The 72,089-nt window shown below is 45.2% G+C and overlaps 4 protein-coding genes and 1 long non-coding RNA gene across 8 annotated transcripts; 2 read left to right on the plus strand and 3 right to left on the minus strand.

Annotated features, from left to right (window-relative positions):
* Nucleotides 1-5,826: 5,826 nt before the first annotated feature.
* Nucleotides 5,827-6,876, minus strand: LOC112898088 (zinc finger BED domain-containing protein DAYSLEEPER-like). The gene has a single exon (XM_025966486.1). The coding sequence runs from the start codon at nt 6,874-6,876 to the stop codon at nt 5,827-5,829; it is 1,050 nt and encodes a 349-aa protein (XP_025822271.1).
* A 13,477-nt stretch (nt 6,877-20,353) lies between these two features.
* Nucleotides 20,354-21,279, plus strand: LOC112897979. The gene is made up of 2 exons (XM_025966385.1): nt 20,354-21,070; nt 21,147-21,279. Exon 1 carries the CDS (start codon nt 20,398-20,400, stop codon nt 21,025-21,027), a length of 630 nt encoding a protein of 209 aa, XP_025822170.1. The 5' UTR covers nt 20,354-20,397; the 3' UTR covers nt 21,028-21,070; nt 21,147-21,279.
* A 7,502-nt stretch (nt 21,280-28,781) lies between these two features.
* On the minus strand, nt 28,782-29,624 carry LOC112898497 (paired amphipathic helix protein pst1-like). Of its 2 annotated transcripts, none has more exons than XM_025966833.1 (2): nt 29,166-29,624; nt 28,782-29,075 (listed from the first exon to the last, which is right to left on the minus strand). In XM_025966833.1, exons 1-2 carry the CDS (start codon nt 29,468-29,470, stop codon nt 28,940-28,942), a joined length of 441 nt encoding a protein of 146 aa, XP_025822618.1. In that variant the 5' UTR covers nt 29,471-29,624; the 3' UTR covers nt 28,782-28,939. The 2 variants fall into 2 exon arrangements, with proteins under 2 accessions (XP_025822618.1, XP_025822617.1); XM_025966832.1 differs by having other exon boundaries at nt 29,163-29,624.
* Nucleotides 29,625-50,107: 20,483 nt separating this feature from the next.
* Nucleotides 50,108-51,994, plus strand: LOC112897855. Of its 2 annotated transcripts, XR_003229779.1 has the most exons (5): nt 50,108-50,634; nt 50,725-50,898; nt 51,253-51,315; nt 51,395-51,511; nt 51,728-51,994. It is a non-coding gene; the product is annotated as an uncharacterized LOC112897855 (long non-coding RNA). The 2 variants fall into 2 exon arrangements; XR_003229778.1 differs by having other exon boundaries at nt 50,725-51,315.
* A 5,843-nt stretch (nt 51,995-57,837) lies between these two features.
* LOC112896300 (paired amphipathic helix protein Sin3-like 3) lies at nt 57,838-58,902 on the minus strand. Of its 2 annotated transcripts, none has more exons than XM_025964231.1 (3): nt 58,762-58,902; nt 58,387-58,509; nt 57,838-58,188 (listed from the first exon to the last, which is right to left on the minus strand). In XM_025964231.1, the coding sequence occupies exons 1-3, from the start codon at nt 58,833-58,835 to the stop codon at nt 58,056-58,058; spliced, it is 330 nt and encodes a 109-aa protein (XP_025820016.1). In that variant the 5' UTR covers nt 58,836-58,902; the 3' UTR covers nt 57,838-58,055. The 2 variants fall into 2 exon arrangements, with proteins under 2 accessions (XP_025820016.1, XP_025820015.1); XM_025964230.1 differs by having other exon boundaries at nt 58,387-58,527.
* Nucleotides 58,903-72,089: the final 13,187 nt, after the last annotated feature.

Raw genomic sequence — 72,089 nt, forward strand, 5'->3', positions numbered from 1 at the left:
GGCCTTATAGAACCCGAACACCCTGGATGAGCCCGCCGCATCGGCGTGGTCCCACATAAAGTTGCTTAGGCTAGAGATAGCACGTACAAGACTAATTGCAAAAGCAAGGCAGAACAAGAAGACAAACTCTATGGCTTACAAGATGACAGGAACAGAAAAGTAGAATAGATACGAGCTCAAATGGATGAAAGGGTCCAATAGGCGGTGGCTCTTGCTCTCAGCCAGCAGCAGGGCACTGGGGTGCAACCGGATGTTGTGATTAGCCCGGCTCAGAGGCGACGCAGTAGCTGCACATCCATGGCGACCCCTGGGGATGAGCCCCAAGAGAATGTCCCAGCGGTCGACCCCCAAAGATACCCAGTGGATGATATCACCATGTAGAGACCATGTGAGCTATATGTGAAAGCAAAAAATATCACCACTTTGGTAGCCTACAGGTCGGCCTTACCGGTGATCCCTGGTGGTACGATTCATGGTAGGCAGGTACCTCCTGGCTACTCCGTTGTCACTGTGGAGTAGATCATGGAAGCCGGCGGACAAAATGAAAAGCTCGAGCTCGATTTCATTGGAGGGGATGAACAAAAGACGTTGGCAGAGGCACTGGACGGCATCATTCTTTGGCACAAGGCTTACATCAAACTTACCAGGAATACAGTCGTAGCTCGCTTGGATTCCTCCTTCACCACCAGACGCGCATAATAATGACAATGAGTTTGATGATGGTCCTTCATCTCCGCCACCACGGCCTCCCTCACCAGCATCTCCGCCAAGGGCTAGGAGTACTCCGGCTCCTCCAGCACCGGGCAAAGGAAAAAACATACCTCGTCCATCCCACCGGCTGGAACCCCAAACAAGAAGTGGAAAATTGTCGAAAAGAAAATAGGCTGTAAGAAGAAATTAGCTTACGAGATGACCTACGAGGAAGCGAAGGAGCATTCACGCCGAGCGGTGAAAGATCATTTCAAACCTCGATCGCCAGAGAAGAGGGTGCCAATAGATGTAGAACCGGCAACAAAGTTCCTCACAAACTTGAAATTTAGGAGAAATGGCAAGAGAAAACTGCCCTCGGATTACGACCGCACACTGATAAAGGCCCACCAGAAAATGAGGCAAAGTGGCAAGGGCCTTCCTCAACTAGGCACACAACAAAAAAACCTTGAGTCCCTCCGGGTGACAGCGCATAAAGAGCAACACGCGGCACAATTTTTGGAAGAAATGGGTTTTTACCCTTGGGCAGGCAACGGGGCAAGATGATATCCCAATCGCCACCGTTGCTAGTTTTCCATACAAGCATCGAACACCCTTCTTCACTGATGAGAAGTTCATCAACCTACCCACGCAGATGCGCACATTCCATAAATTATACCTGGAACATTCGAAGGCCGGCCAACACACGTTTGGAGTTAATCTAATTTATATTGTATCGTGCAGAATGGAGCTTAAAAACTTCCGAAAAGAGGGATGGGAGCATCAGGTGGGTTTCATGAATCCCATGCTTATCAATTAGAAAAATTTACGGGATAACTATCAGGAAACATGTACAAACATGTTCAAAGCCCTAAGGGAACAATTTTACAAACCCTATATATACATACCCTACAACTATAAGTAAGTTTTCATCGACTCGTATCTCTTTTGTGTTCCTAAAAAAATATTAACTCTAATGATGTGTGTGCGCGCGCGCTTGTATAATTATATGTGCAGCTTCCATTGGATTTTGCTCGTAATCTGCATGGAGAGTAGTAGAGTTAGAGTGTTCGACTCCAAGAAGTACAAAAAAGAGGCAATCGACCACTTCTTAGAACCATTGAACAGGTAAATTTATTTTGCACAAAACACAACTATTTTGGGATCAATTAAGCTTCGAATATTTACCTTTCATTCTTATGTGCAGGGTGTGGAGAGCTTTTGTAAAAAAGCAAAATGGTGTTTTTAAGAATGAATTGAATTTTAGAATGGACTTCCCGGTATGTGGTGCTGCTACTCTTTACATATCTCATTTTCTATTCTGTATACGCATACAAAAATAGTTTATAACTAATTTGTTACTTTTTGAGTGTTTAAGACACGAAGCAGGAAATAATTGGTGTGGTTACTATGTTTGTGATTAGATGTACACTCCAACCCATTTTGTGAAGTATACGTCAGAGGACGTAAGAGTATGTACAAACCATTCATAAATATGCTTCTAATTATGCTGACACGAATAATTGATATATCGAGCTTTGTTTTTATCAAATGATAGATGATACAAATCAAGTAAGAAGTTCTCCCAATGTATAGGATCGTTGTCGTGTAGGAGCAGCTCATAGGATTCATTTTGAAGGAGATCATCCATCCTAAAGGCAAGTTCTACCACGATGGCCATCCGATCCGTAGAGAATCTGCATCGACGTCGTGAGCGGCTTATGAACTTGTAATCGAGGCAAAAATTAATTGCTTGTTACATTAATTTCCAATGCTTGTAGCGTGATATTTGTATATTTGTAAATATTATTATGTCTAGATAACTTAATTACACGAATGCGACTAATGAATGTATAGTAGTGTATGGCTTGGGTATGCGTAGCAATTCTGGAAGCATAAACAGTAATAAAAAATTGGAATAAAATATGATTCGGAAAAAAAGGGAGAAAACCCTTTGGTACCGGTTGGAAAGAACAACCGGTACCTAAGGGACCGCCAGCTTGCGTCAGTGCGGCAACCCTAAGGTACCTATTGGTCTTTCCAACCGGTACCAAAGGAGGCCTTAGGCACCGGGTAAAATACCCGGTGTCCAAATCCGAGACTTTCAGTATCGGTTCCTAGTACCAGTTGAAGAAGCGGTACCTATGCCGGTTTTCAACCAGTACTAAGAGCCTGTTTTCTAGTAGTGGCAGATCCTATGTAAAATTATCCCTTCCATTAGAAAGCTTAGTAAGAAGTTATGTTAACTATAAGTTTATCCATGGATCCGGCAGGCGGTGTGGGGTACGTTCTTAAGCCTTTCTGTGTCTCTCTCTACATATTTGGTTATTTGAGCACAGATACAGCAAGAGAATAACATACACGTCACACAATGGCACAATACATACATGGGCAAGTCAATCACTGATTAGCAACTCACGAAACAGTGTCGTGTCCGCATGCTTGTGAACAATAATGAGCGCTTATTCGTATGCATCAAGTACGTAGTAGAGTTTACTAGTGGTAAATAGCTACCAGTTCAGGCATCCTCGCATTGGATGGGGCCGGTGACGACGAAGACCCTAGAACGGCACACGCATGGTATCAGGCCGGCACGCCGGAGCTTGGCGCTGATGGCGTGGGTGCCGGACTCCGGGCTTCCAGCGGGGACCAGAACCAGGAAGATGCGGCGTGCAGCGTACTGGTCAAAGGCTTCTTTGAACTCCTTTAGGCTGCTGAAGCCGGTGGTAGGGCACACCTGAGACGACGGTGCCGGCGCTGCTGCGGGCGTCGGCGGCGGCGCCAGCGCCGGCGATGGAGCTGGCGTTGGTTGTCGTGGTGCCCGCGTTGGACCTGATGGAGCCGGCAGCGGGGTGAATGCCTGGGCCTGGGGGGAGGCCGAGACGAACATGAGCAGTGCCACGGCTAGGACCACGAGCGCCGACGGGGAACAAGCCATGGACATGGATGCCAATATTTCCATTGCCGAATTGGTAGCTCCGAATCGATCTGGCAGGTGCAGGATAAATACGTTCTCAAGCGTCTCTACATTTATATCCTTGGAGATAGAAGACCTGCAACTTGCAGCACGTACGCTACAGTAATGGTCGCCTAATTCTCCCCAGTGTACTGCAGCTAACTATAACAACTGTAGACTTTGTAGCAGGCGTACGTGCACCATGAGCCTTCGTTCCCTTGGCACAAGTAGCAGTTGACGATGTGCGATGATGGTCGACTGCACGCAACGCTCTGGACCGACGACCTGGCTCTCCCAAGATCAGGATGCAACAGGACCTGAACCTAACAGGAGAAAGCGTGGAATTTGGACGTTCCAGTGCCAGGGCCTGCTGCTAGATATGCAGGCACACACGTGTATAAATTTAGGTGACGTCAATTGATGTGCTTCAGAGAATGTCATTTGTCAAGCACACAGAAACTAGCGTACAGCTTACCAAGTAAAAACAATGTCATATTTATGTGCAACGTAACGGCATAACTGTAAAAGAGCTTAGCATGTTACACTGAGCAGAACTATAAAAAAATAACGATGGGTCTGACTGCCTGAACGAAACTCCCGTAAATACATCAGCACATACAGGTTCTATTCCACCAAACAGGAAAGTAAATGCAGATGTCATGCAACGCACCACTAAAATATGAGGCATTTTGTTCATGCTTTCTGAATTTTTGAAGCTTCAGGGCACGTGCCTAAGAAACCCCGTTGGATCAGTGGCCCTGTAAGAAACTTAAAAAAGCGAGCTCCTCCTCAGTTCCACGCGGCTGATGCCGGTGCTCTGTCGTTGTCACTGTTTGATTGAAGAGCCACGGTTCAAATTACCTTGACAGTTCGTGTCTTGTTTAGTTCGCTTTCTGTTCTATTGCTACAACGTGTAAATCGAACCATAAAGGTGCTACATTGAAGCTGCTCTAACAAGTTCAGTGGTGACGGAAATCTGATATATAAACGGATATCATTTTGAACTAGAAGAATTTGTGGTAGGGTTCGACTCTTGGAACTAATTCAGTATCTTGTGGTTGCAATAGGATCTCAAGATGTATGACTTTGTGATGTTTTGTTGCCTAGTCGTACATTCTTACTTGTTTTTTAGGGAACCTTTATTATACGGTAATGACTTTGCTACGGCTGACCGTGCGTTTGCCTATTGCACAGCAGCGTAAATTTAGCATCCACCCCCAACGCTAGCTCTGGGCGTTCGGGATTACCCAAAATTTCGGGTCGGTTAATTCGGGTTTTGAGATCTGCTATCCGAAATTGTACCCAATATTTTAATACCCGAAATTTTGGGTACCCAATATTTCGGGTTCGGGTTCGGGAATACCCATACTACCCGAAATCAGCACAAAGTCGATTTATATAGCAAAAAATCAACAAAAAGCAACAGCATAAACAACTCTCCAGCACCCATACATTCAAGCAACAACTTTATAGTAGCAAAAACAACATTATAGTTGAAATATGACACATAATTTAGAAGCATTACATTTCAACAGTGATACTTTATAGTAGCAAACTAGCAATACATTATAGCAAGGCAGCAACAATACTTTATAGCAAAACATTGCAGCAGCAACACATAATTTAAGATGTACATGTCCCAGCAGCAGCAATGGAGTTGCTTCCCGTTGCCGTTGCATGTGTCCTTGAAGTGGAAGCTTATTGTTTACCTTTTTCTTTTGCACCAAATTCCTCAATTAATTCTGCAAGGAACCAATGTCCAGTCAATAGTGGAATAAAAAGGATTGACCAATTTACCAAATTGCAACAAATAAATGAAGGAATGTTTTACCTTGTTCCATCATGGTTAATTCCTCGATATTCTCTTCAATGTCAACGGGTACCGACCATTTTAGCCAATCTTGTGTACATACTAGTGCTTCAAGCATGAATGGAGTAAGGGAGCTTCGGAAGTCATCTAGAATGCGTCCACTTGTGCTAAATGCCGACTCTGAAGCTACTGATGAGATAGGTATAGCAAGAACATCGCGGGCCAAGCCAGACAAAATTGGAAACCTCTACTCAGATGCTTCCACCACACTAAAAGGTCAATCTTCATTTCGGTGTCTTCAGTTTCTTCAGCAAGATATTTGTCGAGTTCAGACTTGGTATTGTTGCTTGAAGCATTGCCTAGTCTCATCCTCTTAGCGATGACTTCCTTCAGTTTGCCCCCCTCTACCTCCCTTTGATGCTACTGGATCAATTGCATCAGATGTCTCTTCAGCTGGACCATACATTTTCTTGTATTCTTCAAATAACTCATGAACACAAGTGTCAATTGCTTCCCAAACTAGTTGTCCCCTTTCCTCACCAAATATCTCTTCAACAGTTATCTTTGTGTACATAGATAACTTGTATCTTGGATCAAGACAACCAGCAACAAAAATCAATAAATTTATGTTCTCCTTCTCCTTTCCCTTTCCCCTCCCCTTGTCATTCACAATTGTATTGCTATTGCTGGTGTGCCAAAGTCCCCAATATTTGTCAAATTTATCTTCCATTCTCCTGCCCATAGCTGATTGCACAACATCTGTACTATTCAACCAGGATTGAATCAACAAGTGCACTTCTCCAATCTCATGAAAGAGTGTATGTGAAGTAACATGGAGTGTAGCAGAGACACGGACAGTAAGATCATGCAAATGTTCTAGAAAATCAGCCATCTTCTTCACATTTTCCCAATCAGTTTCATCTGGGTGACCAAATCCATCCCTTGCTTCAGATAGGTCAATAACATAACTCATATCTTCATCAACTAACCTAGTGAACACTTTCTCATAAACAATTGCAGCTTTAAGCATGATACAAGTGGAGTTCCATCTTGTTGGGACGTCAAGCTTCAAAAATGGCTTATTGGTCAACTTCTCTTCCTCTATAAGTTCCTTAAATTTAGCTATTCTTGAACCTCCATTTCGAATATACCTAACAGCAGCTCTAACACGCTTCACAGAGAGGTCCACTTCTTTTAGGCCATCTTGCACGATGAGGTTAACAATGTGTGCTGCACACCTCATGTGCAAGTACTTGCCATTAGCAATATTTGTTCCGCTTAGTTGCCTCCTCAAATAACCAATACCAGTGTCATTGGCACTTGCATTGTCAACTGTTATAGTCATTACTCTCTCTAATCCCCATTCAGTCATGCATCTGATCACATTTTTACCAATGTCATCACCTTTGTGCCCCTTCACCATGCAAATTTGGAGGGTAGTAAATGTTCCAAGGAACTGATTATGTCATATAAGGATGCCAATCGTGATATAGGAGTTCTCAACTTGGAAAATTGCCGGAGGAAAGAAATTGTGTCTAAGATTTGGTCCAACTTGCCATGCCCAGCATGGATAGTACCCAATCTTACAAAGATGAATTTGTCATTTGCTAAGAAAGTTCTCTTTGTCCCATGTACTGAAATTATGCAGTTCTCCATATTGTTGAGCTTTACGTAACCAACAAGTCTGTGATTCAGATATCAGAAAACAAATGTTGTGGACTTGGTAGGTGGGGGTGTTTGTTACATGTTGAAACATCATGAATGCTCTGGTTTATCTGTGCATTGTGATGCTAAACTGAAAAAATAGCTGAAATGGTGATATTGTCAGGTGGTAGCTTACTTCGGCACAGAGTGCCACTCATTTATTCACAGTTTGGTCTTATTATATTACTTATTTAGCTTGACATTTTTCATGTCTTGTGGCTTCATTGCTTTGTTAAGGGCTTGAGTGTGGTTGTCAGAATCTGTTACTTAAGCAAACAGAAATCTGCCAGGAGATGCACAAAAACCTTTTTGGTCTTGAAACAATTTGTTGGCGTATTTGGACTGCTCGGAAGGCCATCCATTTTGAAGCCCTTTCCTTATCTGAACTTCTGTTATCCCTAATCCATAAAATGTGGGGAGGAATGAAGGTTTACACAGAAATTCATCCAGGAGTTCGTGTTTGTGGCATCTACGGATCTATAGCAGCAAAGCTTTGGTTTCAGAACCCTATGTCTTGTAATTTGAACCTGTTTGCCATCTTAAAATGCTTTTGTATCTATCTGTGTTGTCTGAGCATGAAGCGATTCTGTAACGACACCGCTATTTTTTCTATTCATTGGCTGACTAGTTTTGTCTGAATGCTTGGCAGAAAGTAGCCTGTTACTCACAAAATATGGTGAAAATTATAGAGCAGTCTAACAATGTTTTAGAGTTCCTGTCACAGTATGCCAGTTAAACACCTCACAAGAATATTATTCAACATATACTTACTAACAAACTCAAGAAAATATGTATGCATTATCATTCTAATATAGTATCCAAGCTTTTCTTCGATTTACAAGTCAACAAACTCCTAAACGGTTGGACAAGTTCTTGGTATCCCAATCTTCACAATCCTGTACCTGTAGAACCACAAAGTTTGCATAAGGTGATCCTCATTAATGCTCCAGCCACCATCCTATTTCAAAAACCAAATGTACATTAGAAATACCACCAAGCTTCTGTCTCTACCACAGCTTGCATTAGATGACTCATTGGTGCTCCAGCCACCATCATATTTCAAAAACTGAATATACTTTAGAAATAAACTAAATTATAGTAGCTTGCATTCTATGGAAAAGAAAATATTGATTAAATCATCTTTAGGAAGTTTGTGGAGAAAGTAGATGTTCCAATCACAACAGTGGTTAATCATCTGCAACCGGACATTGTCAATGTTTTCTCATCCTTGCAGATTCAGGACAAGTAGAAATGATGACAGAGGCCATATATTCAACTCCAAACTGGCATGCAAACTCATAATCAATCTGTGTAGTCAGAGTCCCAGCCAGAGCATATGTATGCTAATCTATTAGACAAGAGTAAGACAACTAAGCTTCAGAAATGCAAGTACCTGACAGTACATAGCCAATTATGTCAATATGGAAATCTTTATCATTTACGAGAACCTACTATCCTAGCCAATACAAACTCGCTTCATATACACAATTTATAGATTGACAGTTTTCTTAAGATTTTATAATTACAACACCTTGAAGAATCCTTCTGTTTAACGGAAAATAAAGAGTCAAACTAGCTAGAAGTATGATATAAGGATAGAAAATAAAAGGAGGTAGACTAATGGAATCAACTACCCCATAACTCTCACATTATTTTTACGATGACCAAAAACGATGATGAACATCAATATGTCATAGGTATTTCAATTTCCTGTTATAGTCTATTTTTTCTGTACCATACAAGGACGAGCCATTAGCTTCCAGAATTCACAACCCAAAACTTTTTTAAAAAAAATAAGTTTTGCATAAAGAAATCAGTAGTAACGTAACTCCTAACTGGTATGTCTAGGTTGTGAGTTTCAGCATTGACTCAGATATGACTTAGAAACACCATTTGTTAGAGATGAGGAAAATAACATTAGACTACCTCCTCTTATTAAAGGAGGAGGTTTCATGAGTACAGAACCAGCGAAGAATAAGCTTGTTGCTTGCTTCAAAATAAGCAATAGCCTAATGTCTAGGCAGCTTACTAGCGCAAGGTGTTAACAACCAATTGACAGAAACAACTATTTGCATCATGAATCATTTTTACAGTTTGCAACACTATAGTCATTGTGGCAGACCTCTGAAATCAGAACACCCAAGCATTTTTTGTGTGATTATTTTATCATGTTATCATCATAGCTCACCTCAAAAAGTGGTAACCAGGTTGTCACGTACCAGAGAATGTAGCCATGTAGCATCAAGCACAACAGGAGGGCTGATGATAGATTTCACAGTATGGGTGGTTGCAAACAACCTGAGAACTTCAAAACAAAAGGAAGGTGTGAAACTATTCAACCATAAGGTAGTGTATGTCATATGTGAAACGAATTCAAGACCTGAAAAACAAAGAAATTTACCTTGCACATTGCTTGCTTTTCATATGACAAAGGGCCACTTTATCAATTTGTAACTATGATTCTAGTACATACATATTAGCAATGACAAACATCACTACTGAAAACCAGCAGCAATATATGGATTTGATGGCCTGGAAAAGGAACAAAACAACTTGTGCATGTTGTTGTGGTTCTGAAGATGATCTAAGACCTAGTTGTACATTTAGCAGTTGGATAGCTACTCACGAACAGCATATGACCTACCGTCTAACTATTTAACCTCCAAGGAATTGACGTGAGAGCTCAATCTCATCAAAGAAATTACTAAGCAGCTGTGAGCCTGTTGGTTATGAGCAGAATTGGAAGTTCAGATACATGCAGCACATCCACCTGAAAATGAACAACATCTACATCTCTCTGCAAAAATCACAATATTCCAACAGCAAAAGCTCATAGAATAATTTGGTTGGCACCAAACTTGAAACATGTACTGATGAAAAAAATAGATGCCAAAATTTCATTTCCTAGGAAGAACAAATGGATTTTACATTGGACAGAGTGCTATCATGGTCTCTTGCGTCGATTGCAAATTACATAGTCATCTAACAGGTGTAAAAATTGTGAAAATCACATACATGGTCCACCGATTTCAGGAAACATAAACACTAGTGAGCCAAGATATTTGTCAAGGTTCTCCTAGTTCAGTGGCAACACGTGTTCAAACCAAGGCATCTCTCTTGCATGAAAGCAGTACAATTGGATAACTTCCTGGTGGATCTCTCCTAGATTGCTTTAAAGTTTTCTGAAGCAAATCTTTCACTGAAACCAGTGGGCGACCAAGATGGACAGAAAATTTCTGGTGACACAAGATAAGGCAGTGAAGTGTGCAGAATCACAGGAGGTGCATTAAGAGGACTACCGTAGCGACTGTCAATGCAGAGGAGCATCAGTGAGTACATATTCCTTAGTTCCTTACAGTAGAATTATCCTACAATACTAAATTGAAAAGGTACATTCAAGTGCAGAGTTTCTGATCTCTATTACCATTGCTTGTACAGTGGCAAACAAGAAAAAAAAGTATGGCCATTAAAAAAGTGTGGTTCTTTTACCTAAGCTAAAATAACAAAAATAGAAAGATAGCACTAATGCATACAAAAATATTGGTAATTGTATAACCAACTCCACAGGTTTTGATGAATTGTGATATGCAGGTACCCATGAACGGAAACCAAGGAAAATCGCATATGACACACAAGAAATGCACAGAAGATTGTCCGCTGTGTTACATAGAATCGAAGGGCCCACAAATACAAACCAAATCGCCTTACCAGGGCATAAATCACCGAGGATCAACACAAGGACCCACATGTCAGCTATCCAAAGGAAGGCGCCACCTGGGGTCAGCCGAACCCTAGGTTCAGCCAAACCTGGACGCCTTCCCGGCTGCCCCATCTTTGGCGGGAAGATCATCCTTATCTCCTCAAAGGCGGTAGCAAAGGTTTCCATACATAGAGATGGCGGGAATCGACCTCTTAAGCTATAAAAGGGGAGGAGGAGACCCTCACAAAAAATAACACATTTTGGAGAAGAAGTAGAGGGACACCACCACCCTTTGTAAAATTAGGATAGGGAGTGTATGAGGAGGAAGTGTGGAGGAGAGCCAGACTTGTCGGTCTCTCTCCGACCTTGTACCTCGACGGATACGATCCATTTGAGTAAGTATCCGGGTTCGTCTACTGGTGAGTTCTTGGTAAAGTTATCCTTACGTTGTTATTCGTTTGCGGGTTCATCATCCATCATTGTAGCGGATACTCTAGTAGATGGCCCCTAATAGAGATAGGATAACCTTGCGCAACGCTAGAGTAGTAGTCGACGGCATAAATATGGTGTTTAGGCCCTAGATTACCTTTGTTTTCATCAAACCCCTAGGTGTTGAGGGGTAGGCCGCAGGTGTGACAACCCTGTCCGTTCGCCATGAATTTTCGGTGGTTTGTGAACTTCCCCACGTTCAGTTTCATAGTAGAGTTAATAGCCGGAGGACCTTGGCAGACTAGGGTCAGACCAGTGCCTGAAGTAAACGAATAGCAGCCTTAGTTTATCTTTCCTTGAACCATTCCCAAGGCCATTCTATCTCTTGTTCTTCGGGGTAAACTAGTTAGAAGACTGTTACACCTCCATTCCCTGAGAAAATACGATACCCTGAATACTCTCCAGGTGAAGTGCTATAGTGGTATATCCATGCGCTTGAGGATTTATTCGTAATCGTTAAGAAATACCAACAAGCATTTCTGGCACCGTTGCCGGGGAATGGTTGTTGTAGTTGTTTTCGAAAGTCCAGGATTTCGGAACACACGAGTGCGCCCGGGGCCCATCCTCCAGCGTGGTTGGCCATCTGCAGCCTGATAAAGTCATCGAGACGCGCAAACGCCCCTACCTAGCGCGCCAACTCTCGATGTTTCGTACTGTCGACTAGTGAATATGTGTTTGTGTGTCTAGTCCGGATGGTGTGCAGGGAAGACACGAGGTTTATACTGGCTCGGGTGGAATGTCCCTACATCCAGTTCGAGCTACTCGTGTTCTTGCACTAGTTTGCAGTAAGGATTACAAACGGCGAGAGAGGGAACGGGCTCCCAAGTCTCTAGTGGCGAAGTGGTGTGTGGGTGAGTGAATGTTGTTCCAAAATCCATCCCCCCTATGGGGGTCCTCCCCTTTCCTTTTATATGCCAAGGGGCAGGGGTCGGATACACGAGAGAGAGAGAGAGGGAGGGAGGGAGAGATCGCTAGGATCCCACTTTTCCTCCTCCCTGCGTGTGTGTCCCCACTGGTCCTGTAGATGATGATGGAGATATCCCTGCTCTGCTCCCAAGAGTGACATGTGATGTGCGTCTCAATAGGGCAGGCTGCACGGGCCCCCGGCGTGCTTGGTGGGTGACGTGCGCCCCAATAAGATGGGCGGCGTGAGTCCCGGCACATTTTACCGCTTGACCTCCGGTGCGGCAGACGACAGGGGCTTGCGGTAATGGCCTGTACTATCCAAGGGTCATGTCGAGGCACGTCCTTACCTGCCCCATGTCAGAGGTTCGACCCTCAGCACGACCTGTCATTCCATGAGACCCTGAGGGCCCCACGTCCCTACGGTGGGTACGGTCGAATCCGTTCCCTCGAGATCGGGTGAAGTGGAGCTCCCCCTCGGGGTCGAGCGAGGCCGAGCCCACGCCCTCGGGGTTGGGCGAGGCGTGGCTTCTCTCATAGGGATCGGGCGAGGCCGCGCTCACATCTTTAGGGTCGGGCGAGGCGGAACCTATCCTCTGGTGGTCGAGCGAGGTGGCTTGTGCCCTTCTTCTAGGCTTGGTATTTGGGCCGTCGGTGCCCTTCCTTCCGGTGGGCCGTTTGTTGCCACGCAACAGCCTTGATTAGGCTAAACCGCATATTGTGGGAGAGCTAAACCGTAATTAGCTTCCTAAGGAACATACTTTTGGGGGTCCGTGATATTCTCCCCTGACAGAAGGTGTCGGCGCTCTTCTCCAAACTTGTACCTCTACGGATGCTGGCTTCCTCTGGTATGAAGTAAGTTCGTATTCGTGATTCCTTTCTTGCATAGTATGGGTGAGATCAGTTCTTTTACTCGCGGGTTCGTCGCTTCGTATTTATATGGAGTGCTATAGTTTGCTACGGGTCGACAAACGTAGTTAGGTTATAGTGGTAATCAACAGTGTAGACGTGGTGTCTAGGCTAAAGGTTATCCTTCGTTTGCCTTATATCCCACGGGTTGCTAGAGGTAGGCTGTAGGTGGTGACAACTCTTTTGGTCCTTTGTAATCCTCCATGTTTGGATACAGTGTAGAGCCTTGCAGACTAGGAGTAAGTCGGTGCCCGAAGCGAGTATTTTTTCGGAGAGATCGACCTTTAACTCATCTATTTTGCTACCTTAGGAATCCTCTCTCAATCTCACCACCTATCTTGATGTGTGCTTGGACCGACTAAATTAGAAGTTATTACACACACATTCCCTTGGATTCAATACCCTTGGGATACTCCAAGGTGAAAGCTACAACAGTATCCATGCGCTTGCGGATTTATTCGCACATCGCTAAAATACCCAACACTCAGGCGATCGGCAACTGGGAGGTACTGCATAACCATCACAGGAATTCTACTCTGCTTCTCAGAAATGCCTAAAATAGTGTCTGCTGGCTCAACACAGGCAACACTTTGCACTCTTCCGCTTCCTTTTATTCTCATCACCTGGACCTTGAATTTCGCCACCACAATAACCGGAATTATTTTTGTAACGACTTGTGGAACAAACAAGGCATTTGTCCAAGTCTTCAAAAGTATTCCCACAATACAAAATACAATAATTTGGATATGCATAAATTCTTTCCACACCCATCCTAAACGAACTGACAAGCTTCTTTGCTCGATAGGTGTTGGCGGACACTTTATTTGGCTATGGAAGCAACCAAGCCAACATACGCTAGAGATTATTGAAACTACTTTCTGACCAATTGTTCTAAGCTTTTAGAGTCAACAGTTCAAGTATGAATGAAGCACAGTCTAGTATTTCAGAGATCTCTTTGATCGCTTGTATATATTTTCCTCTACTGATTTTTTCAGTCTCGAAGTTTGCTAATTTTTTGCACTGCCTACCAATAGATCTGCTCTGGTGTGGCGCAACAACTGGCTAAGGAAAATCACCATCATCAAGTTTGTCGTCACCACCATCATCACTACCACCATCGACGGGCCCCTCGCTGACATCATTACCATCATCATCACCGATACCCGCACAAAAATCATCATAAGCATCAAACAATCTATCAAACTCGACGTCTTCTATCATTTCGTCAAGTGGATTCGCCATCGGAGGGGTGCTTTCTCGCCATGATATGTCGAGATCATATAATTCTCAACAGAACCACTCACCAACACATGCGATCTGATTATAGTTGTGTCGTTGAATACTCTCATATTCTTGCAGGTTTTGCATGGGTATGGTATCCTCTGTGTCTTATTTTTTGCATGATTTTCCGCAGCTTGAATAAATTTATTAAGTTCTCCAAAGAGATGAGCATCCATCCTTCAGGCTTTGTACATCCATATCCTATCCATCTCTGAACATCAACAAATAATTTAAATGGATTAAAACAATCTCTTCAATAATTTTATAAATAAATAGTAAATAAGCATAAGTATATACTCTTATATATGCGTAGATGTTGGAAAAAGTCAATTTAACATGTACTAACTAAAAAAATAAAAAACTAACCTATTATTGAACAACTAAATTTTGGGGAAAAAAACTATCCTGCATGTGTGTAAATATATAAAAAAATCAAGTTGTCCTCTCTCTTCCATGGATTTAGTAATTTGTTTACTTAGAAATGAGGATAAAACATAAAGATTGGGCCCAAATATTTACGTAATCTTGTTCTCCTACTAAAATAACTTAACTTCATCCAAAAGTTTAAGGCAAACGGAGCTCCAAATGGCAAATCCACACCATGAAGATCAAGATCTAGCTAGAGGTAAGAGAGCCCCTAACTCAAAGAAAATCAAGTATAAAACCTCCCCTCCCTTTTTTTGTTTTTTGAATTTTCGGGCAGCATCTCCCCAAGCAAGCAATGGGTTGTCAGGAGTAGGAAGAAGGCTTGCATCTAGAATTTTTATGGATATTTTTAGGGACAGGTGATGGCGTCATCCTCCCCTAAATATGCATTTCCAAGGGTGGGTGACGTCATCACCCGCTTTAAAAATGAGTCCTATTTTCAGGGGCCGGTGATGGTATCACCCGCCCCTGAAATACCCTCTTTAGGTACGAGTGATGCCATCACCCATCCCTGGAAATGGGGCTCATTTTCAGGGACGGATCATTTGCTACAGTAACCACGCTCCTACGTGTAGGAGCGGATTATATTTTGACCCGCCCCTGAAAAAATAGGGCACCCCTACAAATTATTTTTATAGTAGTGTTAGAAATAAATCTAATTACAGTAATTTGAATGTTATGAAAATGAAACATCGATTACAGACCTTTAGGAAGCTCGTGGAAAAAGTACCAGTGCAATAGACGCTCACGATAGTAGTTGTGCCGAAATCGAACTTGACAGTGCCTGTCTTCACACAGCATACCTGCTCCGTCTTGGAAATCAGAACAATGCTTAATCATCTGCGAAAGTGACAGGAGTCAGATTTTAAATATTAGCAAAATTTTATATAATTATAAAGCTAAAGAGATGACTCACTCCACTGTTGTGAACAATGCCATAGGGGACACATTCCACTTCAAAAACGCACATATGGCACAATAACGATCTGCCTTCACAGTTCATTGTGCTCCTGCGATACTCCCTATATTGAATCTCCGGATCTAGCGGAACTTCGATAACATCCACAATTTAATAATAGTGAAAAAGAAAGTGAAATGTATTAAAGGAGGGCACCTAAATAGGATCAGCACACAAAAAGATTCTAAAAACATGGGGATTCTCCATGATTCGATCCTATGTAACAAATAGCCACAAACATATCTTAAAATGGAATGAAAATAGAAGATTCAAATACAACTTGCTGAATGCTTTCATAATGTATTAACTGAAGATTCAAGCAATTGAAGAGTTCACAAACTTCACCTTACCTTGTCACTGCCAGAGCGGCCTGATAGAAGTCAACGCAGTCACGACAATAGCGGCGGTGGGTCCACCAGCAATTTCTTCTCCACCACCGATGAATTTCTTGAAATTTGGATTTATCATGTTGTTGGCGGCCGTTGAATCATGCCTCGACCATCAACTTATTGGGGATAAATAGAAGATTAGCCATGTTTTATGCACATTTGAGTTTAAACTAATAAAGTTCAATAAAGTTCTACAAGTTTTGATGATTTTGTATTTGCATGTACAACATGGAGTAAAATGACTAAATTTGATCAAACAACCCAAAAGGACTCACTGTGGATCAAAAGGCCTACATATTGGATTCTTATCAAGCAAGTGCACCAAATCACTTTGTGGGTGAGCAATTATGGATGTTCCTAAAGACGATGCGGTGCAGAAAGTAGGGGGGACTTTCCCCAGGCCATCCAACCCCACAAACGTCGGACAGCTTAACCTCCATGCCTACTCCCATGTAGACAGTTGGGAAACCGATCTTGCAGTGATGATCTGAACCGCGCAAACAAGGTCTTGTCAGAGGATATAGGTAGGCAAATGCCACTCCTATCCACATTGGAGCACCAAGGATATGATCCCAGTCACCAAGTCTCTCCCGATCAGGGTCCTAGGCTCGCCACTAAGGCTCTCACCAAGCAGGATAAGAAGCTTGCCACAAAGGCAAGGCTCACCGCTCCATTCTAATGGTCATCTTGATGCCATCTTCGCTATGGAGCTATGGAGCTTCTATACTAAGGACAAGATCTCCTCATCCTCTGTACATAGTTATTATCAATGCTTCACACCAAGTCGGAGGGTCGATAACTTGCCGGTGAGCCATTAAGACTCCAAGGGGCCGGCACACCAAGCCTAAAAGGTTGGTTCACTTCAAGAATCAAACATAAGGCAACAACACCTTGCTCACTCTCTTTCTCTAGGCCCAACCTAGAACTAACACACTCTAAGTATGTTCTAATGCCTTGGATATGATCACTTAGGGCGCGTTTGGAGACACGCCTAAGGCGCCAGCGCCTAAACTTAGGCGCGCCACACAGTATTAGGCAGGCGTTTGGAGGCAAGCTAACGTTAGCGCGCCACACTTTTGTTTGGCACGCCACAACAGTTCGCCACGGCAAAACACGCCACCGGGTGCGGCGCTCGATTTGGCCGCCGCACCCAACACGCCACACCCTCGCGAGCTCGTCCTCCCGTCCGCGCCGGTGCAGGTACCGCCGCCCCCTCCTCCCCGCCGCCCCTCCTCCCCGGCCCGCCGCCGGGCCACCGCCCGCCGCGCCCCCCTCCCCACTGGCCCGCCGAGCCTCGCGCTCCCCCCACCCCCGCGGGATCCACCGCCGGGGCAGATCCCGCCGCGCCCCACTCCGCCCGCGGCCGCCTACGCCCGCGCCCCCTCCGCCGGCGGCACCCTCCGCCCGCGGCTCCCCGGTGGCCACCCTCCGCCCGCGCACCGCTCCGCCTCGCGCTCCCCCCCCCCACCCCCGCGGGATCCACCGCCGGGGCAGATCCGCCGCGCCCCCCTCCGCGCACGGCCGCCTACGCCCGCGCCCCCTCCGCCGGCGGCCCCCTCCGCCCGCGCCCGCGCCCCCTCCGCCCGCGGCCCCCTCCGCCCGCGCCCTCCTCCGCCCGCGCCCGCGGCCTCCTCCGCCCGCGCCCGCGGCCCCCTCCGCCCGCGCCCGCAGCCCCCTCCGCCCGCGCCCACCTCCGGCCGCGCCCGCGGCCTCCTCCGCCCGCGGCCCCCTTCGCCCGCGCCCTCCGCCCGCGGCCCCCTCCGCCCACGGCCGCGGCCTCCTCCGCTCCGCCCACCTCCTCTGCTTCTGTGGCGTCTACCCCCCCCCCCCCCCCCGCCCACCTCCTCTGTCTCCTCTGCTTCTGTGGCGTCTACCCCCCCCCCCACCTCCTCTGAGTTCAGAGCCAATTGATCATTTGTTTCCCTACACATGTCTAACCCCCCCCTCCCAATTGAAAATTTCATACAATTTTCTTACCCCCCAATTGATAATTTTGTGTACACAAGTAACATTTTTAATCCTTTTCTGCAGGTGTTTTTCAGCGAGAACAGTCATCTTCTCCTTTAATTTAAGGTATAACTGTTCTCTAGATTTTTCTTATGTCGTATGCGTTGTAATTCTAAAATAGTTCTTAAATCTTTATAGATGGGTGCAATGGAGGATTATCTTGAGTATTATTATTATGATTATAACATTCGAAGAAGAAGGTTGCTTATTTGCATAGCCATTTGTGTTTGCATGTTGTGGTACAAGTTACAAGAACATAGGTTCATGAGGAGGCCCAAATACGGTTCTTTATTAGAAAGAGATTTGGAAAGAGAAAAAAGGTTAAACCGTTTATATAATGGAACTGAAGCCAACTGTATTAGTGAGTTGCGCATGCGTAAAGTTGTTTTTCACCGGTTATGTGGTCATTTAAGATCCCGTGGATTGTTAGAGGATAGTATCAATGTGTCAATTGAGGAACAAGTGGCTATGTTCTTGAAATTTGTTGGTCACAGATGGACAAATAGATCAATTGGCTTTGAGTTCTTACGCTCCGGAGAGACTGTTAGTAGATATTTTAATGCTGTTTTGGATGCTTTATGTGTATTGTCTCGTGATCTTATTGTCATGAGAACTACGGAAACACATCCAAAGATATCCAGCAGCCCGGGAAGATTTTTTCCATACTTTGAGGTAATATATATAATAATGCAATGAATTCATTTTTCTATTAATTTATAGTAGTCACTAACAGGAGCACTTTTTTCTTTTGTGTTAGAAATGTGTAGGAGCATTGGATGGCACACATATACCGGCATCGGTTCCTATATATATGCAAGATAGGTTTAGGGGTAGAAAGCACTATCCAACACAAAATGTCTTAGCTGCCGTAGATTTTGACCTTAAGTTTACATATGTGCTGGCCGGATGGGAAGGATCAGCTCATGATTCTTTTGTGCTCCAAGATGCATTGTCACGGCCATCAGGCTTAAAAATTCCAGAAGGTATAAGTCAAGTCATTAATTACCGTGTTTTAGCTTCCAAAATTAATAGCTAATTGTAGTTTAATCTAATTGTAGGTCACTACTTTTTAGCCGATGCTGGTTATGCTGCTAGACCTGGCATATTACCTCCATATCGAGGTGTCCGGTACCACCTTAAGGAGTTTAAGGGTACTAGACGACCGGAGAGTCCAAGAGAATTATTCAACCTTCGCCACTCCTCTCTTAGGACAACGATTGAGCGGGCATTTGGCACACTCAAAAACAAATTTAAGATACTTACAAGTCAACCATTCTTCCCTTTAAAAACACAAGTCAAGATAGTTTTGGCATGCTGCACTTTGCATAACTTTATAATTGATGATGGGCCTGATATTTATGTTTATGATGATGCGACATGGTTTCAAACTCTTCCAAGAAGCAATCGTTCACATGGGGATATTAATAGGGACAACCAGCAATGGGCAATCCTACGTGATCAGTTAGCGCAGCAAATGTGGGATGAGTGGGACCAAAATTGATGCTTGTGCTGCTGCTTTGAGAAATTAGACTGTGTATTGTATGGGTTTATGGAGACCTTATTTAATTATTTAGAGATATTATTATATGTCTGTTTTGGGATCCTATTTAAGATATTTGTGTTGCTGTTTTCAGACCCTATGTAATTTAATTGTGTTGATGTTTAATTGTATTACAAGGCTGTTTTAACACCATATTTAATTATACTATGTGGCTGTTTTGAGACATTGATATAAATTGATCTTGAGTACAGATATGGTCAAGGGGAAGGAAAAGGATGAAGGTGATGGCAGCACTCGAGAGAGGACCATTCTATGGGATGAGGATCAAACTAAATATATGCTCGGTTGGTTCATTGACTACATAAAGGAGCAGCATGCTGGTTTCAAGATAAAAAAATAGCATCACTTCAAGTGTTCAGAGGCATTGAATAGGCAGTTCAATATGGGGGTAACTGCAACTCAAGTTGAGAGGCATTTCAGACATTACAAGGAAAATTGGAAGTTTATTAGAACAGCATTAAGCAAGAGTGGTAACACATTTGACAGCTCAAGATCCATGGTTATCATATCAGAGTCAGAGAAGGCTAACCTACAGGTATTCTCTTTTTCCAATCTTTGTTGTCAGTTTGTTGCTAAATGAATGAAAAATTGTTTATTAACAAATAGCATATTACCGTATGCAGATCAGGGCAAGAAGGCTCCTGTCCAAGCCCATCAAATTCTTCAATGAAATGCAAGAACTATTCCTTAATAGCAGTGCTGATGGTTCTCTTGCCATGGACGCTAACACTTGTCTCAATGAGACACAAGCTGATGAAGATAATGATTATGATGATGACATATGCAATGAGTTGTCCAGCTATGCTCCGCCTGAAGATAATCTAGGTGATGATTCCGACACTTTACCTTCTCCTATAAGTGGCCAACCCAGCATGGCATCCCAGGTGGCTGAGCAAAGCTCATCTAGCTCGGGAGTCAAGCGTCTAAGAAGTGAGGGAAAACCACAGAAGAGAGATGTGAGACCAAAGAGCCGCATGTCTAGGGTAGGAGATGCAATCACAACTGCTTTAGTGGAACTTCAAAATGAAATCAGGAAGCCACCACCACCTCCACCATCTATGCGCAACTCTGATGATATATTATGGCAAAGACTTGAGAACATGACTTTAACTACTGACCAAAAGCTGATGGTAGGAACATTTCTAGCATCCAAAGAACAAAAGGGGATGCGTAGTTTCTTATCGGGCTCATCCGAGGTAACATTCCAGTCATGGGTTTTCAAGTTTCTTAGCGATTCGGGGATGTGAATGGGCTATGTATGGTGGCCTGCTATTTTGTTTAAGTACTCAGGTAATACTCGTTCTATTTCAGTATTCATTGTGAAAATTGTTTACATTTTGCTAAGTTCAATTTGCACTTGTATTAGGCTCGTCGAGTTTTCAACTAGGAGGATGTGGTCAATGAAGACTGGGAGTTCTTTTGCACATTTTGTAGGCTGCTCTACTCTTTTGTTAAGCAATGAGTGCTTCTTTTATAGGCTCTGCTTGACGGTTCATGGAGATGGATAGTTTTGGTGATAGCTGTTGCTTCACCCTTTTGTGAACTTTAGTTAATGGATATGCAATCAGTTGTTATGAACATGTGTTATGGATGTTGTGACATATTATTAACATGGTATGGCTGTTTATATGGATTTGGCCACATGTATTATGAGCTTGTTGTATTTTGTTTGAATGGTATACTAAAAAATCGCTTGAAAAATTATGTGGCATAAATGAAGTTAGGCAATGAACCAAACAGCTGCCACACTTTTTCCATCTGCGCCTAACCTTAGGCGTGGCAAAGAACCAAACGCTGAGCTTACGCTAGCCCCCTTAGGCACGCCACATGTGTGGCAAGGAGCTAACCTTAGGCGTGGCGCCTTAGGCGCGATTCCAAACAGGCCCTTAGCACTATAATGGCTTGGATGTCTTCTTCAGCATGTATGTGCTTTCTCTGAACTCCAGCAACTCCAAATGAGCGAGTTAAGGGAGGTGTAAATAGCCTAACAACTCAAAAGAGTCATTGCTCCTACGGCGAGATAAAATGTAGTGGTACCAGATGATCCGGTGCACCGGTAGGACACATATCGGTTCATCTGGTAATCTCTTTTTAATCAGTAGCCATTGGCCCCTCTTGCCCACAGCCACAATGTTCCAAGCCAACTTTTTCTTCAGTACCAGATCATCTAGTACTTCTTCCGGAATAGCATCGTTTCATCTGGTGTTGAAGCGTCTTCTTCCAAAATCTTTTGTCACTTGACATCCTCCTCTTTGCATAAAAATCTAGTGCTTGCTCCGCTGCCTCTATCTATAGTATGGAATCATTCGGTACTTAATTTGGTGCTGTGGCGGTGCATCCGGTACTACTTAGTGTCAAGACCAATACCCCGGGTATAGAATACCAAGTAAAGAGGACGTAGCCGGTGCCCTCTCGCCATCAAGTGACCAAGTGGCCCTCTCGCCGAGGGCTCAACTATCAAGAGGTTGGACTCCCGACCGTTGGAACTTGACTCCCGACCGATCGGAGGGGCAGAGCCCACTGGACGAGTGACTAGGCCACCCGACCTCTCCAACCGTACGAGCAGAGGAGAGGGCCACCTCCTGTGTGAACACGACCCGCCGCTGAAGACCATCATCATCGCCGTAATATTACCCACGCACCCCTCTGTAACCATCCCGTCAAATAGTTGATGGGATAGGACGAGGCTTAGCTCTGGCAGACCTGGGCTCCTAGGCCGCGACGACATTATGGGCGAGTGTCAGACCCGCCCACTGGCAGGAAATCCTGGTCTTGATGCACCTCTTTCACACCACTGTATGTCACGGCCGACCGATCAAGGGATGAAGGAGAAGGACCATTGGTGTTTGACAGATAGGGTCCGCCTTAGCTCCTGACTAACTGTTGTACCCTGCCTCCCCTTTAACATATAAAAGGGGAGAGTATGTCTCCCTCTCACTCTCTCTCGCAACTCTAGACATATTTACCACTCTTACCAGTTAGAGGTCACCCTCAACGTCTGCAAACATTGAGTCCTCGAGTTCAGGAATATGATTCAACCGAGATAGGACATAGGACGTTAGTGCCTGGACCAGTATAACCCTTATATCCTTAAGAGCTAGGCCATAGGAGCGCACATGCAGCACAAATTCACTAGTTGACGCTATAAAACGCCGACACTAAGCTTTCTACTTCACAGTATTGATCTGACCCTTGTATTTTGGAGGGTATTGGTTCATCCGGTACCCTGCTTCTTGCTGCAAGTCATCCAATTCAAAGCTTCATTGGGTTGTAACTTGGTTTCTTGTTTTGCTAAGGCTTGGACGAAATTCATGGAATCTAAGAACATGTACTTAGCAGACTTGTTAGTTCCAAAGACTATATTGTCACTCAATCACCAAAATCACAATAATTGCCTAATGTGCCTATTTTCCTTACAACCTCCCCCTTTTTGGTGATTAATGAAAACATAATCAAAGTAAGTATAAATTTGCAAAAATTTACCAATTGAACCATTTACGCTTGTTTGGATTCTTACCACCATCCAACTTTGATAAGGACTCGGTCTCCCCCTAAGTCCATGGCTTCATTTTTATGGTTGAGCCGAACTTGACCATCAACTTTCTCCCCCTTTGTTTCCCCTTCTTGATCTTATATTGGGTTACTTCTCCTCAATTCTTTCTTGACCAACTACGTCTCCCCCAAACTTTGCTTTGATTCCACATTTCTCCTCATTTGGAATCAAATCACCTAAAAGAGCCTACCACACAATATAGTTCCAAAGGAAACATTAGTAGCCTCGGGAGTTAGCTCCATGTGATATCAATGAGGATACCTTTTTGAAGATCACCTTAGTGGATCAAGAAATCATGAAACTAGTATGACATGAACTAATATTTTCACAAATGTGATCAACACCAGCTAGCTACCACCTACTGCGCCCTCATCACAAATTAAGGTTGGGGTTAGAGTCGGAGGATCATGAGTCAAAGGTCGGTCGGTAATGCTAGAAGGTCATGATTCAGGAGAAGACCGTGGCCAAGTGGGTTATTGCCTTACTAGGCCGGAAATAGAGGGCTTTCCTTTCACTTCATTGAAGCCAAACAGGCATTGCTGTTTCAGTACGCTAAGTCATGGGCCCATAGTCATGAGTTCGAGCTTGTCTCCAACCTCCAAACACCGCAGGACTCCATAAGGAAGAAGAGGGTGGGAATTCTTGAGTCGTCGGGTAGCTGGGGCAGGCACATCATGACGTGCCAAGATGTCACCGGTGCATGAAGCCTGCGCTTGCGGGGAATACCAGAAAGGGTGGCTATATGGCAGTGCACTCACGGAGGCTGTTGCGTTGTCACGTCACATATCACTACTATAGAAAAGCAATTTAGTCCCGGTTGGGAAGCCATTTTAGTCCCGGTTGTGAAGCCATTTTAGTCCCGATTTTCCCAATCGGGACTAGGAATCTGGAACTAAAAGTTCCGGCTTGTAGCAACCGGGACTAAAGGGTGTGCAAGGTCAAATAAATAATTGGCAAGCACCACTGCCCTGCAATCCACGGGACTTAAACCCGTGCATTGCTTCGTTACCACCCCGACCTAAATAACATATGTAACTCTATATGGGATAACATATGTAACTCTATATGGGATAATTTCTCTTTAAACTAACGTGCGACCCTTTAGTCCCAGTTGATAAAGGCCAACTGGGACTAAATGGTGACTCTTTAGTACGGGTTAGCGTTATGAACCGGGATTAAAGAGAGACTTCTAGTACTGGTTGGAGGCTCCGATTCTCCTCTAGACGTTAGACCCTGCACCAATGCCTATATTAGTCTTAGGCCTAAATACGATCGAGACTAATGCGTGGGATTGATGTGCCGTTCTCCAGTAGTGTAGGTTGTCATGGCTGATGCGGCCCCTTGAGGGAGAAGAGGTCATAGTGTGTGGCCTACGGGTAGGACTACCCATACGATGTACCACCCGTGTCCTGACAAATGCAATTCCAATTAATATTATTTGCACAATTTCCAAGCAAATTGGATCTATTTCTTACACATAATAAAACATCTAGATGGAATATGGATATATACCTAATACGATATCCGCACTTCAGTTACTCTTTGAATTACAAATTCAACCACTTCAGCTTAGATACAATTACCCTTGTAAAAAAAGCAACCGGTTGGCAAAAGGTTGGTGTCTTGATGTAGCCATAGGCACACCTATGAGCTAAGAAAACCTTCATTCATTCGGTCAGTGCCTGGGCCGCCCTTCCCAGGATATCAGTGGGCTTGTAACCCCTTGGCATGGACATGTTGAAGCCACGGATGAGATCGGGGTGCCCGGCGAGGACTTTGACGCGGTCGATCACAGCTGCCACGCCGCCGATGCTGCAACAACCCACAAAAACAATAGCGACAGGAATAATCAGCCTGACGATCTCCATGAAATGAAACAGCTCGTGATGCCATGTACTACTTCTTCACCCCTGTTCCCTGGCTACCAACGGCAGGTTGAAGCCACTACGTGCTGCTTGCTGCTGCATCTCTTGCTGAAATCTAGGCGTGCAAGCTAGCAATCGATTGCAAGATAAAGGCTATCGTCATCACTGACCTCGGGTACTCGTGCTTGACGGCGAGGAACTCCTCGTACTTGCCCGGCTCGCCGGCGAACTCGCGCTTCACGGCTAGAACGAACTGGATCGTGTCGCCGAGATCAGGTGGCGCCTGCGCCGCTGCCGCCGGGCTCCTTGACCAACGAAGAGATCGGCGCATGGAAAACCATTAGATCACGCATACCGGCAACGAAGCCACGCGGGAGGAAGAGAGAGGATGGTAAGGTGAGTCTACTCACGGAGAACTGCGAGCTCGGGGCGCCATGGGTGCACCCTGCTCCTCCCTCTCACGCGCTTCAGGCGGCCAGCGAGACCCATCCCTTCGATCGGTCAGAGCTAGTGAGCCGCGCCTCTATCTCTAGCACCTGCTGCCCCTGCCGCGGCAGCAACAATATACATTCCCTCGGCTCCCGTTCCCAAGACGCCAAGTGATGATGGCATTCGGCTGTCCATACGACAAGTACAAGTGGAGGTCGGCCCGGCCACCGAACAGCAAGGTGCCAGGGAACGAAGGGGCACTACGTGGCGTACTCGACAAAGGGACTTCAGTTTCTGTTTCCGATCAGTAACTATAATTATAAAGATGTACGCTAGTAATAAAAAAATCATCAGTGGTAATTATGTTAAGAGAACTTCTACCATGGATATAGGAGAGAGACAATCGCGAACAAGGCAGTCATTGTACAGGTTCCCAGCGAAGCAGCTTTTGGAGAAGAGGAACCCACAATCTTTGACAAGCATTCAAAGGCAAATAACCTAAAAAACACTCATGGGAAACTAAGCTTGGAGAATGTTTGGAACTATGTCATTACACAAAGTCCGGCTACTTTGGATGGCATTCAAAACCACTAATGTAAGACACCCTCCATGGATCTGCCTGCTTGGATTTCTGCATGCAAAACATCAAGAACGCCATAGATCTCATCAAGGAAGCCTTGTTTGCTGGAATATTTTTTAGAAAAATAAAGTTCTGACCTTTTGCATCATCCAATGCATATGGCCATTGTCGATTATTACATCATCATGCTAATGACATATTTGGAAAATTATAGAGGTAAAATGCTCCAGATTATATGATAACTCATATCATTCATATAATCTAAAGAGAAAACGCAGCCATTCTTTGCGTAGATAAGAGCAGATAATTGTTTTGTTCATAATTTCCCGACCAGCATTTGTTTTTTGGAAGATAAGACGATAATGGATGCAATAATCAATGGCAGTGCTAAACACATCATGGTGAAGAGGAGGCATATCAATATACTAAAAAGGCTACAAATCTAATCCTGCTATGTTCATGGAAAAGAACAGAAATCAGTACAAAGTCCATTGCCATAACTATTGCCATGTGCAAAATTGATAGAACATAGACTGAACTAAAGATGTTTCTCAAGTAAGAATAAGTTACAGATGATCCTGAACTGAAGTAGCACCAGTATTTCCTCAGCTGAACCAAGTATCTACTCAAGTTCTGAAACTAAAGAAAATATTTATCTAGCAAGTTCTGATTTTTTTTTAAAATATGTTCAGTTAAAGCATTATTTGAGGTGCCCAGAGGAACTTATTATGACTTGGTCAGATTTTTTTTAAATTTGTCCTGGTCTGAAAAAAAGATTCGGTATTGGTAAATTGAAGAGTAGCTTATATGTTCCACGACCATCCATCAGGTTTATTCAGCCATGTATCTTTCTCTGGAGAATGATGCTTAGCTTGCAATCTTGCATATATATTTGCCCGGTACGACTCCTTCACTGTAATCTTTTTTTGAAGCTGCTGGCGTTACTGCCCGAAATGATATATTGACAGAGTAGAGAGTTTCAAAGCTATATAGGAAAACGAAAAAAGGCTGGAGGCAAGGAGCAAAAGGAAAAGGGGCATCTGTGTTCCTGCCCCTACATTGAAGTGTAATTAAAATTTTGCCCTTATTCTTTAACTTCATGATTTTGCGCTTGCTATTCACAAGTCAATGTGATTTTGCCTCTAGTCAATAGACAAAATAGGGGCAAACATGCCAAGACCAATGGAAAATTGTATTGATTAGTAGAAAGTAAGGGGCAAAATCACAAATTTAAAAAGAGAGAGGCAAAACCACAATCGCACTTTAGTAGGGGCAAGAGTACCAGAAAACCAAAAGAAAAAGACTCGGGCTAAAGCCCGGGGGTGATTTCACTAAGCCGTTTGGCTCTTGTAGCATACTATATGACAATGTCATCCAATATCTTCGTGATCAGCCCATCTGATGATGAGAATTTTTCTAAATATCCTTGCATTGCATTCATTCCATAGCTCGCAGGCAACAGGAAGCAACAGCGAGCAGATCTCCTGGATTGGTGGGCTTGTGGTCTTACCGATCACCCGCCACCAGTGGGAGATGCCATGGAATTGCTCCCATCCCACCACACTCAAGAAAGCCACCTTCAGTCAATTGCCTCATCGCTGCCCAAATCTTGGTGCTGTAGTAGCAATGTAATCAATTACTCTTGTTTAATTCTTCACTCTAATCAATTATCCTCTTTTGTTGACACTAACAACTGAATTTCAGTTGTTTAAAACAATGGATCAACCAGCTATCTGCTCCATGTTTCACATATGCTGCACATTGCCACAAGTGATGGAAAGATGCACACTGAAGAATATATTATTGTCTCATTTTTGGTAGGGGACTTCAATTGGTGCCATTCCTTAGTACCAGCTAAAAAACAAAATCAAATATAATCGATGCTTATCTAAATATGTTCATGAGTTCTTGGCAGCGAAATTTCAGAAACTCCTCCCCCAACACTGTAGATCGATCAGATCTCGGAGGTGAGAGATTCACAAAGGAATGAAAACAACAGGCAGTTCTCAATCTTTTTCAGTGGGGTATCCAAATCTTACAGGGAGGAAGGTATCTGTTTAAAGAGGTGTCCGTATAAGTGCTGAGCAAAAGGAGAGCTACCATTTTTGGCATCTTGGAGGTTTGCAACAGTGAGAGTGAAATAAGGATGGTGTCTAATCTTCCATTACCATTGGTGGAGTGGATGCATCATGTGCAAAGACCAGAATAAAGATTAGTCTTTTATTCATAAAGAAATCGCACGCACCACATTTCCATGTTTGTGGCGTCCATTTGTCCAGCTCGATTGGAGACTTCATTTATACACAAGTACGATACGCGCTAAAAGAATATTCTCCCCTACCCGTTCAAATGAACCGAATCTATTTCCCTCACATGTTGCTTCCCAACTATCTAACTCGAATAGAGAGTTTTGTGTATACGCACGTACAACATACCCTAAAAGAATATTCTCCCTTCAAATTCAAACGAACCGAATCTATTTCCCGCGCATCCCGGACCAAACATGCATGCACGTAAATTCAAACAAACCGGATCTATTTATTGCTCATCCCAAAAACCTGGATGGAACTTGCATGTCAATATAAAGCAAACGATAAATATGCTCTCTGGTCACTCTCACTCCAAGAGTATCAATAAAACACAGGACAATGAACACAGTCGAGATTTAGGATCACAAGTACTAGCAGCACACAGAACCAGCACGGATGAACCACGCTGTAGGTTTTGCACACCTAGGCATCAGCACCACCACCCTGTCTGTCCCTGAGCTCATATCCACCTGGCAGGAAGGTGTTGAATTTGCGGATGAGATCGGGGTACCCCTGGAACAGGGGCTGCAGATAGCTGACCACGCCGTCGACGCCGAAGCTGAAATCCCACACAAACAAAGAATGAGCCCGTAAAGTCACGAACTAATCCCACGGATGGAAGCCAGAGCAAGCAATTGTCACTCACAACCCGAGACTGAACCCGCGCATGACGGCGAGGAAGTCCTGGTTCTTGCCGGGCTTGCCGGCGAACTCATACCGCACGGCCCGACGGAACTCGATCCAGTCGTCGGAGGGCTGCAGCACCGACGCCGGCCAGTCTGCAGGTGGCGGCGCCAGCCTCCGTGTTGACGGAAAGGAACACAGATCGGGTCGATGCGGAACCATTAGATGACGAGACCAGCGCCGGCGAAGCAAATCGCAGAAAAATGGTAGCTTTCTCTGAATCTCAAGACCAGATTCCGAAACATGCATGGCACGCGGCAACGACGCCATGGGAGACGGAGAGTGGGCGATGGAAGGGAGAAGCGACTCACGGATTGCTGCGACGCTGGGACGCCGCCATGGGCGCGCCGTCCTCCTCCCTCGCGCGCCTCACTTCACGCCGCCTGTGTACCCCATCCCCTTGTCGACGCTTCTTTACCCGAGCACGGAGGATTGAAGCACGGTGGACACCGGCAGCCTTCCTGTTGCTCTCTTGAGTCTGCCCTCTTGACAGTGGGGAATTGAGGCGCGGAGGCTCTCACTCTTTTGATACGGCAAGTAATAAAGGACGTCGTCGGCCACCTAACAGAACACGTGCCGAGTCGAGTCATGCTTTTTGTCCGCTTGCGCTCGAGAGAGACACGGCGGGGTGGCAGCGTTCGAGCGAGGCTGCAGCAGGTGTAGGACTAGGAGCGCGTGTGGGGACAGGCACCGGGAGAGCCTGGAGCTGACGAAGGCGCGGGGACGGCGGAGGGGAAGAGGAGGGCGACCTGGCCTCGGAATTTCATCGCCGCCAGTGAAGAGTTGTGGACTTGTGGGCGGCACCGGCGGCGGAGAGGGTATCGCTGCCGTTGGCCTGATTGACTGACTGTGGGTGGGGCCGACGTGAGGTGAGACTGCTGGGCTCAGTCAGGATCGCTATCGGAGAGTAACATCTGCCGGGCTGCTAAAATTGCAAATTTAGAGTACATAAATACCGTAATTAATCCCACCCCAAAAACATTTATTCAGTGAAACCTTTTGCTCTCCAGTCTCCACCGTACCGCTCTACGTCGTCAAGTGCCAAGTGATAATTTTGGTTCTTCCTTGTCCTGTAAAACCACTTTTCATCTATGTACATGACGTTGTAGATACAAAGAGTTGAAAGTTGGTTCATCTGGCATGCTTTGGCTGTCAAGTTGTTATCTTCAGTCAAGGTGAACATTATGGCATTTGTATGGCGCCTAAAACTCCCTTCCTTGATCAGACGCCTACGCAATTTGCTCTTTGACATGCGCAAAGCGTTTGCTAGGTCACGGATAGTTTGGCGCTGTCTAATCGGAACGTCTTTGATGGCATCCGATCCGGGTTAAATATATGGCAGCCACAATTTTTCTTCTTGGGTTTGAAAGCTTCAGTGCCACCACTAGTTTGTCCTTCTCGTCATAGGAGCTGACCTTCATCATGGCAGGAGCTGACCTTTCTAAACACATGGCATAGATATAGTTCGTTTTATACAAGGAGTGTAGTGCCTCCTCCTCTTGATATTGACGGGGCCTACACAACCGAATTTTGTCAACATCCGTTGGAAAAAAAAACTTGACGCCTCAGTGCGTGCATGAAGAGGAAGAAAAAAATGAAAACTTGACGGATGGATTGGGTAGCTCGCATGGTTTGCATGCCACTGTGGATGTCTGCATGCAAAGGCCCACGGCATCAGCTTCATCGCCGGGTTCAGCTCCGATCCGTCGTCAGGTTCAGCTTGGTCCATGCATGGATCTACTCCGTCGCCGGCTTCCAGTTGAGCCACGGCGTCTGCTCCGTCGCTGGATTCATGTTGAGCCACAGCGTCTCCTCCGGCTTCAGCTTCGTCAACGCCGTCATCAGCTCTGTGAGGCAAACAAAATTGCAACACCGTTTGAGTACAACTCAGGAAGGAAGGGATACATTGCAGAAAATGAAATGGAAGAAAACGGGACCGTACCTTCCATGATTTCCTTCGGAATTTATGGTATGCACCATTTAGACTATTTTTCAGAACACAAATTAGAAAGTTATGAAATTAATTCACGTACTGGAGATTGATGAAAGTCATATGGATTTTCCCTTGAAGTGAATGACAATACCTCAAAAGATTTTATGCACTACTTTTAAAAGTGTGTTTAGGGCCAAATTAAAATTTACCGGACTGAATGGCCAAAAAATTGAAATCTTATGCTTCCCGTGTCTCTTTTTTAATCTTCAAACCATGTAACATAATTTATATTAACCATATTTTAGAAAAATATTAACCGTAGCACCGCACGTGCACTATGCTAGTCAGTACAAAAAGCCCTAACTATTGCTATGTACAAAATTGATAAGACAGGTTGAACTAAAGATGTTTCTCAATTTAAGAATATGTTGAAGTAGCTAGTTCTGAAACTAAGAAAATATTTATCTAGCAAGTGTCGAAGAAAACAAGATCACACTAACAAGTTCTGAATTTTTTTCAAATATGTACAGTTAAAGCATTGTTTGAGGTGGCCAGAGAAACTTATGACTTGGTCTCACTTTTTATTTCAAATTTCTACTGGTCTGAAAAAAGCTACATTATTGCTAGATTGAAGAGTAGCTTATATGTTTCACAACCATCCTTCAGGTCTATTGAGCCATCTAAATCTTTTCCGGAGAATTATGCTGGCATAATATGCCCGGTCCCACTCCTTCACTATTATTTATTTTGAAGCGGCCGGCATTACTGTCCGGTATGGTATTGATAGAGTAAAGAGTTTCAAAGCTGTACAGGAATAAGAAAAAAAAAGGACAGAGGCAAGGAGCAAAAAGAAAAAGACATGCACAGCCTGAAGCTCCCGGGATGATTCCCTTAAGCCGTTTGGCTCCTCAAGCACACGATTTTTAGCCCCTCTCCATTATCCTTTCCGATGATGTGTGATTTTTTTTCTAAATATCCTCGCATTGCATTCATTCCATATCCCAGGCAACAAAAGGCAAAACCGTGAGCAGACCGCCCGGATTGGTAGGCCGATGGTCATGCCGATCACTTGCCAACAATGGCCGGGAGATGTCATGGAAAAATTCGAATTGCTCCCACCCCGCATACTCAGGGAAGCGGCTTTCAGTCCATTGCCTCATCGCTGCCCAAAACTTGGTTCTGTAGCGGCAGTGTAATCAATTACTCCGGTTTAATCCTTCACTGTAATCAATTACTCTCTTTTGTTGACAATGAGTTCTTGACAGGAAATTTCAGAAAACCCTCCCCCAACAAAATGCAGCTCAGATCAAGATTCACACAGGAATCAGAAACACGAAGCAGTTTGCAGCCTTGTTCTATTTTTCAGTAGGAGACCAAAAGCACAGGGGAGGAAGGTATCTGGTATTCTGGTTAAAGAGTTCTCCGCACAAGAGATGCGCCAGAGGAGAGCTACTATATTTTGCATCATGGAGGTTTGCAACAGGAAGAGCGAAATGAGGATGTTGTCTAATCTTCCGTTACCATTGGTGGAGTGTATACATCATGTGCAAAGACCAGAATAAAGATTAGTCTTTTATCCAAAAAGAAATCTCATGTTAGGACATTACCACGTTTGTCGCTTCCTATTTGCCGAGCTCGACTGGAGACTTCGTTTATGCGCACGTACGACATATGCTAGCTAAAAGAATATTCTCCCCTACCCGTTCAAATGAACCAGATCTATTTCCCGCGTATGTTTGCTTCCTATTTGTCCAGCTCGACTAAAAAGTTCATTTATGCGGACGTACGATATGACCTAAAATAGTATTCTTCCCTACCCTTTTAAAGGAACCGAATCTATTTCCCGCGCATCCCAACGGCAGAACATGCATGTAAATTCAAATATCCAGATCTATTTGCCCCCAATCCTGAAACAATTAGACGGAACATGCATGCTAATATAGCAAACAAGAAATATGACCTCAGGTTCCTCTCACTCCAATAGTATCAAATAACACACAGAATAGTGGACACAGTCCGGATTTAGGATCAGATCTACCGGCAGCATACGGAACCGGCAGGGATGAACCAGTCAGGTAGGTTTAGCACATCTAGGCATCATGGAGCGAGGTTCCCAACAGGAAGAGCTGCAAGAGGAGAGCTACCATATTTGGCATAATGGAGGTTTGCAACAGGAAGAGCGAAATGAGGATGTTGTCTAATCTTCTGTTACCATTGGTGGAGTGTATACATCATATGCAAAGATCAGAATAAAGATTAGTCTTTTATCCGAAAAGAAAACTCCCGTCAAGACATTACCATGCATGTATGTCGCTTCCTATTTGTCGAGCTCGACTAGAGACTTCATTTATGAGCATGTACGATATGCCCTAAAAGAATATTCCTCCTACACGTTCAAATCAACTAAATCTATTTTCCTGCGCATCATGCTTTCCATTTGTCCAGCTCAGTTGGAGACTTGATTCATGCGCACGTATGATGCACCTTAAAAGATTATTATCCCGTACCATTCAAACGAGCCGAATCTATTTCCCGCGCATCCCAGACAAAATATGCATATATATTCAAACGATCCAGATCTATTTGCCCAGCATCCCAACACTTAGGGCATGTTTGGATGTTGCAGTTTTAGAAAACTACAGTATTAAAAAACTGTAGTTTTATAAGTCAAAAACGTGCAATACCATGGTTTAGAAAAAAGAGGCCTGGAGTGAAGTTTTTAAAACTCCAAAAAGACTGATTATGGTAGTATTACGGTTTTTAAAACCATAAAGTTTCTTGCATCCAAACACTCATGAGTTTTAAAAACCAAAGTATTTTGTAAAACCGTAGTATTTATCTAATACTCCAAAAATACTTTATATCCAAACAGGACCTTAGACGGAAGATATGCATGCATGTCAACATAATATAACAAACAAGAAATATGACCTCAGGTTCCTCTCACTCCAAGAGTATCAAATAACACACAGGATAATGGACACAGTCCGGATTTAGGATCACAGAACTACCGGCAGCAGATGGAACCGGTACGGATGAACCGCTCAGGTAGGTTTAGCACATCTAGGCATCCGCATCACCTCCCTGCTGGTTGTCCCTGAGCACGTATCCCCTTGGCAGGAAGGCGTTGAAATCGCGGATGAGATCTGGGTGCCCCTGGAACAGGGGCTGCAGGCGGCTGACCACGCCGTCGACGCCGAAGCTGAAATCCCACACAAACCAGAAATGAGACCTTAACTAGTCCCACGGATGGAAGCCAAACGGAGCAAGAAATTGTCACTCACATCCCGAGCCTGAACCCGCGCATGACGGTGAGGAACTGCAGGTTCTTGACGGGCTCGCCGGCGAACTCGCGCTTCACGGCGAGCACGAACCGGATCGAGTCCTCGAAGGGCAGCAGCCCCGGCGGCTCATCTGCAGGTGGCGGCGCCGGCCTCCTTGACGAAGAGCAGAACAGATCGTATGCAGAACCATTAGATCTCGAGACCGGCGAAGCAAATCGCAGAAAAATGGCAGCCTTTTGTGAATCGCAAGACCAGATTCCGAATACATTGCACAGGACACGGCAACGACGACGCCATGGGAGACGGAGTGAGGGCGATGGAATTAAGGGAGAAGCAACTCACGGAGGGACGCCGCGACGCTGGGACGCGGCCGCCATGGGCGAGCCGTCCTCGTCCTCCTCCTCCTCCCTCTCGCGCTTCACGCCGCCTGTGTACCCCATCCCTAGCCTCGTCGGCGCTGCGTTCCTCTCGCACCGGGACCCCGGCAGCCTTCCTAGGGAGTTGCCCTCTTGACGATGGGGAATTGAGGCACGGAGGCTCTCACGCTTCTCATACGGCAAGTAATAAAGGACGTCGTCGGAGGCGTGGCTACCTAACAGAGCACGTGCCGCGTCGAGTCATGCTGTTTGTCAGCTTGCGCTCGAGAGACAGCGCCCGGTGGCACTGGCAGGGACCGAGAGGGCAGCATGCAGCCGGCGTTGGAGCGAGTGTGGGGACAGGCCGGCGCCTGGAGTTTCCTCGCCGCCGGTGGAAAGATTTGGTCGAGGGCAGCAGCGGCGGAGGGGAAACATTTCGACGGAAGGGCATGCTCCACAGAGCCTGATTGACTGATTGTGGAGCCGACCTGAGGTGAGACTGGGTCCTCTGACGGCTGGTAACACCTGCCGGCCCAGCCGGCCTGCTACAATTGCAAATTTAGTTTAGATATATATAAAATACCGAAACTACAAGATAGAGTTTAATTTGCTTTGAGAATTAGAATTAGTTGGTAGATTACTACGGCAATGAAAAATGAGTTTACTCTTCGGTGTTTATTTTTGAACCGTCCTTGGTATATAATTAAGGATATTGGTAATGCTACATCGTTCTCGCAATTACCATGAGAATTTCCTTGTCTCACAACCATTTACTTTTGGTTCACCCCGCTTTATGTTATAAAATGAACTGAGGGAATCCTCCGCAGTGACATCTTTTCATCAATAGGTAAAAAGAATAAGAATTCGCATATTTTTTGTTGATTTATAAAACCAAATACAACACCGATACTTTGAAAGCTGGGGGAGTCACTGTTGCCTTTTCACCAGGATCTAATACACATGAATAGGAGAAACACAGGAACATAAAGATTTCTCACGCCACGACAACTTAGCTTTTTCTTCTTCTCTATTTCTCATGTTACCAAGTCCATGCTCTTGGTTTCATATAGTTCTGAGTACATGACCGACCAGACCTATGAGCTACCGGCTGGTATGGAGTTCGTGCTCTTGCACGTATACTTACCAAATAAACATACAACAAAGACTACAATTCAAACATGATTGGCTGCCACTTTCCACAAGCTCGTAGACCTCCTCCTATAACGCGCTCGTATATGCCACCTGACCAGCCAAAAAATAGCTAGTGTTTCTTAAACTATGCTTGCTTCCTACTTGCATCAAGTCCACATATACATGCATGACTGGTCTTGTATAGGACTCAAACACATGTACGTGCACATGACTCATGCATGTTACTAATACTTGCCAATACTAAAAATATGGCTTTCTATAAAAGCTAAGACTTACTAAAAAACAAGATTAAACCCAACATCCACTGCTTTCAACTCTTGTTCACATTGGCAGTCCCGCGAGAGCTTCAACTTCTACAGAGCAACCAGAATGGAACCAACGTCACATTGGCAGCATCACGCTACAGCTCTTTGTTGCTAAGGAGGTCATCATCTAGCTCGCCATTGCTCCCCAGTTACATCTACTAGCAGAAGACATGCAAACACTGAACTTTTTCATATCCACGCTCATCATCAGTATAGAAAATAAGACATTCCACAACATGGCAAGCTAAAGATTAAGTAGCGGCCGGTGTGTGAAAACGATCGGAGGAGATGTTCATTGAACACTTGACATCTATTCTTGGAATAAATGTGCCGTAAAACCAAACATAGGGCCTCACTAATATATAAATGCTTATATTACATATATTTTTTGTCATGGATCGCTTAGAATTGTGAAAGATATATTTTCATGGTTGGCAACACTAGCTAAACGAAATACTTTATTTGTCATGCCTCCCGTGACGGTTGGCAACACTAGCTAAGCAAAATACTTTATTTACCATGCCTCCTTGATGGTTGGGAACAACCTTCTTCATGAAAGTATGAGTATATTTCACGGTTGGGACCAAACACCCGTCTGTGCTGTCCTGGTAGATGACACAGGATTAGACAGAAACACTGGAATGTATGCACAATATCCATGTTAGGGCTACCAGAGGACCAGAACGGATAATATAGGTGCCGGCTTTCCTGAGGACCAGCATAGATATTCTTCATAACAATACTAGTTATGGAGACTGATTTGAATAGATGTCAAATTAATTTCTCATGGCCTATATGAATTTGAAGCATTGGTGTTAGAAATCATTATTGAATCTTCAAGAAGAAGTGCAGGCGTGCATGTCGACCGTTGTGCAGTGTAAACATGTTCATTAGCTGCTTCAAATTCCAACCCAAGTAAAGTTGGATGGAAAGTTGGAGAAGTTGGAGCACTCGATAGCATGTTGCTTGTGTGTGTGTGTGTGTGTGTGTCTGTCTGTGTGTGTGTGTGATCCAAGCCTCCCGTTGCCTTTTTATTTTTGTGTTTTAGAGCTAGGGTTAGAAGGTGAGAAAGCCTCTGAAGTCAGATCACTTGATGATTGATTGCAGCTTTACAATTCTGAAAGATCCTTTGGTGTGAGAGACTAAAGTTACCCAAGAAATTGTGCTACTGTACCACTATCAGATCTATCAAAGGATTTTGAGAAATTGCAAGAGTCAAAGCAAGGGGCAGATGCCACTTGCACTATCGAAGGCAGATTCTTTCTTGTGCATAGGATTGTTCTAGCAGCAAAATCTGCAGTCTTCATGGTGGAGCTCAGTGATCAATGGAGAAAAGAAGCATTGTGTAAAACTATAGAGGACATGGAACCGAGTGTATACAGGTGACTTCCTTGGAAGAATATGATAGCAATGATAAGAAAGAGATCGTTGATCACTAGCTTGAAGATGCTGATCCATATTCAAACAGGGACTGAAGCCCACATTTGATAGTTTCCTTTTACATGATTCTCTATGTAGATTGTGACAACCACATTATCAGCACTAGCTGATCAAATCAATACAGCAATATAATCACAAGGATGTGCACAACACACATAGTGTGTGTGTGATCTTGTAGGTTATGTGTATATAGACAGCCATGGCCTAAAACCCCTATTGTAAACTACAAGTTCTTTGATGACCTTATTTCTTGCCTCATAATAATATGAATATTACAATGTTGGATCACGAAGTTTCAGTACGGACAAGCTAAAACTACCAGTGTTTAGTGCACCATTAGGGATAAGTGTATATATGTACTGTTTCATCATTGTATATTGTCTCCATCTACATAAACTCATGAAAAACATAGTCTAATATAACAAACTACTGCCTTGGCAATTCTGAGGATTGAGATCAAGCTCATTGAGAATGAGGAAGCACGTAGAGTATGCTTCTCCAAGCGATGCCAAGGTTTGTTAAAGAAGGCTAATGAGCTATACATTCTGTGTGGTGCAATGGTTGGTTCTGTTGTGTTATCCCTTGAGGATGTTGTTATTGACCACTTCACCATATTGGTCATGGAGAGCCATGCATCAGGCAGTGAGAGCCATGATAGTGGTGGAGTGGTGGCAGATAACGTCCATAAGCTGAATATAGAACACTCGAAGTTGCAACATTGTTGGAGACTGGGAGGATGAGAAAGAAGAGGCTGATGCAAGAGCCAAGATGTAACTTACAAGGAAATGGGCGGCCACATCATGATGTAGTGGTCAAATCTGTGGTCTCGGAATCGGGTCTAGATAAGTTGCAAGAGTTCCAAAAGAAGCTGGAAGCAATTCATCCTGTTGTTGGAGAGGGGTCACATCAGCCACAACCACATATGGAGATAGCTTCAGCTTCGAAGTACTAGTCTGGTGCGTAGAGTAATGGTATTTCATAACACCATTCTATGAAAATATGTCCATGTGTTGAAATTCCCATGTGCCAACACACGGCAAGTTCAAAAGTAACTATTATGTGTTTCCAAAGCACGCAAGAAACATTGGAATTTTTTAGTTTTTAGGAATATCTCTTTATAGCAAACAATCACTAGTGTTGCCACATGGGAAAGAGTTCTCGTGTGTTTCTTGACATTTAATGTGTTCTTGGCACAAGGAAGTACTGATTAATATATAACCTATGTTGGGTACACACTCTAATGCGGCTCCTAGAGTGTCAAAAACAATAATTGGCGATGGATCAGCAAGATAACCAATTAAGAAGTGGGCAGTGTACTAGTAACGGTGTAGCATAGCGTGAGGGCAGAGTGGAGGGGTGCAGTGGGCGACCTTGGGGAATTATACTCCACAGTGGTCGGACACGTCGAGGGCTGTGGCGGGCAGTGCTACGGTGCAGCCGTGGTGAAGATCTAGTAGTAGCCAGAGTTTGAGTGTGGGGCATAAACGGAGGCAGAGCTCACCTGGGGGTCCTAAGCGGCAGTAGGATTGAGAGGCGGCATTTCCATGCACTCGATAAAGCAGCGGAAGGGGCATATGCTAGCAAGATATAAGGAAGCGGAGGAGGGGATGATAACACGTGAGACCCACTTGGTAGGTCCTTATGCTATCACCTTGGTACTTTCCATAAAAAAGAACATGGGATGGACCCATACCGATAGATCTCTCATCCCATTATCCAGGTACCTCCAACCAAGTAAATATCATTGGATGGACCTTAATCTAACGAAACACAAGGTGGGATGATCCCATAGTGTCCTGGAGTGTCAAAAACACTATAATGTGACACATACAGTGTGAAGAACACTTGAGATGGATATACCATGTTGGACAATTATCAAGATATTCTGCATAACTAGTACCAGTGCATCTCCAGCAGAGAGATGACAATTCATCTGCTATTCACTAATCGCGACTTGAGGACACCATGGGCATGCGCACGCCACGTTCCTGCTTTCACTCTCAAAAAAATTGTTCCTCCTCTAACGCGTGCTTCAAGTTGCCCAAGAAATCCATCCCCTTGACTAGAGCTTCCCCAAAGGCTCTAGCACCACCAGCCTGCTGCCTATTGCTGATGCGGAAATAGGGAATTGAGACATGGAAATCTAGGCTTTCGTGGTTTTTTTTTATATGAATAAGCAACAGAAATCGGTTAAGGTAAACAGCACATGTGCCACGGCAAGTCATTTTGTCCTTTTGCACTAGGAGACTTAAGAGAGTGGTGTGGAAGGCGGGGCAAGCATTTGAGCTCCTGTGTTCATGCCTCCTATGCACACAATTTTTAGCAGCCGGAAGCGCACTGTATGATGAGGACGCTGTGGATATTTCTATGGATTTTGTTTTGGATTTGCCTAGAACTAAGAGGGGGAGGGATATTATTTTTATTGTAGTGGATAGATTTTCCAACATGGCATAATTTATTCCTTGCCATAAAAGTGATTATGATGTTCAAAGAGATTGTTCGCTTGCATGGTATGACTTCTACTATTGTTTCAGATCATGATGCTAAATTCTTAAGCCACTTTTAGTGCACATTATGGAAAGTTGGGGACAGAGCTGCTGTTTTCTACAACTTGTCACCCAAAAACAGGTTGTGAATAGAATATTATCTACTATGTTGAGAGCTGTTTTGAAGAAAAATTTGAAGATGTGGGAAGAATGTTTGCTGCATGTGGAATTTGCTTACAACAGGGCGAAACATTCCACCACCATGGTAAATTCTTTTCAGGTAGGTGTATGATTTTAACCCATAAGCTCCTATTGATCTTTTACCTCTACCTACTATTGAATGGATACATCTTAATGCTAAGGAAGTGAAAATTCATGAAACAACTAAAGAAGATATTAAAAAGATGAATGAAAAGTATAGAATTGCTGGTAGTAAAGGTAGAAAGAAAGTTAATCTCGATGTAGGTGATTTGGTGTGGTTGCATTTGCGTAAAGATAGATTTTCAGAGCTAAGAAATTCTAAATTAATACCAAGAGCTGTTGATCCTTTATTTGAGAAAATAAATGATGATGCATATAAACTTGAGTTGCCTTCCGAGTTTGGAGTTAGCCCCACCTTGCTTTAACATTGCAGATTTGAAACCATACTTGGGAGAAGAAGATAAACTAGCGTTGAGGACGACTTCGCTTCAAGAGGGGGAGGATGATGAGAACATAACTCGTTTGGATACAAACAACACTCCTCAAGTGGATATGCAAGAACCAATCACTAGAGCTCGTGCACATCGCCTAATCAACATGTGAGCTCGTTCCTATGTACATTTAGTAATTATGAGAATATTATGCTACCTAATGATGTTATTGTAGTTAGGAATAATGAAGAGGATCGGGAAATATTTGGAGGAAGACTTGGAGGAGGAATAGATCAGACGGGGCGTCCAAGTCAAGCCGAAGGCCCACAACATCCCAAGTTCGAGTCTGCCTCGGAGTCAAGGAGCAGCGTGCACTAAAATCGACACTCAGATCGCATACGAAGTCCAAATTTGACGTTCTACATATATCCCAAGGTTATGGATTCCCTGGATTAACAGTTAATTGAGTAATATTTTTATATAATTAAATAGATCTATCCTATCATGAAGGAAAGATTATTGCACATATATTATTAAGAGATAATATAGAACAAAGGCATGCACATACACATGCATCGTGTTCAGAAATGGCTGTAGAAAAACTGAAGACAAGCATAGGAAATATATTCGACGATTATATATATATATATGTATTCCACATTATTACATTAGTTATTTTCTCTCCATTAGTGGCGGACCACTAGGAAGATTACGGATAACCTTGCATCATCATCATTCGAAGATGTGGCTATGGTCCGGGGGGCAAACAGGGTTGCATGCAGGGCATTCAGCCTGACAAGCACTCTTGGTGTCGTAGCAAGGAGGCGACGGCGTTTGGTTGTCACAGCAATAACAACTAAACCCGGCACAGATATATTTAATGCAGAATTTGAGGGAGATCTGCTGGGTCTTAGATACCGATGTGTCTTTTGGCACAAAAGCATTTGAGTTTGAATTGGTTGGACTATTTTGGTAGGCTCCAGCCTCAGAGAGTGCAGGACTACCTATTGGAATACACTTTTCATTAGTACCTCGGTAGATAATACACACACATATAAAATTTGACCAGAAGAGAAGTAGTGACGTGTACTTACAACGAAAAGGTCGGCACCCAAAAAGAACGAAGGCCAAGATTAACATCACACACACAGGGTTGCTGCAGCGCCTCCCCATGCTGTATCTCTATGTATTCTTCAACAGACTTAACCTAATGTTGGAAGGGTATGGTTGTTCTTTAGAGCAAAAGAATGTGGCCTGAAGTGCCTGGGGTTTCTAGCACTCTAATATATATGGAGGCATTCATTGTGAATTACACATAGATAGCATAATTGTATATCACACTTTAATGAACTATAGGCTATTGTTAATGCATCCCTGTTTTCGAATGAGACTAATTGGTAGTAATTAACCAGGCTCAAATAGATAGCGTAACTGTATTTCTATAATTAAGGAATTACAAAATAATTAATGCAATCTTAGTTTCTAATAAGAATAATTGGTGTACTAACTATCCTTTGCCCAATTTTTTGTGATGGAATTTGAGTCCATTACTCCAGTGGTTTTAGTTATTGGCACATTGAATAAGGTGGCAATCAATTTTTGACCTCCCCCCCAACCCCAACCAAAAAAACAAAGACTATTGTAGGTAGGATGACATTGTCTTACGTCTTATTCTTTTCCAAAAACCCATTTTGTTTTTAGATCTTCATATGTTCCTCCAAACTATATTAGTTTTGTTGTGAAATATTTCATTAATGATCAATTAATTTATTTAGTTAATAATAAACCCAAGAGGCCAACTCCAACTCCAAGGGGCCAACTCCAAGGAACATCGTACCTTTTGGGCTTGTATATGTATATATATGTAAACAATCGCATCAATGAGAATCACTTGAGAGCTCTTACAACTCTTTATCATTTATCACTCTTCCTACTTTTCCACTTCCAACATGTTACCACGCACGCATGCTCTACTGACTACGAGCAAGAGAAACGAGGCCACGAGATCTAAACTTCAGCAAGTAAGCATGGATCCATGCCATCTCCGTTTCTTTGCAACACAAGGAGGATTCCTTGTTCTTCCTATCCACGGCCGGTGATGGAATCGACGGCGTTTCCACGCTCGTCGTGGCCGTGGTAATCGCTTCCATGGTCGCCATGGACGTCGTACCTTCGCTGCAACGACGACCGCCGGCAACTTTGGCTTCGGCCCTTAGGCCGGACCTCCTTACAACCATGGACAAGCCTCCATCACTTCTTTCACCGCCGCAAACGCCCCCATCACCCTTCGTCAGAAGCACCATGGCCATGCATCCGAGTTTCATTCTCGGAACCATGGCTGCACGGCGGGGAGCTACGAATCACCGATACGTCTGGATGGTCGCCATACTCGTATCCGATACGCCCCGATACTTCGATACGTCCCGATACGCCCCGATACGCCTCGATACGCGTATCGGATTAATTCGATTTAAAAATAAATAATTTAATTCACGATACGCGTCCGATACTCGGCGATACGTCCATCCGATACGTTTGAGTATAACCTCTCATTTGAAAGCCCAGTTGAAACTGAGGCCCAACAAAACCGGCCCATCCTAAACCCTAGCTGTAAAAACACTCGTGACCTCACCTCACGCAGCACCTGTTGTCTCTCTCTCTCTCCCTCTCATCTCGTGGATCCCTTGCGCCAGTGGCTGGGAGCCTGGGAGCAAGGGCAGCAAGGTGAGCAATCTCCTCCGGCTGTTTATGTCATGCATTTCGTTGTAGATAATACGTTACAAAGCATGGCTTCAAGTGCAAGTGGAAGTTTAAATTTATATTTATATATTTGACGTATCGGTGTATCGTGATTTTTGGAGATTTGCCGTATCGCCATATCGGCGTACCCGTATCGCGTATCGGTGAAACATAGGCGGGGAGCACCGTCGTTCTACAACGACAATGGTGCAGCGGCTCCCTCGGCGCCCATACAGCCGCCATCGGCCGATTCAGTGGCGAACGCCCCTCCTCCTCCACAGGGCACGACGCCCACAGCGCCCCCACCCCTACCAGCAGCGGCGCCCTTGGCGCCTGTACTCCTCGACGCGCGGTGACGGCAGCCGCGCCGCCCGTTCCTCCGCCATCGGCCGTGTCGCGGCCACGTATCAGCGGCCGGGGGTGCTTCGCGGCTCATGGTGCCCAGCACGCCTGGGCTTCTCAACCCAGCCATGAAGGCCGGCGGAGGCCGGCGGCCAGCAACGCCGGCGCGCATGGGGGCGGGCGAAGACGAGAAGAAGAGGAGGAGGCTGGGCGAGACGGCACCAGCCGGCACAGGCACCCTCGGCGCGCGGCCGGACCATGCCGCGTAGCCGGCGCATGGGGCCACCGCATCCCAGCGGCGAACAGGACCAGGCGGCGGCGGCGTTGGGGGGCCAAAGGGGCACGACGGTTCTAGCGTCGCCCCAACCGCTCCTTTCCCCAACCCCTTGGGCAGCGGACCGGACAGGGGTGGCCCGAAACGGGCCGCCACACGCCCGCGCGGCCTAGCAAGCCGGTGCGCTGGCTGCGGCTTTCGGCCGGGCCTCGGCAGGCCGGCTCTCGGGCCGCCGCGCAGCAGGCCGGACCACGAGGCCGGCTAAGCCCCCCTCTATCTTTTCTTTTTATAGAAAAGCCCCATGGACTTTATTTTAGTTATATGTTTAGAATATCTTGTATTCAGCATATTCTATTTCAGTCCCTGGATTTTTCTACATTCATGTATTTTTTGTACATTATATACAAATTCATTCGCTATTGGAACAATGTAATATGGATGAGCATTTTGTGATCATCATATACACAAATTTTGTTGTGCAAATTTTTCTAGAACAATCTTTCAATGTGCCATTACCTTTATTGATATATTTAAATTTGGCACTTAATATTCTACATCGGTAGAACATTTAAGCAAAATTCAATTAAGGCATATAAAGTAGATTTTTGGAATAACACAAGGTGATGCTACCTAGGCACTGGCTGCGATAAGTTCTTTTCTAAGAATTTATTTATCCTGAGATCGTGCTTTTAGGTAGCAAATTACTTCTTATCACTGAGAGATCTACATCTTATGTGACTACCTTCAAAGTGTACATCCAAAATTCACATAATTGCACAAAATTTGAGTATGACTATCAAGTCATCTATTCCCTTGGGAATAAATCTATATTTGAAAGCAGTTGCACTGCTCTTTGTTCTAGACCTCAATTTTATTATCTAGATCATCTTGATTTCAAAATTTTGTATATTTATGACACAATATATTAATTTACATCATTAAATTAATTTAACACATGATCCTTCATGTAAGAAAATGGCTCAATTGGTCAATAAAGATTTCGCTGATTTGTAGCAGATGGTAGCAACTATCTGACTTGGGCTATGGATGTGAAAATAATGCTATCAGCAAAATGTTTCATTAATTCACAGAAACTCATGTTTTAGAAGCAGCCAAGTTTGCGACCTTGCATTTTCTAAGGCACCATCTTCATTGTGATCTTAAGAATGAATATATGATGGAATAGACCCTAGAAATCTTTGGGTTTCACTCAAAGAGCGCTATAATCAACAGCAGGCTATAATTTGCCAGAATACAATTCTGCAATAAATATTTGAATGATGCGGAAATGATTAAAAAGACTTTGTCTATATTTCTCCCTGCAAATAGATACCATCGCCACAAATATACCAAATATTCTGATTTAACAAATGATTTACTCCAGGCAGAAAAACATGATGAGTTCTTAACAAAGAATCATAAGATGTGTATCGTAGGTGCATCACTTATGCCTGAAGTTCATTTCAATGTTCAGAATAACAATAAGAAATTTGGTGGTAAGAAATTCAAAAAGAATTGCAAGGAGAAATGGAACAATAACAGGCAGAATTACAAGGCAAGCAAAGGTCATAAAAAAGGGAAAATCACTCAAAAAGATAACTCTCAAGTTTGTAAAAGGTGTGGTTGTCACAACCACAACACCAGAAGGTGCCATATTCCTAGGCATTTGGTTGAATTATACCAGAAATATTTTGGTAAGAAACTTCAAGAGGAGAAGTTTGAAACTCACTTCACTACTCGACCTACTGACGCCAATTGCTCCAAAAATGTTCCTACGGAACACAATGAAGATGTTCCCACAGAACACGACAATGAGAAGATCCCACCTCAGTTGGATAACTTACTCAGCACTGACAACATGCTCACGGAATTTGAATCTAATGACATAATTGGAGACATGAACTAGTTTCCTTTGTCCTCGAAGATTTATCTTTATTAGCCATATTTATGTATTATTATATTGTGTTGTAAATAATTGTTGTCGCAAGTATTATAAGACATATGATACTTGATCAATAAAGTGTATATATATATATACATATATATATAATCTATGATTTAAATCTTTCACCTTATTATGATTTACTTGCTATAGATTATCCTACCGGAACAATCCTAATGGAGGAAGAAATTTATTTAGTGGACATTTGCACCACTAATACAATACTCAGGGAAATTAAATATTTCCAAACTTAGATTAAAGAGTAAAGGAAATATCACAATTCGCTGATCGTGATGCTGTGATTGTTGGTTTAGGAAGAGCTACAATAATTCTCCCTATGGGTACTCAGCTAAATAATCGAGGATGCACTCTTGTATCCTGATTCAACTCATATCTATTGACTTATAAAGATATCCGTTGCAATGGTTTCCATATAGAAACACATAATGACAACAAAGATGAATATCTATTCATCACCAAAAATGATGGATATACCAAGCAACTTCTTGAGAAAATTCCTTCACTAACTTGATTGTATTATACATACATTAAACCCGTACAACATGTTGCATATAAGATTATTTTTTAGAATCTTGATATCTTCAAGACTTGGCATGACCGCCTAGGTCATCCTGGAACGGGGATAATGCAAAAAAGTTATCGGCAATTCCATTGGTCATCGCATGAACACTTTAAAATTTTCCAAACCTTTAGATTTTGTGTGCACTGCATGTGCCACGGGGAAATTAATCTTAAGATCCTTCTACCTTAAGATCAAAGCTGAACTACTAACATTAATTGAACGCATTCAAGGTGATATTTGTGGTCCTATTCATCCATTAACTGGACTTATTCATGCATTAACAAGATGATCCCATATATGTTTATTATCCACCGGAAACCATGCTTTCATAAGGTTCATTGCTTAAATTATCAAATTAAGAGCATATTATCCGAACAATCCAATAACATCCAGCAAGATGGATAATGCCACCGAGTTTTCCTAAAAACCTTCAAAGACTATTGTATGGCCCTAGGCATTAATGTGGAACATTTTGTACCTTACGCACTTACACAAAATGGATTAGCCGAATCTCTTACCAAGAGAGTAAAATTAATTGCAAGACCATTACTATAGAATTGCAAATTACCAACATCTTATTGGAGTCATGCGGTCTTACACGCCATAGACTTGACTCAAATAAGACCTACTACATATCATACGGCTTTCCTGTTGCAGTTAGTACGTGGCAATCAACCAAGTATTTCCCATCTGCGAAATTTGGTTGCGCTATATACATACGGATTTCACCACCGCAACGTACATCAATTTCCTCCCGTAGAAAATTGGGGATATATGTGGGGTATAAATCACCGTCAATCATAAAATACCTCGAGCCCTTTATTGGAGACTTATTCACTGCCCGTCACGTTGGTTGCATCTTCGATGAGGACAATTTACTGGCACTAGGGGGAGACAATATGTACCATAACGAATGCCAGGCAATAAATTGGAATACCTTCGGTATTCAATCCTATGATCCACATACTATAGAATCTAAATATGAAGTTCAAAAGATCATCAATTTGCAAAACATTGCAAATAACCTGCTAGAACCATTTACTGACTACAAAGGTGTCACAAAATCACACAATCCTACTATTAATGTTCTAGAAAGAGTAGAGACTCCTACTCAAAACCTCCCAAATCAAAATAAGAGGGGGAGAAGTATGGTAATAAAGGATAAAACTCCAAAATAGCATCCGCGGAAACAAAGGAAGACTACTTCCAAAATGGTAAATGAAAATCAACATCATGTTGATAGACACCAATTGGATATTGAAAATCTAAACAATATGGATGTTCAACAAATACACCATATACCTAGCACAAATGTGCACACAAATATATGTGCTAGGACATCGGAAAATCTTGACTCTAATACTTTGGTTAATATTGAAGAGTCACAAAGGGTAAATGAAATTTCCACTATTTATATTGATTCTGGAGAATCATTTAATAGAAAAACTACAATTATCGATATTAATTTCTGCTCTAAGATTGCAAGTGACCTTCAACCTGATCCAAAACCTAAGACCATGACAGAGTGCATCAAGCGCTCTGACTGGATCAAATGGTATGAAGCAATCGAGGCAGAATTGCGCTTGCTCAAAAAACGAGAGGTATTCTCATCGGTTATACCTACTCCTCGTAATATTTTTCCCATAGGATCAAAATGGGTTTTTATCCGTAAAGGAAATGAAAAAAATGAGGTGGTGAGATACAAAGCGAGGCTTAGCTTGTAGCACAAGGGTTCACACTGAGACCTAGCATTAATTTTGATGAAACATATTCTCTAGTTATGAGTGGTATAACATTCCGATACTTAATATCATTGGCAGCTTAGAAAGGTCTATCCATGTATCTCATGGATGTAGTGATAGCATATCTTTATGGGTCATTAGATTCAGATATTTATATAAAAGTTCCTGAAGGGCTTGATATTCCGAACAAGAATCATTCTGACAACATGTATTGTGTAAAACTTCAAAAGTTATTATATGGCTTGAAGCAGTCGGGAAGAATGTGGTACAACCAACTAAAGAAATTCCTTCTGCATAAAGGTTTTTCCAATAATGATGATTTTCCATGTGTATTCATCAAGAAATCCCTGGATTTTGTATCATATCCGTGTATATGGATGATCTTAATATCATTGGAAATACACGAGATATAGATGAAGCACGCAACCATCTAAAGTCAGAATTTGAAATGAAAGATTTGGGTAAAACCAAATTTTGTTTAGCCTTTTAGCTTGAACATCTCCTAACAGGGATAATAGTACATCAGTCTGCATATATCAGAAGATTCTTCAAAAATTCAACATGGATAAATCATATCCATTAAAGACACTTATGGTTGTTCGGTCTCTTGATTTGATCAATTCAGACCTAAGGATGAGGATGGAGAATTATTGCGACATGAAGTTCCATATCTTAGTGTCATTTGACCGCTAATGTATGTCGCAAATTGCACCAGGTCTGATATTGCATTTGCGGTAAACTTGCTAACTAGACATAGCGCAGCTCAACAAAACGTCATTGGACAGGAGTTAAAAATATCTTCAGATATTCTCCAAGGTACAATAGATCTTGGTTTATTCTACCAGTTTGACCAATATAAAGCTATAATTTGATGTACAGATGCTGGCTATCTATCTGATCCCCGCAATGCCAGATCTCAGACAGGCTTTGTATTTTTTACATGGTGGAACGGTTATATAAAGGAAATCATCCAAACAAACTCTAGTAGCCACATCCACTAATCATCCAAACTTCACGTGATTGTGTATGACTTTGCAGAATGATCAATCACATACAACAGTCGTGTGATATTGGTTCAATCACAAACCAACAATTATCTATGAAGATAATTCTGCTTGCATTGCATAAATGATTGCAGATTATATAAAGAGCAATATCATAAAACACACACTAAAAAAAACCATTTTCACCACCGCCATTTTCACAGCCGGTTCTTTAAGAACCGACGGTGGAGGATGGGGCCGGCGGTGACAATGATTTTCGCGGCTGGATTTTCACCGCCGGCCCGAGCCACGGGCCGGTGGTAAAAATGAATTAGGAAATGACTACATTTCCTTAAAAATATTATTCCTTATTATTCTATTTATTATGTTGAGTTGCAATGAAATTTTAGAGAGAATGTAGTGTCCATCCCCATACCCAAACTATTTAAAACTATAAAAAAATATGAGGAATAATAAACTATGCATCTAGAAAAGATAAAATGATTAATAAATTGGAATGGAGCAAGTATATCTATATTCAAATCAAGCATTTAATTTTTTCACACCAATTATCACCGCTACTAATAAATTGGACCCGGTGGTGAAGATGCTCGTCACCGCCAACTCCAATTACGGGCCGGCAAGCTGTTCGGGTAAAAGGCCGCCTGAATTTTCTTTAGCGCCCGCCTCACCCACACTCCTGTCGACGGCCGCCCGACGCCCCGCGGCCTTGGCCCGCACCGCCACGGCTGCCCCGGCTCCCACATCTGCTATGCCGCGCCTATGACGGCCTCGAAGCCGCACGCCCGCGCCCGCCCGCCGACGTCGCCTCAGCCCGCACCGACGCCCGCCCGCGTCGCCTCTGAACGCAACGACGACCGCGCCAAGCCTACACCAATGCCCGTCGCCCCGAGGTCGCGAGCTGTTGTAGGCGCTGCACGCCTCGGACGGCTCCGGTGGCAGCCTTGGCTGTAGCGGCGCCAGCCCCTCGGACAGCACCACCCCCTTGACCTCCTCCTCCTCCGCGTCCATCTCAGCCACCACCCCAACGCTGTGACCGCCGCCCACCACAGACTGCGGCCGCCGCCTGACGCCGCGGGCCCGTGCTAGGACGACGGCCACCACTCCAACACCGTGCCCACGGCCCGTCGCGTAGCCTTGGCGCGCCAAGGACCTAGGGAACAACGCCCGCCGCCCCCCCCCCCCGCGCCCCCCCTCCCCCGATGCCAAAGGGAGCTGAGGTATGCATGCATGGTGTTCGTTGAAATGTCTGGAAGGTCTGCAGCTTAAACTGTTCAAGGTCTGAAACTGCGTCTCGGATCTCTCTACAGGGGTTCAGCAGGACGGCCAGCAGACCACCATGAAGAAGCTGTAGCTAGGGTTAAGGCAAGGCGTGCACGAGGTCCGGCTCGTGCTCAAGGTGCACTTTGTTATGTATTGCTCCTGTTAAACTATTCAAGGAGAAGAAAACGAAGAAGAGTCGAGAAAGAGAGGAGACGCAGTAGGTACAACTATAATTTACAATGGTTGTATTGTTGTGTCCTTTATCGGACAATGCTATGAGGTTTGCTCTCGTTCCGGCTTAGTGGTCCATTGGATCGATGACTTTTGAGCTTGCCAAACTATGATAATTCTGCTATGTTAAAAAGCTCAAATAGCAGTTCTTAGTTATATTGTTGCATTTTGACATTTACTCCTCACTAGGTGTTTGCTCTGAGTAGCAGTCTATCACTATATTTCTGATATTGTCATTGGCTAGGAGTTATGCTTCTAATGTGCTTATGCTTTAAATTATATGAGAACTTGGATATCTGTCCTATATCTTTCTATGACGGTTGAATGCTGAATGGATGGTTCAGATGGTTTACCTCTGACAATATGTCTTGCTGCAGCTACTGGTTTGGGAGTACTTGCATACAGAGGTAGTAACACTTGGATGTTTCTTTTCTTCAGGAGTAACACTTTTGTTTTCTTACACATCATGTATGATCCATCCTGCAGATTGAGACATTGCTACAGTTTTGGGTTCAGCCGCTATTGTTCAGCTTGACATTGCTACACATTGATGAGTTCTTTAATAAGAAGGTTGCTCCGAAGGATCTTGTTGGTGAAATAAAGGTATGTAGTCATCTTCTTGATTGTTTCTTGTTAAACAACTTAAGAAAAACCATTTTTTTCTAAGATCAAGAGATTTGGTACCTATCTTATTTTCTGGATGATGTACTCTTTGTTACACTGAACAACTCATTGGCTGCATATGCTGTTTTGCCTGGAATGGATACGCTGAAATGTTCCTGTAAAATTGATACAAAATCCCTCGAAATATTCTTGCAGCAATTGAACTGTTGAACTGTCCTTGGTTAAATTCTAGCAAAATACTAGCATGTGCGACTCCAGCTGCTGCCACAGCAACAGCTGCACCAGCAGAGGCTGCTACCGTCGTTCCAACAGAAGCAGCTTGAAGCCTTATATAGCTTGAAAGTTTCATTTTAAACTTGAGTATGACTTATGGCATGGACTATGTTTGATGTATGGACTTTGTGGGTTGTAATCGATGTATAAACATGTGACACTTGTTATAACATTTGATGTATTTACTATGTGAGATTGATTTGTATTCATTTTATGTGTACTTCATCGTATTTAATCATTGAGCTGCAATATACTTTTGAAAATCGAGCTGGAATGGAATAAGTGGTGCCTCAGTATGGTTTTAACACCGCCGGCCATAACATGGGCTGGCGGTGAAAATGAGTTTATCACCGCCGGTTCCATTTTAACCGCCGGTCCGCTGATATTTCACTACCAGCGTCTAAACCGGCGGTGAAAATGGGTTTAGGGCCGTCGGTGAAAATGGATCTGTAGTAGTGATATTCCTCCCAAATTATTCTATCCTCATGAGTTACAGAAAAATGAGGACATAGAAATCTTGCAAACTAAGTCATGTGATAGTCTTACAGATTTATTCACAAAGTCCTTACCTACGTATTCTAGAAATATATTTTTGGAATTAGTATGAAACGAATTAAGGATTTGCAAGCACCAGGGGGACTAAACCTTTGAGATGCACTTCTATGTCACTCTCAGTCCAAGAGTGCTAATCACAAAGACGGTACAACGGATACAATGTGGGATATTCAGCAACACTACTGGAAATGCAGATCTGGGTACTGATTATCACTTAAACACTATCTCTAAGGTACACACATCACTACAAGAAAAACAACCTTCGGTCGCGCACGTTAGTACCGGACACAATTTGGTCCGTTAGTACCGGACACAATTTGATCCGGTACTAAAACTGCTATAGAGCCATTTTAGTATCGGAACAAGGTATCAACTGGTACTAAATATCACCATATTTAGTATTGAATGGTTTGTTGACCCAGTACCGCGTCCATTTAGTCGACCTAGGCTAGGCATCATCATCACCTCCCTGCTTCTCCTTGAGCCCGTTTCCCCTTGGCAAGAAGTCGTTGAAGCCGCGGATGAGGTCCGGGTGCCCCTGGAGCACGACCTGCAAGCTGTCCATCGCGCTAGAGATGCCCAAGCTGCAATCCACAAAAAAAAAAAACGTACAACACAACCGAGAAACAATCAGGCCCCTGAAGCCATGAACTAATATAACCTCCCCCTGTACTGCATGCTAGCAAGCAATTTTCACAAACCTCCCGCCCCTGCACTGACGTAGGACGGCGAGGAACTCCTCGTACTTGCCGGTAGCTCGCCGGCGAACTTGCGCTTCACGGTCGCCAAGTACCGGATCGCGTCGTCCGTCGGCACCGTCGGCGGCCCGTCTGCTGGTGGCGCTGGCTTCCTCCTTGACACAAACGAAACAATCAGATCGATTGGAGAGCCATCAAGCACAGACCGACGAAGCAAATCGTTCGCAGAAATTAAAACTGGGAGTTCGATCGAACCGCGAAACCAGCTTATTCCGCATCGCGCCGCCATGGAACAACGGCGCTAAGGGAGAGCAAGCAAATAACTGAGCAAGAGATAGAGCGACGGGTGAAGCTACTCACGGAGCGCGCCGACGCCGGCGGGACGCCGTGGGCTCACCGTGCTCCTCCTCCCGCGCGCGATTTCCGCTGCCGGACGAACCCATCCCCTCCGCCGCCGGCGCTTCGTTCCTCTAGCACAGGCTGCCTGTCTGACGCCGTCTTGACTCTTGACGATGGCAAATCTAGACGGAAATGAAAGGCACCCTTGGTCTGGCCAGTGGTAACCCTACTGCACAGAGCCACGTCATGTCGTCATGCATGTCACTTTGGGCGAGACTGAGGGTGGCGGTGGAGATCCACCGGTCGGAGGCCACCCGCGGGTCCCATCCATCATCGTTCGATCCTTCCTCGAGACAAAAAAACCCTAAAGCACCAGCCCGATTGACTGACAGTGGGGCCCAAGATGAGGCTGTTACAGGTACAGCCCAGCCTCGAAGGGTTTAAATTAGGCCTCTGACCAATGGCGGGCCCAGGGTCCCTGTCGGTAGTACATTGGCCGGCCTGCTACAATTGCAAATATTTAGCTGATTTTGGATTTTTAGATATACTATTTCGTGCATTGCTACGGACAACAAAAATATATTAACCAAATTATTTTCATAACTCAAACTCCCAAAAAGTTCAACTTAGAGCAAATCTTATACACTAAATGTGGTCTACAAGGTGTCGAGGCAATGAGGCAGCACGTCGTGAGGCCGCGGCAGCGTGGGACGGTGGGGCGGGACGGAGGGGCTGCAGCGGAGGTGCGAGGACGCGGCGGCGCGCGGTGCAGCCGCAGAGGCGAGAGGCTGCGGCAGCACTGGGCCGGGATGTGGTACGTGCTAATAGTCCATCCGGTCCAGCATAAGCACCAAGGTGAATTGTGTGCTTCCTCTTTTCTCCTGGTTTTTCTCATACAACTTTTTCAATTTGTGTTCTAAATTCTTGAATATGGGGAGGTGAGGTTTGATCTTGGGAGGGACTACTTTCAATTCCAAGGAATTGTTTTATCTGGTTTAGCACTGCAATTTTAAGATCTCCATTGTTCATTAATTTCTATTCTTCCATACACGTACAAAAGTAGCAGAAAAAAAAAACGATGTCAAGGAAAAGGTTAGCGTGCAAATGTAGCATCAGGTTTGTACTCCTCATATGCAACGGGTTCTTAGATTAATCTGGCTCACTTTATTATTCTCTATTAATGTCTCTCCTACTTTCGGAAAAGATCCCGTGCTGATTTCTTATTCCAAGCCCAAGATGGGATTGAATGCAGATACTCCATATTTCATGAACAAGTTGATCATCTGCAATTCAAAACATTTTCACGTAGATATTTGGAAATACAGTGCAACTGCAACCTTATTTCCCTGAATTTTAGTTTTAGGAGAGCGTAAAACACTATTCGTAGGATACTTGCTCCTGTTTTTCACAGTTACAAATAGTTATTTGCAGAAACGAGTAACGCGCTCGTCCCTGCAAATACATTTGCAGGGACGGTCACGCCCTAATCCATCTCTGAAAATATATTTTCAAGGACCTCACTCGTCTCTAGAAATGGTATTTGTAGGGACAGGTCATGTCATGACATGCCCTGCAAATCAATTTTTAGAAAATAAAAAAAATCAGAAAAATTGAAAATAGCAAAAAAAATATTCTAGCCAACCAGCCACCACCACAAGCCCCTCTGCTACATAGGTATAATTTTTTGACGAAATATGCACACTTGTATTAATTGGAATTCGAACTGCTTACCTCAAGTCTCGCTTGGACCTTCCTTCCAACCACACTGCACAATCACTTATGACACTATGAGGTATGCCATACTTTTTTATTAACTCTGAAATCGATTTGTAGGAGTCTAGAAATCTATTTCCAGTGGCGTGTGATGGTATGATCTGTCCCTAAAATTTAAAACTTCTAGATTTTAAAATTAGAGAACATATAATAATTTTTTGGACTATTAAATAACCTTAGATGAAAATATTATCAACTACAAAATTTTAGGTCTTGTCAACCTCTATAATTTTAATATAAAATTTGATTTCATCCAAGGTCATATGAAAAAGTTATAAATTCATTTGTGCTAGGGCGGGTCATGCTATATCACCAGCCCCTAAAAATGCATTTTTAGGGCAGATCGAATGCTACAGTAACCCCCGCTCCTTTTGGAGGAGCTACCTTTTGTGCCGCCCCTAGAAAAAAAGGAAGCGCCCCTAATAATCATTTTGTAATAGTGAATTATGTTTAGGATTAACAGATCCAAATCTGTTTACCATTTTCTTTGCAGGACATGCAGCTGGAAACTAAAAACAGTACAGGTGCCTGAAAAACAATTAACAAATCATTTGCATTTCTAGTTATGGAACCGTCTGTCTATCCACTAGCAGCAAATAAAGGGCAAATTGGATGCAGACACCTTAGTTGTTGCTGATAAGAAAATATCCTCACTGAAGATTGACAGTCATATGAATATGCAATGACAACAACATTGTATTCAGGAAGCTCTCGCTTGAACGATGATGATTCCAAAATATTCTTAAAAGATATATTTAGTGTACTCCAAAGCATTTAAGCGTGTACTTTGCATGAGAAAGGACTAAGAAGTTTTAAGAACTACAATAATCTATGTTTTGAAAAGTGGCTACAAATTGTTAGGTTATAATTTTGATTGTTGTTTGCCTATATATCCTGAGTCCTTGTCAAGAAAAGTTAGAACTGTGCATTTTCTTTTATTTTCTTTTTTTGTACTGTTAAATTCTAAAATTCTGAGGACGTGACCAAAACTCTGAACTTATTGACCCTTTAGGTTGCCTTCAAAGTAAGGAGGAGTGTATATAATGATAGAGTTGTGTATCTCAGTGTTGCTAAGGAAGAGGGAGACTGGAATAATCCAGTATCCAAGATCGGTTTATAACCAAATATAATTTATATCCTTGTGTCTGCAGTTCAAAGTTCTGATGATAAATTTGTACTGGTGCTGCATTATCTTCTTCTAAAACTTTGGTGTATGCATTATGCTCTTGGTTGTTTGATTTGCATTACAAAGTATCATTGTAGCATTAGCATGGGCATTATACAAGTACTTTAGGAAAACACATAAAGGTATAGTATATATGGCAAAAAGATACTGATATTCTAACAATCAATGAATTTTTTCATATCCAAACTTCTGTTTGGATATGAAAAAATTCATTGATTGTTAGAAGATATAGCAAGCTCCAATTTACAGGTTGTTTGAATCACTGGATTCTGAATATTAGCTATAGATTATAAGAAATCTAGATTGTAGATTATAAATAGTTAGGTTGTTTGAATCACTTGATTATATGGTGTGTGGAGAATTAGTTGTGGCTATAATCTGAAAACAACTGAGTAGAGCAAGATAGTGACATTATAAAAATCCTGGTAGTTGGATTTTATAATCTGCATAAGAATCTGGGTTGTCTGGATGGGATATAGATTCATTTAGATGGTTTTTATAATCCATAAAGCTGATCCAAAAAAGCTATCGTCCCTTGAATTCTGAGCCCTTATACTCCCTAACAATCAAATAATTGGGAGGTATATTATTTGCTGTAAGTTTGGAGTATAGACCTGCAGTGGAGCCTTTGTGCATATGGTTCAAAGCTAAAAGGACATAAGAGGACGTTGTAAGTTTTTTCACTGAGAGTTCATGTTCTGGTCAGCACTTAGCATAAGAATTCCTCTAATTTACCTAACAGGAGTGCACTTTAGATATAGCAAGCTCCAATTTACAGGTCATATCCATCATTTCAACATAATGATGTATACTGTGCACAATAATATTAATTTGAAGGAGAAGGTCACATTTTTCATACACCTTGGTAGTCATACCTACTTGTGTATTATCACTAATTAAGCACGACTGGCATTTCATCAAACACCATTGGAGCAGTATCCACAGCGCTTCAGCATACATCCCGACCAGTATAGTCTCAAGCAGGAGGTCAGCTGCAGACTCTTTGTCCACCGCATCACTCGAGCATATGCGGTTGCGGGAATAAAAAATAGAGCAAACATATGATCACAAGTAAAATGCCAAAAAGGAATTTAATAAAAATAATTTCTCAAGTCAAAGGTCATGGGCATAATCCCCATCCTGCTACAATTGCATATAGTGTTGATAAATAGCATAGCCACAGGATACAGTTTCCTTTGAGAAAGCATAGTATATATTAAGATACTGAGTAGTGAGTTCTGTCCATGTCTGAACCGTCATTATTCCATCACTCATTTAGCGATCTCTACAAAATTATTAATGTCGGTCCCATACTATACTTATTTTGTTATTTCTTGGCTCCCGCATGGATGTTAGCATTGCATATATTAACATACTGAGTGGTGAGTTTGTTATTTCAAACGACTAACTATTTCCCGCGCATCCTGCAATGCCTGGATGGAATATAGACACATCACTAACATCATTATACACTACTGGACTGTCAAACACAAACCCAGAATTATAATTCTGGAAACTCCACAATCCAAACAAGCAGTGCCGGTGTAGAACCGGGCACCCGATGTACAAACAGATCCATACGAAAGAAAGCAGGGGCTAGCAATGTTTAGCCATACATAGCAGAGCTGAGAGCGAATAAAACCTCCATTCGATCAGTATGACCAAAGGCCCGCCCAACTACCAACGATATCAGATGCCATCACTTCGCCCCTGCTTCTTGTCCATGAGATACTTTGTAATCTAATGGCACGAATTTGTCGAAGCCGCGGAGGAGATCTGGGTGCCCGGCGAGCAGGACCGTGACGTACTCGATCAAGCTGGTTGCATCCATCCTGCAATCCACAAACAGCAATACCAAGTCACCAACAAGAATGAATCTGGAGATCCATATGATTATCATGATAAAGCTAGTTGAGGACTCCATGAACAACGCCCCAATACTACAAGTAGATGGAAACCACCAGTTTCTCATGCGGCTTATGCGATAATATAATATCTATCAATCTGCAAGGATGGTTCGTGTTACTGACCTCCCGTCCTTGAACTCGACCACGACGGTGATGAACTCGTCGTACTTTTTTGTGTCGTCGGCGAGCTCGCGCTTCATAGTCGCCAAGAAGCGGAGCGCGTCATGGGTCGTCACTTCTGGCCTCCTGTCAGGTGGTGGTGGGCTGGTGGCAACGAGCAAAAATAAACAGATCGGGTTTGTAAACCATTAGATCATAACAAAGCCGATCGAGAAGAAGAAAATCGCAGGAAAGGATAAGCTTTACTGGAATCAAAGAAACCAAATCCCCAAATCTTGCCGGAGATAGGATGGGAACGAAGCAAGCCATGGGAAAAACTGAGAGAGAGGGAGAGAGAGAGAGAGGGAGGGAGGGAGGGAGGGAGGGAGGGATACTCACGGATCACGGATGCGGGACGCCATGGGCGCGCCCTTCTCCTCCCGGGCTCGCTTCAGGCTGCCTGTGAACCCCATCTCTTCCTGTCGGAGCGCCCGCTCCTCTCGCAGTCACCGGCAGGCGAGCTCTTGACGAAGGGGGTGCCGTGTGCAAGTGGGGAATTGTGGGTTTGCGGCTGGGCAATGACAGTCTAGACGCCAGGTAATGATGGACACTCCACGCACTGCCCACCTACCACGCTCACGCACCGCACGCTCCTGCCCTTTTCGTCGTACGCTGCGGAATGCTGGCCGAAAGAGTTTGCGCGGCGGTTAGTGTTGGACTTGACGACACGGTAGAGGAGGGCCGCGCGGCCGCTGGCGTTGGACAGGGGCCCAGCGATTGGGATGCATCCTGCTGAAGATCAGAAGACGGGGAGCTGAGCGGAGAGTTTCGAGGGCCGTCCGGTTGGAATCTCAGATATTTCGGCCGTGTTTTTCCTTTTCCACACCGAGGGTGGGGTATTCACCGTTTCCCACATTTAACAGCTGCCATCGCCGTGCCGGCCACGTGATTTAATGTGTTACGTGATCAAAGAAAAACATGGGCACACCAGGTTGTCTAAAATTATTATTTATAATATCAAAAATCATCATTGCTAAGATTCAGTTTCAATTTGTTGGGTTTTTCAATCTGATGAATCAGCATGTGGATTATGTGAGACTTGGGAGGATTGTTTCCTCTGTTGCTTTAGTGATCACCATAAGCATTTTTCCAACCTAATTATTCTACTGCAATTTTCTAACAGATTCTGGAACCTTTTGCTTATACTTTGATTACCATGCTAATCAGTACATTTGCCATTGTGTGGTTGTATATCAAATTTTCATATTTATAATTTAGATATTTTTGGTCTAGTTGTAAAATAAATAAAACAGTAGGCAGGTGGGTGCGTCGGAGGATGAGCCAAGGCCATGGTAGCACGAAGGCTCGGCTACTGGCCAATATTTTCAAATTGTATAATTGTGTATAGTCGTAAGGGTACCGATAAGATGATTAGTCGTGATAGGAGGTTGAAACCCGATCTTCCGAGAGGTACGGTAAACTTGATTGGTGGAGAACTCGACGTTGATGATCCAAGACTCCGAACGAACAAAACTCCGCAATCACTACACCACTGCTCCGTTGGTTATCACCTGTGTCATGCGAATGACCTCGCCACGAAGACTTATCCCTGCAAGCGCAATCAAGAACACAAGCAAGAACAGGAGATGCAATCAAACAGACTTGATTACGAGGTGGAGTCTCACAAACCGATGAACGGCGACACTGTTCAATGACAGATTGAATCTAAGCAAAACCCAAACCCTAAGGTGGAGATGGCTACTGAATAAAAGGGAGTTAGGAGCGTGCAAGTTTCCCGGACACAAGCCTAACGGGCTTCAACACAGTACATGGGCCAACGGCCCAAAAGACGGTGACACAGCACCCTGTCAGATTCTGGATACCCAATTGTGTCGACGATTCCTGTCGACTCAGAAGGTATTTTGAGGTGGGACCAATACCATTGGAAGCTCTATGAAATTCTGGTTCCAACCATATATAGAACGTCTAAATCCGACTCCGTATGTGGCCACGGCGTCAGTTTTGGTGAAGTAAGATTCTGAAATCCGAGGTGGACTCGAATTTGATATTGTTTAGAACTCTAACTTGGGTTGGACGTCCCTTGCTGGTCCTCTCCCCCTCCATGCCTATCTTTGAGTACTCCATCATCATCTTCATTATTCCTAATTATAATAATATTTTTAGGTAGCAATATATTCTCAAAATAAGTAAACAAATAACATAGGAACAAGCTCACCTTGTGTTTAGCACGAATGGTTGTACATAAGCATATCATATACTCATCATCCATGTCTCTCCCTAAATATATTCTTATTATGTTTGTATCCATACGAGTCATGTCCTCATCATTCTCCCCTTCTTGAAAGCAAACCGTCCTCGGTTTGAGTTCTGGTGTTGAAGAGGTCCTATTTAATAGCCAACAATGCTCCCTTTCTTGGAAGTGAACCTGTTTCTTAAAAACCAAACTAGAGGAACTTGATATTATAGGATTAGTGTTACTATAGCTCTCTATATGACCATGTTGGTGTTCAACAAAAGATGCTTTTAGATCTGAACAAATATAAACTCGATGTACCATATTGTAACACCCTGAAAATTTTCGCCCGAAAATTTCGCGCTAAATTCTTCGTTTCGCCGAAACCCTTAACTCCCCGAAACCCTAACCTTTCCGAGACCCGAAACCGGCAACCGAATCCAACCGCAGTCACGCCATCTTTTCCCTCGTTCCACGTGCGAGCGCCGCGCGCGCGTGGCCGACCGGCCGCGGTCACCGCCGCGAGTCTCGCCGCGCGGTCGCCGCCGTGAATTCCGCCGGCGCGCGCGTCTTTTCTTTCCCTTTTTCCTTTCTTTTCTCCCCATTGTTTTTCTCTCCCTCTTTCTCTCCTTTTCCTATTCTTTTTCTTTTCTCCCTTTTCCTTTTCCTCTATTCTTTTCCTTTTTCCTCCTCCCTTCTCCTTTCTTCCTCCCTGTTCCCCTGCTCCCGAGCCCCACCGCTGCCCGGCCACCCGCACGCCACCCGCCCCCTGTGCGCGCACGCCGCCGTACACGGCCGCGCCGCCGGACCGCGCGCGCACGCGCTCCACGCGCACGCGCACGGCCGCGACGCGCTCGCGCACGCCACCGCCGCTGGCGCCCCGGCCTCGCCGCGCCCCCCGCCGCTGTGCCGCTGCCGCGCCCCGCCTTGCCGCCCGCGCCGCCCCCTGTGCTGCGCAGTGCCAGCCCGGCCCCCCCACGTGCACGCCCGGCCTCGCCGCGCCCCCGCCGCAAGCCACGGGCGCCATTAATGGCCGCCCGTGGAGCCGCTCCGCCGGCCACCCCTTTCCCCCACCGCCGGCCGCCTATAAATAGGCCCGGCCGCAGCCCCTCGCTCCCCACAAGCCGTGCCGCCCCTGCCTACCTCCTCTCCCGCGCCCAGACCACCGCCACCCGAGCCGCACGGCCGCCGCCGCCTGCCCCACGCCGGCCCGCCGCCTCGCGCAGCCCCCGCCCGAGGTGAGCCCCAAAATGGAACCCCCTCTTCCTCCTCTCCCTTTTCCCCCACACGCCCGAGCCGATTAGGCCCTAGGGCCGCCGGATTTGGGGGCCGGCCGAGCCCTCCCCATCCCTCCTCTGTTTCACGTGGTGAGGGGAGGAAGAAGAAGGGCAGTTTTGCCCTTAGCCCCCTCCTCTTTTCCCCATTCGGTTAAGAACCCTCCCACCTTTGTAAATTTTGCAGAAAAGCCCATGGTTGCTATTCCTTTTCAAACCAAACCCCTCCACCATGTAAACTTATTTTCAAATAGGTCCCCCACACTTTTCACTGCCCCTAGTATTTCTAGGATTAGCAAATAAGCCCTTGCCCCCTTTAGATAATTGCGAACAAGTCCCTGGACCCCCATTTAAGCCCTGAAACCACCTTTAGCGCGTCATTTTATGTGCGAAACGACCTCCGATCGACCCGAAACTTTACCACGCCCTTTCTAGTATACTTTTAGTCATGCCATTAAGAAACCACCCAAAGATATCATCCCTAACTCCGTAACTAAATTATTTCCGATTCAAGCTCAACGATAAAAGCTTTTAGTTCTTTCGCTTGATCGTGTGTCTGTTTGTTTGCGTCGTAGGACACGGAGTGAACGACGAGGTTCCTGACTGCGACCGAGCAACTGAGGACCAGTTCTGCGACCCCGAACCCGAAGGACAGTGCTTCGATCAGGACTTTCCGCAAGGACTTGACGATGGCAAGTTCAATTCCGCCCTTTGATGCATATTTTTGTCCTAGTTTTATAAACACGACCCAGTGGCCTGTTTTATAAAATTGCATGGTTTTGCGTGTCGTAAACGTGGTAGGATAGCCACCCTTGTTGTGATAACCATACCTTGAACACCTGATTTTATAAAGAAAATGCGTGTGTGTGGGAAGGGGTAAAATGTGGTTTTGAAAGGTGAGTCCGACGGGATGGATGGCATTTCTGTGTGAATTGCCGTTGGTGTGCTCGTACCTGTGTGGTTGAGCGTGGAAGGGAGATATCCATCTTGTCACTCCTAAGGACCGAGTTGATGTGTCGTCTCACCTAGCTTCCTGTCGTGCAAACCACTTGACCGTTGTATGGGCAACGGCTTGGCCTAACCCCACTAGTTAGCCTGATAGCCATCAGGAGAGCTGGGAGCAACGGGTGATCAAAGAGACGGGATAAGCTCTGTGTGATTTATGCCCCGGTTAAACCTCGGTGGTAGGTCGAATGACCCCTTGATAAATCCCGTGATGGCTAGTCAGGTCTAGCTAAGGTGGGTAAGGGCTTCGATGGGATCTGCACCGGCACTAAGGTGTTCGTGCTGTGGTACCCCACCTGTGGGTAAAGTTGCACACCTCTGCAGAGTTAAAATCTATTCGAATAGCCGTGCCCACGGCAATGGGCAAGTTATGGTGTGGTCACATAACTAGTGTTTCTCTTGGGAATGATCGGGCTGGTGTGAGTTGTTTGGAAAGTGTCCGGCTATTGTGCCGTGTGCTACGGCGGACAGGGAGTCCGGTAGCAGTTTAAAACTTGGATCCCGTGTGGATCAACACCGTGTGCTCTTTGGTATTAGAAAACTCGTTTTGAAAGTTGTTTTTGAACAAACCTTGCACATAACTGAGTTTTCCATAAATGAACCATAACCTTATCCTTGGATTATCCTGTGCATTAAATTCTGTTATACCCCCTCCGTGGGTGTGATTGGACTTGCTGAGTACGTTTGTACTCACCCCTTCTTACTTTTACAGTGGAAGACCCAGACTACGTCCCCGAAGACAACGAGTAGGGTTTCGTTCTGCACCCAGTCTTGCCTGTGGTTGAGGCCACCGTTGGATTCCGCATGGCGCAAGACTCTGATGATCCTTTGTTCGTAGCTAGTGTAGTGGTGTGGGTTTTAGTTGTAGTCCTCGCGATAGTGGCGCTTCACTGCCCATTACCGCGAAGAGTTGTACGGTGATGTACCACCTGTTGTAATAAAAGTGTTATCAGCCTCCTGGGACTGATAAATTAACGCTTTTAAGTCTTCCCTGATGGGGGGACGCTTCAGGTGGTATCAGAGCCGTAGGCTGGCCGTAGGACGTGACCCTAGGAGCGAGACCCCTTTTCAGACCCTAGAACTTGTCCTGGTTTAGAAACTTTCTACACAAACACTCACCCCTGGTCTTTGCCTTGTTCCAGATGGCTGGCAATGGATGGGTTAGCGGAATCTGCCACGCAGAGCCCGGCCTCCCCAAGTTGCTATTGCTCAGCCTGGAACGCGTCGGGGTTATGGAACCACCGGAGTATGCCTACCGTGAGTACATCGCTGGAGGCACCCTTCGGTGCGACACAATGGTTTTTGTGGAGAAAAGCACCCGCTACCCTGACGTGGACCCTTGGTTCATCTCCACCACTGGCTTCCGCTTCCCCGACACCTATCGAAAGGCCGCTCGTAAAGCCCTGCGACGACTGCGTGTGCTCTACAGGCACCACCTTCAGCGGACTCCTATGGGATTTTTCCCACCCGCTGAGGGACGAGGGCGCACTTGGATTGCCCGAATGAGGGGACTTGGACGAGGAGAAGAAGACCTAGAAGATACGGTCTCCCACCTGTCCATCTACCTTACTGGCTTGGATGCACTCTACCGCGAGCAGGCGGCACAACTGAAGCAGCTAATCCATGGGATTGAAAAGATAACCCAGGAGCTGGAGGAGCAACGAACAAGAGCTGCGAACGCCGAGTATTCAGTGGCCGCCCTCCAAGTCTAGATACAAGAATACGAGAACCGCAATGGAATAGGTGGGTGGATAGAGGAAGAAGAAGAAGAACCCATGGAAACCCATTGGGATAAGGGTACTCAGACCGAAAATGAGATGGATGGGTTCCTCCCAATAAAGAAGCGCTCTATCAGGACCGAAGAGGAATCCCCATGATAGGATTAGCACCCCTAGCAAAAACCCTACCCTAATGACCACGTATCCATGAAAACTGTACCACCCTTGTTGTAAAAATAAATATCATCTACTCCCTTTTGCACCTGTACCAGGTTGTTTACCCCGTTTCTATTTCAGATGGCTGAGGAAGGATGGACCCAGGGCGATTGCCAAGCTGCACCTGGATTCCCCAGCCTCTTAATCAACACCCTGGAGGACCTTGGCGTTACAGAGCGCCCAAGGTACTACAGCCGAGAGTACGAGCACCATGGTACCCTCCGCTGCAGGGTGATCCTGGTCATCGCCAGGAGTAACCGCTACCCCGACATCCAGCCCTGGCGAGCGACCGCCACAGGGTTTAGGCACCAAGACACCTACCCCTTGGCCATCAGAAAAGCACTCCATTATTTGTGCCGGATTTTTGAAGAACACCTCGCCCCCACGCCAGCGAAGTTCTTCCCGCCGGCCATCAGAACCCCAGTCTGGGAAGCACGCATGAGAAACTTGGAGCGACGTCGCCATGAAGAAAGCCCCCTGTACCAAGTAGCTACTTACCTAGCCGCCCTGGACCAACTTTTTGACGAGCAAGCCAACCTCCTAAGGGAGCAGACCCATCGAGCCGAGCAAGCAGAGCTCGCGGTGAGGATACAGCAGATCCGAGCCGCCCACGCCGAGGCGAGAGCCGCAGCCGCGGTCAGTAGCGAAGCAGTCGCCCAAGAAAGCCTCAGGCAGGCCCGAGACCGGCGTATGCAAGATTGGACTCAAAGTGGGACACCAGTCCCGGCGATAGGAGAAGACCATGTTTTGCTCGGGACACCCGTCATAGGTTGGGGATCACTCTTAGGGAGCACACGAGCCCCACCCGAGAACCCTGAAAGCTCGGCTGCCGCCGACGAAGGGGATGCTGCAATGCAACCCCTAACCGATGGGAACCCTGAAGACGGCGAGCGAGAACCTCTCGCCCTGCCCGCCCCGGAAGAAGACACACCACGCAAGTAGAGTGACCGATGCCATTCCAGTGATGCCCCTCCCCAGCCTTTCTGTTTACGCCGTACCCTTAAGGCAAGACCCTGGCCGAGTAGCACGAGACCTAGTCGTACCCCCAAGTTGTACCCCCCTTGCTGTAATAAAAGGGTTTGTGCTTGTTGTTTGTAATGCTGTGTGCTGGTTTGATGTGTGCTGATTGTTTATAGGAGTACCGGCAGAAGATAGATTCTGCCTTATATATATACGAGTTAAACAACTTAAACATCACATAAACGTAACCCCAACCTACCCGATCAACAGGTGACCCCCCGGAACGTCGCGAGGGCCTCCCGTGGCCGGAACCCCGTAGCCGCTAGTGTCGGAGCACAACCCGTTGAACAAGATCTTCCCCAAGGAGAGCAAGAAGTAAGCCAGAACCGAGGGGGAAGCCAAGAAGGAGAACAACTACCGCCACCCCCACCCCTCGGAGACCTGGCGCAGATCATCCATAACCAGACCCTCATACTGGAGACTCTGGCGAATGCCCTCATTAACCGGCAGCCACGAGGGCAGAATATGAACGACAAGTTGACGGCCTTTCTAAGGACCAAGCCACCTACCTTCGCCGGATCCTGCAACCCGTTGGATGCTGACGACTGGTTGCGAGTAATTCAGAGGAAGCTCGAACCATTCGAATGCCAGGACCGGGATAAAGTCCTTCTGGCAGCCCACCAGCTCACCGGAACAGCATTGTCCTGGTGGGAAAACTACTGTGCCGCAGCCGAAGATGCCTCTACCATCACCTGGGGAGAATTCGTAAGGGAATTCCGCCGCTATCATATTCCTTCTGCCACTATGAAGCGCAAGGCGGATGAATTCCGCGCACTACAACAAGGGAATATGACGGTGGAAGAATACACCCACCGGTTCATAGAATTGGCCCGATATGCGCTGGAAGAGGTGAACGACGACGATAAAAAGCAAGACATGTTCAAGAAGGGGTTAAGCCCAGAGCTCCGGACCCTGCTTACTCCCCAGATCTATCCGGACTTCAACACCCTGATGAACAAGGCCATCCTCACAGAAAGGGCCAAGGCCGAAGAAAGAAAGGACAATAAACGCAAATTCTTGGAAAGTAAGGCTCGCCAGCAGGACCGTTTCCAAAAGTCGAGGAACTCCAACTACACTACACCAAGATCCCAGGCCCCAATGCAGTATAGGACTCAGTCCCAAGTGACTGGATCACGAGCCTCTGAAGCACAGCCCAAGAGTCAGAATACCATGAGGGCCCCGCAGAGCAACACAAGTCTGGCCGCCTCCGACAACAACAATGTTAGGGCCTGTTTCAACTGCCGTGAGACGGGGCACTTCATCGCCAATTGCCCCTACGCCAAGAATAAGCCGGCCACGTCAGCCTTCTCCAACACGGTGAATGGGCCCAGACCAGCCCTGACCGGTGCCAACCGAGTGCCCGTCCGCAACAACGACGGCAGCCAGCAGGTGAAGCAGCAATCATTTGGACGAGCCCGCGTCAACCACATCGACGCGCAGGAGGCTCAAGAAGCTCAGGGCGTAGTGCTCGGTGAGTACTTAGTCAACTCAGCCCTGGCAACAGTACTATTTGATTCTGGAGCATCGCACTCGTTTATATCCTCGAGCTATGTGGAGAAACACAAAATACCTACAGTATTACTAAAAACACCCCTATTAACCCGGACGCCTGGAGGCGACATTAATTGTCAGTTGGGTTGTCCACGGGTAAGGATCAATTTAAGTGGGGTAGACTTTCTAGCAGATTTGGTAGTACTTAAGCATGGGGGAATAGACGTGATCCTTGGGATGGATTGGTTAAGCCGACACAATGGTCTCATAGGCTGCACTGATAAAGTGGTACACCTAACCAACCACGAAGGAGTACAAGTGATCTGCCGTACCCGGGATAGTAAGTATGACCCAATGGTATTTAGCATGGAAGCCAAGCCCTTAGAAGGAGTCCCGGTAGTAAACGAATACCCAGATGTATTCCCCGAAGAGCTTCCCGGTATGCCGCCGGACAGGGATATAGAGTTCGTCATAGACCTTATCCCCGGAACATCCCCTATAGCCAAGAGACCCTATAGGATGGCGGCTTCTGAGTTAACAGAATTAAAGAAGCAACTAGAAGAACTGCAACGAATTGGATTCATTAGACCAAGCTCGTCGCCATGGGGAGCCCCAGTGCTGTTTGTCAAGAAGAAAGATGGGAGTATGAGGTTGTGCGTGGACTACCGAGCACTGAACGAGGTTACCATTAAGAACAAGTACCCCCTCCCCAGGATTGATGACCTTTTCGATCAGCTAAAAGGAGCCAAGTACTTTTCCAAGATCGATCTAAGGTCAGGATATTTTCAGCTTAAGATTAAGGAAAGTGACATCCCTAAGACAGATTTCGTCACCCGCTACGGGCAGTTTGAGTTCACCGTAATGTCCTTTGGACTAACCAATGCCCCTGCCTATTTTATGAATCTCATGAACAAGGTATTTATGGATGAGCTAGATAAGTTTGTCGTAGTCTTTATCGACGACATACTTATCTACTCCAAAAGTGTTCAGGAACATGAGCAACATTTGCGGGTAGTGCTGGAAAAACTAAGGATACATAAACTATATGCCAAATTTAGCAAGTGTGAATTCTGGCTGGAAAAGGTAGCTTTCCTCGGTCACATCCTGACTGCGGAAGGCGTGGCAGTGGACCCAGAGAAGGTTGAAGCCGTATCCAATTGGCAGCAACCGACTAACGTAAGTGAAATCAGAAGTTTCCTTGGATTAGCCGGATACTATCGGAGATTTATTGAGGGATTCTCTAAGATAGCCCGACCCATGACGGAACTTCTTAAGAAGGAGAAAAAGTTCGCTTGGACAGAATCCTGTGAAAGAAGTTTTCAAGAATTGAAGCGAAGACTGACAACCGCCCCAGTGCTGACCCTACCGGACATTCATCGGGACTTTGTCATTTATTGTGATGCATCCCGACAAGGATTAGGGTGTGTACTGATGCAAGACGGAAAGGTTGTTGCATATGCGTCCCGCCAACTCAGGACTCATGAGCAGAATTATCCGACCCACGATTTGGAACTAGCAGCCGTAGTGCATGCCCTTAAGATTTGGAGACATTACCTGATCGGAAATAAGTGTGAGGTTTACACCGACCACAAGAGTCTGAAGTATATCTTTACCCAGCCGGATTTAAATTTAAGGCAGAGAAGATGGTTGGAGTTGGTCAAGGACTATAATTTGGAAATCCATTATCACCCCGGAAAAGCGAACGTGGTAGCCGACGCCTTAAGCCGGAAAACCTATGGACCCAAGGATGACCATCTATGCGAGGAAATGGCACGATTAAATGTGCACATTGTTCCTCGAGGTTCCAGCCAAGTGCTAAACATCCAATCAACACTAGAAGATGGAATTAGAGAAGCCCAATGATTGGATCAAGAGTTAATGAAGATCTGCAAACAAACTGGAGAAAACAAAGCGCCGGGTTTCAGAGTAGACGATAAGGGGACATTATGGTACGAGGATAGGATTTGTGTGCCCCGGAATGGAGACTTCCGGCAGCTAATCATGGACGAAGCCCATCACTCAGCCTACTCCATCCACCCAGGATCCACCAAAATGTATATGGACATAAAGCAAAAATATTGGTGGAATGGAATGAAGGCGGATATTGCACGATTCGTGGCTCATTGTGATACCTGCCAAAGGATCAAGGCCGAACATCAAAAGCCGGCAGGATTATTGCAACCCTTGCCTATCCCGGTCTGGAAATGGGATGAAATAGGAATGGACTTCGTAGTAGGCCTACCCAGAACACAGAAGGGACACGATTCCATATGGGTAATAGTGGACCGACTCACTAAATCGGCTCATTTCATACCCGTACGAACCACTTACGGTGGAGAAAAGCTGGCAAAGCTTTATGTGGAAAACATAGTAAAGTTACATGGAGTGCCTAGCCGAATTGTCTCGGATAGAGGGACCCAATTCACCTCTAGGTTCTGGAAAAGCTTACATCACCCACAGACGGATGGTCAAACCGAAAGGGTGAATCAGATTATGGAAGATATGCTGAGAGCATGTGTCCTAACCTACGGAAAGGACTGGGAGCAGAGTCTGCCCTATGCGGAATTCTCGTACAACAATAGTTACCAAGCCAGCTTGGGCATGTCGCCATTCGAAGCCCTCTATGGAAGAAAGTGCAAAACTCCATTGATGTGGTCGAAAGTTGGGGAACGTGCCCTAGTAGGACCCGCACTTATAAAAGAAGCAGAGGAAAAAGTAGTGGAAATCCGCGAGAAATTGAAAGCGGCTCAGTCCCGACAAAAGAGCTACGCAGACAAGAAGAGGCGGGAAATAAGTTTCAATCCGGGAGAATTTGTCTATCTCAAAGTCTCACCCATTCGAGGGACACGAAGGTTTCAGGTACAAGGAAAATTAGCCCCTCGATACATTGGACCGTATCGGATTCTAAAGAGAGTCGGAGCAGTGGCATACCGACTGGAGTTACCAGAAGAAATGTCAGATATACACCCAGTATTTCATGTCTCGCAATTAAGGAGGTGTTTAAGAGTACCCGAGGGAGAACATGTGCCTGCAGAAACAATCGATCTACAGCCGGATCTGCGATACCAGGAAGTACCGGTCAAAATTCTGGACACTGTCACTAGGAGGACAAGAAACTCCGAAGTACGGATATGCAGAGTTCAATGGAGCAGACACGGAGTAGAAGAAGCAACATGGGAACGCGAAGAGGCGCTAAAGAAGGAGTTTCCCCACCTATTTACAAGATAGCCGAATCTCGAGGACGAGATTCATTTAAGTGGGGTAGGTTTGTAACACCCTGAAAATTTTCGCCCGAAAATTTCGCGCTAAATTCTTCGTTTCGCTGAAACCCTTAACTCCCCGAAACCCTAACCTTTCCGAGACCCGAAACCGGCAACCGAATCCAACCGCAGTCACGCCATCTTTTCCCTCGTTCCGCGCGCGAGCGCCGCGCGCGCGTGGCCGACCGGCCGCGGTCACCGCCGCGAGTCTCGCCGCGCGGTCGCCGCCGTGAATTCCGCCGGCGCGCGCGTCTTTTCTTTCCCTTTTTCCTTTCTTTTCTCCCCATTGTTTTTCTCTCCCTCTTTCTCTCCTTTTCCTATTCTTTTTCTTTTCTCCCTTTTCCTTTTCCTCTATTCTTTTCCTTTTTCCTCCTCCCTTCTCCTTTCTTCCTCCCTGTTCCCCTGCTCCTGAGCCCCACCGCCGCCCGGCCACCCGCACGCCACCCGCCCCCTGTGCGCGCACGCCGCCGTACACGGCCGCGCCGCCGGACCGCGCGCGCACGCGCTCCACGCGCACGCGCACGGCCGCGACGCGCTCGCGCACGCCACCGCCACTGGCGCCCCGGCCTCGCCGCGCCCCCCGCCGCTGTGCCGCTGCCGCGCCCCGCCTTGCCGCCCGCGCCGCCCCCTGTGCTGCGCAGTGCCAGCCCGGCCCCCCCACGTGCACGCCCGGCCTCGCCGCGCCCCCGCCGCAAGCCACGGGCGCCATTAATGGCCGCCCGTGGAGCCGCTCCGCCGGCCACCCCTTTCCCCCACCGCCGGCCGCCTATAAATAGGCCCGGCCGCAGCCTCTCGCTCCCCACAAGCCGTGCCGCCCCTGCCTACCTCCTCTCCCGCGCCCAGACCACCGCCACTCGAGCCGCACGGCCGCCGCCGCCTGCCCCACGCCGGCCCGCCGCCTCGCGCAGCCCCCGCCCGAGGTGAGCCCCAAAATGGAACCCCCTCTTCCTCCTCTCCCTTTTCCCCCACACGCCCGAGCCGATTAGGCCCTAGGGCCGCCGGATTTGGGGGCCGGCCGAGCCCTCCTCATCCCTCCTCTGTTTCACGTGGTGAGGGGAGGAAGAAGAAGGGCAGTTTTGCCCTTAGCCCCCTCCTCTTTTCCCCATTCGGTTAAGAACCCTCCCACCTTTGTAAATTTTGCAGAAAAGCCCATGGTTGCTATTCCCTTTCAAACCAAACCCCTCCACCATGTAAACTTATTTTCAAATAGGTCCCCCACACTTTTCACTGCCCCTAGTATTTCTAGGATTAGCAAATAAGCCCTTGCCCCCTTTAGATAATTGCGAACAAGTCCCTGGACCCCCATTTAAGCCCTGAAACCACCTTTAGCGCGTCATTTTATGTGCGAAACGACCTCCGATCGACCCGAAACTTTACCAAGCCCTTTCTAGTATAGTTTTAGTCATGCCATTAAGAAACCACCCAAAGATATCATCCCTAACTCCGTAACTAAATTATTTCCGATTCAAGCTCAACGATAAAAGCTTTT

Source organism: Panicum hallii, chromosome 6, assembly GCF_002211085.1.
Source record: "Panicum hallii strain FIL2 chromosome 6, PHallii_v3.1, whole genome shotgun sequence".
Classification (NCBI taxonomy): Eukaryota; Viridiplantae; Streptophyta; class Magnoliopsida; order Poales; family Poaceae; genus Panicum; species Panicum hallii.

Excerpts from the sequence above, each read along its gene's own strand:
- LOC112898497 (XM_025966832.1), bottom strand. The coding sequence starts at position 29,470 with ATGGCGTCGTTGCCGCGTGCCATGCATGTTTCGGAATCTGGTCTTGAG. Across the intron at positions 29,076-29,162 it reads CGCGGGTTCAGTCTCGGGTT|CTTCGGCGTCGACGGCGTGG; the intron begins GTGAGTGACAAT and ends GTGGGATTTCAG.
- LOC112896300 (XM_025964230.1), bottom strand. The coding sequence starts at position 58,835 with ATGGGGTTCACAGGCAGCCTGAAGCGAGCCCGGGAGGAGAAGGGCGCG. Across the intron at positions 58,528-58,761 it reads GCGTCCCGCATCCGTGATCC|CCCACCACCACCTGACAGGA; the intron begins GTGAGTATCCCT and ends CGTTGCCACCAG. Across the intron at positions 58,189-58,386 it reads GTCGAGTTCAAGGACGGGAG|GATGGATGCAACCAGCTTGA; the intron begins GTCAGTAACACG and ends TGTGGATTGCAG.
- LOC112897979 (XM_025966385.1), top strand. The coding sequence starts at position 20,398 with ATGCAGATCAGGGCAAGAAGGCTCCTGTCCAAGCCCATCAAATTCTTC.
- LOC112898088 (XM_025966486.1), bottom strand. The coding sequence starts at position 6,876 with ATGGTGAAGGGGCACAAAGGTGATGACATTGGTAAAAATGTGATCAGA.